Here is a 72,089-nt window from a genome sequence, read left to right as displayed (position 1 = left end):
GTCAGGGAGACCAGAAAAGGGCGGAAGACCCTGCAAACACCCGGGGGAAGCTACAGAGTATTCCCAATGGTCAGGGACCAACCAATAGAAAAAAAGATCCTGCTTAGATACACAGCTCTCAGGACAGTATCACACGTGACAGGTTTAGATACAGTGGCTCAGAATACAGTATACATCAAATCAGAGGACAGTATCACACATGATAGGCTTAGATACATAATTCAAGAGACAATATCACACATGATATGCTTAGATATAAAACTCAGCAGACAGTATCACACATGATAGGATGAGATACACAAGTCAGCAGACAGTATCACACATGGTAGGATTAGATACCGTGGCTTAGACAGTATCACACATGATAGGATTAGATACCGTGGCTCAGACAGTATCACACATGGTAGGATTAGATACCGTGGCTTAGACAGTATCACACATGATAGGATTAGATACCGTGGCTCAGACAGTATCACACATGATAGGATTAGATACCGTGGCTCAGACAGTATCACACATGATAGGATTAGATACTGTGGCTTAGACAGTATCACACATGATAGGATTAGATACTGTGACTCAGACAGTATCACACATGATAGGATTAGATACTGTGGCTCAGACAGTATCACACATGATAGGATTAGATACTGTGGCTCAGACAGTATCACACATGGTAGGATTAGATACCGTGGCTCAGACAGTATCACACATGATAGGATTAGATACCGTGGCTCAGACAGTATCACACATGATAGAATTAGATACCGTGGCTCAGACAGTATCACACATGATAGGATTAGATACCGTGACTCAGACAATATCACACATGATAGGATTAGATACCGTGGCTCAGACAGTATCACACATGATAGGATTAGATACTGTGGCTCAGACAGTATCACACATACTCGGCTCAGCAGATAGTATTATACTAGTTGACAGGCTTAGATACGTGGGCTGTGTTGTTAGGACATGTTACAGACCTCCCAAGTGTCCCTCTTTTGGAGGGACAGTCCCTATTTTTGACCCAAGTCCCATTGTTCCTCTTTGCTCCTTAAATGTCCCTCTTTTTGATCTGAGGTGTAGATGTGCTTCTCTGGTTCCTCTCCGTATATTCAAACCCGTATTGTATATTATTTCATTATTTAATGCAGTTGGGTTTTTAGAAATTCCTATATTCAGACTTTTTTTGCGCTATTTCGTAAGAGAAAACTATCGGAACTATTTAGATATGCAGGAAGTCGCCATAAGTGTCCCTCTTTGACCGTCCAAAAAGTTGGGAGGTATGCATGTCAGATGTGAAGCTACAATAACTAAACATGATAATGGGAGTATTGCAGCAGGAAGGAGGATAACACCTAACATTCATGAAGACGTCTAGTAATACTGCAGCCTCTTTACTTGCTGAAGCAATGACACAAATCTTTGGATTTTTAGGGAGCTTCTCCTAGGACCAATGTAAATGCAGAGTGCAATGTATCTGTGTGCTGATACAGGCTTTATATTAGATCATTGGAGCACAGTATAAGTAAGTGAACCCTTAGGAGACCCCATTTAGCCTTCTCAAGTGGTGGAAGATAGAAATGTCCCAGGAGGATCCCACAATCAAAAGATGTAACAAAGTCAATCAGTTATTATAGACGCCTAATCTTCATACATTATTACATAGATCTGAATGACGGGCGTCAAAAGTGGGATCCACCCAATACAGAAGAGGGGTCTGCAGAGACTGTGCTGTATAAGCGAATCTATCTCACAACACTGACACTCGGGGTACAGGATAATGACACTGACACTCGGGGTACAGGATAATGACACTGATACTTGGGGTACAGGACAATAACACTGATACTCGGGGTACAGGATAATGACACTGACACTGGGGGTACAGGATAATGACACTGACACTGGGGGTACAGGATAATGACACTGATACTTGGGGTACAGGATAATGACAGTTGGGGTACAGGATAATGACACTGACACTTGGGATACAGGATAATGACACTGACACTCGGGGTACAGGATAATGACGCTGACACTCGGGGTACAGGATAATGACACTGACACTCGGGGTACAGGATAATGACGCTGACACTCGGGGTACAGGATAATGACACTGACACTCGGGGTACAGGATAATGACACGGACACTCGGGGTACAGGATAATGACACTGACACTCGGGGTACAGGATAATGACACTGACACTCGGGGTACAGGATAATGACACTGACACTTGGGGTACAGGATAATGACACTGACACTCGGGGTACAGGATAATGACACTGACACTTGGGGTATAGGATAATGACACTGACACTCGGGGTACAGGATAATGACACTGATACTTGGGGTACAGGATAATGACACTGACACTTGGGGTATAGGATAATGACACTGACACTCGGGGTACAGGATAATGACACTGACACTCGGGGTACAGGGTAATGACACTGACACTTGGGGTACAGGATAATGACATTGACACTTGGGGTACAGGATAATGACCCTGACACTTGGGGTACAGGATAATGACACTGACACTCGGGGTACAGGGTAATGACACAGACACTTGGGATACAAGATAATGACACTGACATTTGGGGTACAGGATAATGACACTGACACTCAGGGTACAGGATGATGACACAAGGACACTCGGGGTACAGGACAATGACATCCTGACACTCGGGGTACAGGATAATGACACTGATACTTGGGGTAAAGGACAATAACACTGATACTCGGGGTACAGGATAATGACACTGACACTTGGGGTACAGGATAATGACACTGACACTCGGGGTACAGGATAATGACACTGACACTTGGGGTATAAGATAATGACACTGACACTCGGGGTACAGGATAATGACACTGACACTTGGGGTACAGGATAATGACACTGACACTTCGGGTACAGGATAATGACACTGACACTTGGGGTACAGGATAATGACACTGACACTCGGGGTACAGGGTAATGACACTGACACTTGGGGTACAAGATAATGACACTGACATTTGGAGTACAGGATAATGACACTGACACTCGGGGTACAGGATGATGACACAAGGACACTCGGGGTACAGGACAATGACATCCTGACACTCGGGGTACAGGATAATGACACTGATACTTGGGGTAAAGGACAATAACACTGATACTCGGGGTACAGGATAATGACACTGACACTCGGGGTACAGGATAATGACACGGACACTCGGGGTACAGGATAATGACACTGACACTCGGGGTACAGGATAATGACACTGACACTCGGGGTACAGGATAATGACACTGACACTTGGGGTACAGGATAATGACACTGACACTCGGGGTACAGGATAATGACACTGACACTTGGGGTATAGGATAATGACACTGACACTCGGGGTACAGGATAATGACACTGATACTTGGGGTACAGGATAATGACACTGACACTTGGGGTATAGGATAATGACACTGACACTCGGGGTACAGGATAATGACACTGACACTCGGGGTACAGGGTAATGACACTGACACTTGGGGTACAGGATAATGACATTGACACTTGGGGTACAGGATAATGACCCTGACACTTGGGGTACAGGATAATGACACTGACACTCGGGGTACAGGGTAATGACACAGACACTTGGGATACAAGATAATGACACTGACATTTGGGGTACAGGATAATGACACTGACACTCAGGGTACAGGATGATGACACAAGGACACTCGGGGTACAGGACAATGACATCCTGACACTCGGGGTACAGGATAATGACACTGATACTTGGGGTAAAGGACAATAACACTGATACTCGGGGTACAGGATAATGACACTGACACTTGGGGTACAGGATAATGACACTGACACTCGGGGTACAGGATAATGACACTGACACTTGGGGTATAAGATAATGACACTGACACTCGGGGTACAGGATAATGACACTGACACTCGGGGTACAGGATAATGACACTGACACTTGGGGTACAGGATAATGACCCTGACACTTGGGGTACAGGATAATGACACACTGACACTTGGGGTACAGGACAATGACACTGACACTCGGGGTACAGGATAATGACACTGACACTTGGGGTACAGGATAATGACACTGACACTTCGGGTACAGGATAATGACACTGACACTTGGGGTACAGGATAATGACACTGACACTCGGGGTACAGGGTAATGACACTGACACTTGGGGTACAAGATAATGACACTGACATTTGGAGTACAGGATAATGACACTGACACTCGGGGTACAGGATGATGACACAAGGACACTCGGGGTACAGGACAATGACATCCTGACACTCGGGGTACAGGATAATGACACTGATACTTGGGGTAAAGGACAATAACACTGATACTCGGGGTACAGGATAATGACACTGACACTCGGGGTACAGGATAATGACACTGACACTCGGGGTACAGGATAATGACACTGACACTTGGGGTACAGGATAATGACACTGACACTTGGGATACAGGATAATGACACTGACACTCGGGGTACAGGATAATGACACTGACACTTGGGGTACAGGATAATGACACTGACACTGGGGGTACAGGAAAATGACACTGACACTCGGGGTACAGGATAATGACACTGACATTTGGGGTACAGGATAATGACACTGACATTTGGGGTACAGGATAATGACACTGACACTTGGGGTACAGGATAATGACACTGACACTTGGGGTACAGGATAATGTCACTTGGGGTACAGGATAATGACACTGACACTTGGGGTACAGGAGAATGACACTGACACTTGGGGTACAGGATAATGACACTGACATTTGGGGTACAGGATAATGACACTGACACTTGGGGTACAGGATAATGACACTTGGGGTACAGGATAATGACACTGACACTGGGGGTACAGGATAATGACACTGACACTCGGGGTACAGGATAATGACACTGACACTTGGGGTACAGGATAATGACACTGACACTTGGGTACAGGATAATGACACTGACACTTGGGGTACAGGATAATGACACTGAGACTCGGGGTACAGGATAATGACACTGAGACTCGGGGTACAGGATAATGACACTGACACTTGGGGTACAGGATAATGACACTGACACTCGGGGTACAGGATAATGACACTGACACTGGGGGTACAGGATAATGACACTGACACTTGGGGTACAGGATAATGACACTGACACTCGGGGTACAGGATAATGACACTGACACTGGGGGTACAGGATAATGACACTGACACTTGGGGTATAGGATAATGACACTGACACTTGGGGTACAGGATAATGACACTGACACTCGGGGTACAGGATAATGACACTAACACTCGGGGTACATGATAATGATGCTGACACTCGGGGTACAGGATAATGACACTGACACTGGGGGTTCCTGCTGCCTTGTCATGTGTTGTGGCCAGTAGGAGGCGCCGCTCACCATTTTCCATAACTTCTATAGCTAGCGCCCCCACATGTCAGGGATCGGTGTGCGGCTGCATAAGGTCAAGGGATATAATGAGTCTGATATGTATAAGAAACAGATTTATAGATAAAAATAACTGTAGTGATCAGCATTACCCACATGAACCGGGATCTTTCTGCAAAAGAAAAAAGGGGAACTATCTCATTTTCAAAACTGAATGGGAAAAAAACTTCCTCCTATGGGGCAGAGACGCACAGTATTGGGCTCCTCAAGCCCCAGGGCCTGAGTGTGACTGCGGCCTCTACACCTGAAGCCCCCTGTCCCCCCGTCCCCCCATCCCCCCGTCCTCCTGTCCTCCCCTTCATAGAGGGGCGATCTGACTGGGGGTGAAGATTCACACAATGCGATTTTTCTTGCATTGAAGATGATGAGACTATTGGCGGGGGTGTAGCTTTAGGAGATGGGGCCCACCTCTCCCACAGATGAGGGAGCCAGTGCTATAAATGACACATATACTAGGGCAGAATTTGCATTAGGGCCCAGGAGCTTTAGGTCCCCACTGCTTTCCTTAAAGTACTGGAGTGCAAGTAACTTTTTGACTGTCGAGAACCCTCCACCCCCCCACCCACAAGAGACGACTTCCCAGAACTGTAATTTGTAGTTTTATGCTTCCCCAGAAATGTCACCACTTGGCTGCCTGACACCGTCCCTTTAAATCTGTCTCTCAGGAGCGTCAGCTGCCATCATTGTTGATTAGATGACATCACTGACTCCCTTGGCTGCCCCACCACTGGATGCCATGGTCCTGGCACCAGTAAGACACTTGTCCTCTCCCCCGGGTCTCACTTTGCAGACTGGCACGCACTTGAGTTTACTTTTCCCTTCCCTGTGCGACATGCAGAAGGATATCATCTGAGCAGATTGAAAAGCAATGCAGAAAAAACAGGGAACAGACACCATCAAAGTAGCCAAAAATATTCTATTAGCGTAGATGCACCGAGCAGGCAGTAGAGGCAGCTGCCTAGGGTTCAGATTTATCAATGATGGCCCTCCCCGCCGCCATCTTGCTTGAAGGTCTGGCGCGATATCTCGTGCGGCGCGAGATGACGTCATACATCACCATGCACGCGATTTCAGCCGAGATCTTTAATCAAGATGGCAGCTGGCCCGCCGCGAGCGAATGGAGGAGGCAAGTAATATATTTTTTTGTTTTTTACACTATTTCAGGTTAAATCGATTCACTACGCAATTTGACTTCACAACGAATCGAATTTATCCTGAATTTAAAGGGATAAGTTATGATTTAAAGGGACAAGTTGAGCAGAGCATGGTGGCAGCCATATTAGATCAAACCAATATATAGAATTTTTAAGGGGCCGTCTCACCAGGACAAACCATTTCGGTATTCCCTATTAGACCATGGACATGGAGAAGCGGACCCCCCCCCCCATCCATTCAGCTATTTAGCGAGCTGCCCAGTCCCGTCCATTGTTGCTATGGGTTACTATGTATCACTGATAGCTTTCTTTGCAAATGGTGATACAAATATTAATCAGGAAATATTTTTTGGCAAAGGAAAAGTTGCAGATTGTATTTTTCACGTTCCTTTCGCCTGTCCCCAGTGGAGGGGGAGCGTGGTTCTAATTTAGAGGCATCAGTCAGGGACTGATTACAGGACAGGAAATTAGAGGATTAAACTGTCTGGTTAAACTTCCTCCAGATATCACAAGTCCGTAACTTACACTGGATTAGGAACTCAGCGATTCTACCGCAAGAAACTTTCTCCTCTGTCATTCATACGTTTATAGAGTATTACAGCCTCGTGGGACTGTTTCTGCTAAATTATTATATTTTACAGTAACAAGAAATGATTACATTGTTTCTATATAGCGCTATTAGTCCCATACAGTATGCGAGAGATATGCAAGACTGTGACCTGGGGCAAGAAATGGGATAGCATTCTGCTCAACTGGGAAGCTGAGGTTTCTGACTAGAGCTCAGTGTCAGGCAGGGCCCGTACAGCCACTGTATGACATGCTATAAAAGCACTCAAAGTGCAGTAAGATCAATGTTACCATCCGCATTACATCAACAAGATGTGGACCTTCTGCTGACCCAAAGATCATCACAGAACCCTACAGAAATCTAGCGGTCCAGGTGTTACAGAAGCCATATTGTAGGCTGAAAACATTCAGAAAGAGGCAGCACCAGCTCTCAAGGCACTGATACAAAATGGACAGAGCTTCAGTGTAAAGCAAGGAATGGGAAGGGAAAAAACAGCAGCGTGAGCCTTAGAATTTGCTTTTTTAATTTGCGTCACATACTTAGGCTACTTTCACACGGGCGAGAATTCCGCGCGGGTGCAAAGGCGTGAGGTGAACGCATTGCACCCGCACTGAATCCGGACCCGTTCACTTCAATGGGGCTGTGCACATGAGAGGTGATTTTCACGCATCATTTGTGCGTTGCGCTGAAAAACACAGCACGTTCTATATTCTGCGTTTTTGACGCAACGCAGGCCCCATAGAAATGAATGGGGCTGCGTGAAAGTGAGCAAGTGCAGGTGCAGTGCGATTTTCACGCAGGGTTGCTAGGAGATGTTAGTAAATTGATTAAAGTCAATTTACTGTATTATTTTCCCTTATTAAACAGGGTTATAAAGGAAAATAATAGCATTCTTAATACAGAATTCTTGTTGCTTGAGGGGTTAAAAAAAATATATAAAATGAACTCACCTCATCCACTTGATCGCGCAGCCGGCATCGTCTTCTTTCTTCTTCTTTGAGGACCTGCAAAAGGACCTTTGATGACGTAATCGCGCTCACCAGGTGACGTCAGCGCAGGTCCTGCTGAATGAAGATACGTCATCAAAGGTCCTTTGGCAGGTCCTCAAAGAAGAAGAAAGAAGACGATGCCAAGTAGATGAAGTGAGTTAATTTTTTTTATTTTTTAACCCCTCAAGCAACATTTTACTAAACATTCTGTATCCAGAATGCTATTATTTTCCCTTATGACCATGTTATAGGGGGAAATAATAACATCTACACAGCACCGAACCCGAACCTGAACTTCAGTGGAGAAGTCCGGGTTCGGGTCTGGGTGCCACATTCCGTTTTTTATCACGCGCGTGCAAAATGCATTGCACCAGCGCGATAAAAACTGAACAACACAACGCAAACTCAGTCAAAACTGACTGAAACTGTGTGCGCACTCGCGCGGGTTTCCCGCAATGCACCCGGGACGCATCCGGAGCAAATCCGGGACGACCGCCTTAGCCAAACCTTTTTTCTCAACCTGGAGAAGCCTTCAGACTGGAAAGCTCAATGTCAGTCAGGCTCTATACAGCTACATTGTCAGACATGTTTCCAGCTGTGTTGCAGCAGTAGTTGACTGTGTGGAAGAATGAAAAAGGACTCGTGACAGTAATATTGCTGCATTTTTGAAGTGGACAGAAATGGCGTTATCATCTCAGTGCATTGACTTCCTGCAGAGCTAGTGCACACACAAAGCAGCCGATCTGAATGGGCAGAGCTTCAGCATAAATCCAGGAATGGGAATGAGCATAGATTGGGCGTTCCCAATCCCTGCCCTGTGCATCGGCCCATGTGAAAGGACCCTAAAATAAGCTTTAATACTAGAGAGCTCAGCGTCAGGCAGGCTCTATACAGCCACACAGGTTACACAGATTCCAACCATGTTGCTGCACGGACCAGAGGAAGGTTAGAAACGGAAAATATTTCAGCATTTTAGCATCCATATAGCAGCCACAAGACGTGGACCTTCCAACAGGTCTACTGGACCGAACTTACAGGAATGCAATCTGTGTATCGTTCAGTGGGGCAGGTGTCACAGATGCTTAAATTAACTCCAAATAATGGCATATAAACATTCAAAAATAAGCAGCACCTGCTTTCGATGAATTGACTTCCTGCTGAGCTTGTGCTGCCGCGCAGCAGCCGATCAGAATGAGCAGAGCTTCAGTAGAAATCTCGAGCCTCGGTGCCGCAGAACCTGCTCTTATAATGTCAGACGCCATCTGGGTAGATCTGAAGCCCAGATCGTATGTTTCTAATTGTGAAGCTCAATCGACTGGGTATTTACTCGGTAAACCACAGCACGCCCGCGGTCACGTGATCAGGAGGCCGGTCGGCGCGCTTAATTGAGACACACCATCTGAAAGCCGTTGCGGGTCTCTGTGAAATTACTTAATGGGCTCGTGGCCGCGCCCGGCAGAGAGGTGTCCGCCGTATGAAACCACTGTGACATTTGGTAATTTCAGCAATAACGTGCCCATGAAATGGAAACGTCTCTCCCGATTATGTCAACGAGCCGATCCAGCTGGAATGAGCTTAACCCTCTGTGGCCCGGAAGGTCCTGGCTTGTTGGCGCAGATGGAACAAAAGCTTCAGTCAAGTGCACGAAACGTATGTGTGCGTATGTATCACTCTCCATTAAAGTCTATGGGAGATAGGGACACATGGGAGTCAGGGTGCTCCCATTGACCATAATGGAGTCTATCCTCACACTCCTGGTCATGACACCTCCACTTTTTTGGTGCATCCTATAGAAAAGCTCAGTGGACACCTATGTACTAAGAAGTCGCCTGTAGAAATTATAACCGTGTCCTTCTGCACTTGTGATCAGACGCAATGGCCTGACCAGGCTGCAGTAATGCACCGCGCGCCACCATCGCCAGATTTCCTCGTACCACTTCATTTAACTGTGCGAAGTCATCAAAACGGGCAACTCTGCGAGTTTGACTGGTGAGATTGTACAGTAATTGGTTGCCTCGCGCGTCTATTCAGGAGGGACCGGCGTGCACTTTAAATGTAATTGCTCAATTAGCTGCAACTGATGTGACAAATCCTGGTGAAAGCATTTCTGGGAAAACGCGAGACGTCGCTGCAGAGTGTACATAGGAGTGCACTGAAGGAAACGTCTTTGCGGCAGAGGAGCGACACAGGCTTTATTATGGTATTATGCAGAGGCTCGAGAATATTTTATTAATGCCCCTCCGCCACCCTTATTGGGGTTCAGCCTATATGCGTCAGTCACCATCCTTTTCTCTGTGGTATTTTGTCCTTGATGGAAATAAATTCTCCACCTGTTGATGTCCTGCTGAGCAGTAATCTTGAAGAAGTTAAGCTACAGTGTAAAGTATGGGGGGAAGACACCTCTGAAACCAGTCATGTTCAGTCATGGTAAGGCACATGTGCCAGGGTGACCAACCAACCACTTTGCCCTGGCACTTGTTGAGTCCTATGCCCTGGATATGAGAGGAGTCTCGGAGTTTGGGCCCTGTTTAGTATAAGAAGCTTTCCTTGCTGGTCTCAGAACAGGGACCCTCCTTAGTATAAGAAGCTTTCCTTGGTGGCCTCAAAGCATGGACCCTCCTTAGTATAAGAAGCTTCCCTTGGTGACCTCAGAGCATGGACCCTCCTTAGTATAAGAAGCTTTCCTTGGTGGCCTCAGAGCATGGGCCCTCCTTAGTATAAGAAGCTTTCCTTGGTGGCCTCAGAGCATGGACCCTCCTTAGTATAAGAAGCTTTCCTTGGTGGCCTCAGAGCATGGACCCTCCTTAGTATAAGAAGCTTCCCTTGGTGGCCTCAGAGCATGGACCCTCCTTAGTATAAGAAGCTTCCCTTGGTGGCCTCAGCATGGACCTTCCTTAGTATAAGAAGCTTTCCTTGGTGGCCTCAAAGCATGGACCCTCCTTAGTATAAGAAGCTTCCCTTGGTGACCTCAGAGCATGGACCCTCCTTAGTATAAGAAGCTTTCCTTGGTGGCCTCAGAGCATGGACCCTCCTTAGTATGAGAAGCTTTCCTTGGTGGTCTCAGAGCATGGACCCTCCTTAGTATAAGAAGCTTCCCTTGGTGGCCTCAGAGCATGGACCCTCCTTAGTATAAGAAGCTTCCCTTGGTGGCCTCAGAGCATGGACCCTCCTTAGTATAAGAAGCTTCCCTTGGTGGCCTCAGAGCATGGACTCTCCTTAGTATAAGAAGCTTCCCTTGGTGGCCTCAGAGCATGGACCCTGCTTAGTATAAGAAGCTTTCCTTGGTGGCCTCAGAGCATGGACCCTCCTTAGTATAAGAAGCTTCCCTTGGTGGCCTCAGAGCATGGACCCTCCTTAGTATAAGAAGCTTTCCTTGGTGGCCTCAGAACATGGACCCTCTTTAGTATAAGAAGCTTTCCTTGGTGGCCTCAGAACATGGACCCTCCTTAGTATAAGAAGCTTTCCTTGGTGGCCTCAGAGCATGGACCCTCCTTAGTATAAGAAGCTTCCCTTGGTGGCCTCAGAGCATGGACCCTCCTTAGTATAAGAAGCTTTCCTTGGTGGCCTCAGAACATGGACCCTCTTTAGTATAAGAAGCTTTCCTTGGTGGCCTCAGAACATGGACCCTCCTTAGTATAAGAAGCTTTCCTTGGTGGCCTCAGAACATGGACCCTCCTTAGTTTAAGAAGCTTTCCTTGGTGGTCTCAGAGCATGGACCCTCCTTAGTATAAAAAGCTTTCCTTGTTGGTCTCAGAACATGGACCCTCCTTAGTATAAGAAGCTTTCCTTGGTGGCCTCAGAACATGGACCCTCTTTAGTATAAGAAGCTTTCCTTGGTGGCCTCAGAACATGGACCCTCCTTAGTATAAGAAGCTTTCCTTGTTGGTCTCAGAACATGGACCCTCCTTAGTATAAGAAGCTTTCCTTGGTGGCCTCAGAACATGGACCCTCTTTAGTATAAGAAGCTTTCCTTGGTGGCCTCAGAACATGGACCCTACTTAGTATAAGAAGCTTTCCTTGGTGGCCTCAGAACATGGACCCTCCTTAGTTTAAGAAGCTTTCCTTGGTGGTCTCAGAGCATGGACCCTCCTTAGTATAAAAAGCTTTCCTTGTTGGACTCAGAACATGGACCCTCCTTAGTATAAGAAGCTTTCCTTGGTGGTCTCAGAACATGGACCCTCCTTAGTATAAGAAGCTTTCCTTGGTGGTCTCAGAACATGGACCCTCCTTAGTACATAAAGCTTTCCTAATCCAGGTGGCAACTTCTTGCACCTAGAAGCTCGTGGGTAATGACTGCAGACATTACATAAGGCCAACACAAGGTTTTAGACAAGCGTCCGGGGAATCTCTAATGACTGAACCGGATACATCAATTTGCCGCTGTCTCAGACTCCTCCTAAATTCGAGATGAAAAGGAAACAGACGCTGAATTTGTGGTCAAAAATGTTTTAATATGAAACTTATTTTATGTGTGTGAAATGAAAACTAGTTGGACTAATGTGCCAAGCAGATGGAAACACGTTAATGGGGGTCTTCTGAGAGACCACAAAGGACCTGGCGAGGCTGAGTTTGTGTCGTCCTCTGCTGAATGACGCATTTTGGGTCTTCCAGCAGTGAACACATAATCCAAGGGTCATTAGCAAAAGTCATGGCAGACCACCCAGTCCTCCCCCCATGACTCTATCCACTGTGTCCTTCTCTTCTGTCTATATGCATGGTCATAAACTCCACCATGTTATCCCTTGACTTAACATTGTTGCTTCAGGGACTCAAACATCAGCACCACATCAGTCCCTGTGTCCATGAATCACAAGGAACCCTACAGTCCCCACTAGAGACCTATATAGCAAAACATGTGTATTGGCCAACACAATAACCTATTGGTGGCATGGCCTCCCTAGATTGAGTATTGAATGCTTGCAAACCACCATCTTCAAAAGGATCTACTTTAGACGTGATGCTCAAAGTGAACCACAAACGACAACTTTGGCTCATATAGTAGCAAACTTGTTTGGAAGAAGAAGACTTCCTCTATCATCCATGGTCCTGCTTTCATTGCCTCCATCTTCTGCCAAAGCCAGGATACCCTCATGTGACAGATATCTCTCACCTACTAGGCGGTTGCCCAGATCCAGCTTCAAGGTGGACAAGACTTTAGATGAATGGCTGACCCTGCTGATTTCGATAGGACTAGCTGACCATGGGGGTTTCCCAATGCTCCCCTAATGGCAGATGGTTGGTGGGAAGAAGGAATCGAACAGGTGGATTTTAACATGCTCCTGTCTTTGTTCTGTGGTAGCCACTTATTTCTCGCCCCCTACGCACTTTCAGGGAGGCCGAGCATGCATGTGCATTGGAGAAATGCAAGCATTTGGCCAACAACTATCTAAGTTGTATGGCCAGCTTTAAAGTGAATAGTGCCCTGTGCAGGGCTATCTATTGATGCCCCCTTTATAGTATAAGCTACTGTATTATCGTGAGATCTGAGAGTCAGGAAAAAATAGACTCAATATGACTAAGGTGCATAAAAGTTTACTAAACGATGATAAAACATATATAAAAGATAACATACAGACTAAAGTAAGTAACGGTCACCTGAAGCTGTGAAACAAATGAGCAAGCTCCCATCAACCGATGCCCAACATGGCACCTAGCCAATGCCCATATGATACAAAGAGAGGTGATGGTACCCTGATGATGTCTTCGATGGAGCGGAGCTCTTTTTTACATAGCTAGAAATATTTTTGTCTCCTGGCCCCTCCGAGCCCCACCTAAAGGTCACTAGGCATGTACTGTTACTTCATACTTCAGGAACACGGCCAGGTATCAGGCATCACTAATTAACTACATTACAAGGAATTAAAGGGGTTGTCTCCCATCTCAGCAAATGGTATTTATCATGTAGACAAAGTTAATACAAGGCACTTACTAATGTATTGTGATTTTCCATATTGTCTCCTTTGCTGGCTGGATTCACTGGTCGTAACCATGGAAACAAGAAGTGTATAATGTAATGGAAAAATTAATCTAGTGTGTCTCCAATTTTATACAGAGCTAAACTGTATGCTCAAGTGCGGAAGAATACAATGCCTGGAGGAGGCAAATGAAGTGCCTTTGGGTCCCTAATATGCCGCCATACATGCGTTGCAGAAGGAATAGCAATGGAGGGGCTCCATCATGAAAGAGCGGTAATGTCAGCGCCGGGACCGAATCTGAGGCCGCCATAAAAGAAATGTAACTTGTCATAACATCCCGGGCCGGCTAGCTTCCGTTTGACCCTTCGTCTAGCTCCCGTACGCTCATTCGATTTCATCCTCTCGTGTCCCGCGTCTACCGCCTGACACGTACATAAACAGATCCATCTTGGGGAAGTATGTTTTCAATTATCCGTTAATAATATATTATGATTCATAAAAGCAGTAAGAATGCGACGCCAGATTTCATGGTCTAAAGATACCATATGTGAAGAATCGGATGCAGAAAACGCTGTCAGCAATGTATGCGCCGCGCAAAGCGACAAGCACAACACAGGCAGCATCTTTTGTTGTAAGAAATGTGTTTGTACGTGACATATGTTCTAAAGAGAAATCTATTATCATGGCTTCATGGCGGACACAAAACCGCGGGAGACTTTCTCCCATATGATGTGTGCCTGGGATGTCGCATCGCTTTCCAGAACGGTCCGGTGAAAAACTATCCCAGTCGCCCCAAGTGTCATTTTTGTATGGATCTAAAAAACATGACTGCTAAATGCTAGATATTCTGTATCAATTAAGAACCTTGAAGCGATTTTCCGAGATTTTTATACTAATGACCTATCCTCAGGATAGGTCATCAGCATCCGATCGTTGGGGGTCCGACACCCAGGACCCCCGCCGATCAGCTGTTCGAGAAGACACCAGTGGCTCCTGTGAGCTCTGCTGCCTTCTCGCTGCTCACCAAGCACAGCGCCATACATTGTATAGTGGCTGTGTTTGGTATTGCACTCAGCCCCATTCATTGAATGGGGCTGAGCTGCCCCTGGGCCACGTGACAGATGAGCGTGACGTCACTGGTCTAGGGAAAGCTGAGAGAAGGCCGAGGTGCACACAGGAGCATCGCTGCCTTCTAGAACAGCTGATCGGAGGGGGGGGGGGGGGGGGTCTCCATTGTCGGACCTCCACCGAACAGATACTGGTGTCCTATCCTGAGGATAGGTCATCAGTATTTAAGTCTTGGACGACCCCTTTAAAGATACACTCCAGATAAACGAAATCAGGAGCTGAGGAGGCGGAGTAGGACTCAAGGATTCAAGGATAACACAGTGGATACATTTTACCTAGAGTTTTCCTTTAAAGCCTACCTTTACTACTACTTTAAAGGGAATGTGTCATCAGAAAATGGCCTGCTGTTTAAATCACAATTTTTATGTTATTTTTAAATAATTTTTGATGATTTTATTTAAAAATTTCCATGTGACTTTTTATATTTAAACTAAAACCAAAAGTCCTGCAGTTTTGCACTGGTCACTATGTCTAATAATTAGCGCCACTTCTTGGTTTGTACAACACTGCAGTTATCTGCTTATCTGTCATTCTAATCCTGCCTGTAATGATATCACCTCTGTGTATAGAGAAGGCTACTGTCACACTAGCGTTTCTATTTTCCAGTATTGAGATCCGTCATAGGGTCTCAATACAGAAAAAAAAAAAACGCTTCCGTTTTGTCCCCTTTCATTGTCAATGGGGACAAAACGTAACTGAGCAGAACGGAGCGCTCCAAAATGCATTCCGTTCCCTTCTCATACCGGAGAGCAGCGTGCTGCGGTTGGCTATCCGCCCTGGGATGCGGAGCAAGATGGATCCGTCATGACCCACAATGCAAGTCACTGGGGACGGATCTATGACACAATCTGACACAATAGAAAACTGATCCGTCCCCCATTGACTTTCAGTGGAGTTCATGACGGATGCAGACGGCTGTATTATCAGTAACGGAAGAGTTTTTGCTGAACCCTGCCGGATCCAGCAGACGGTTCGATCTGTAGCAAATCTGCATCAAATCTGCACCAAAAACCGCAAGTAACACGTGCCATTTTTGGTACAGATTTGGTGCGGAAACACACAGACGTCCAAATGGAAATCTGTGCGGATTTCATGTTTCTAAACCTGCGCCCATGTCCAGGCGCCAGTAAGGTGTCCATACAGGTGTCGGGATGTTTTTATTTGTATTTATTTTTTGCCCCTCTGCTCATTACCCCTTTGCCTCCGCCTGCATTAAGAAGAGATGTAGTGAGAGAAGCGGCAGCTGTAATCCCCGGTTGTGTCATTACTCTGAGGTTAATCAACTGCAAATTCCATTAACTTCCTACAGAGTGAAAGTAGAGATCGGGCGCTCTGGGGGCCCGCAGCAGTCAGGTGCAGCCCTTCAGGTGTTCATGTCTCTCAGAGACCACTGCAAAGATCAAGGAGGGTCTCTATAAAGATCTGCTTTGTCCAGAAGCCCGGCTTACATTCAGCAAATGCACAAAAGGCTCTGTAACCTCTTCAGTGCTGGGCTGCATGGCTTTCACTTGTCCCAGAGAAGCATGCAGATTGATAAATGACTTTTTGTATCATTATATTCTTATATTACTAATCCCCCGGCAGCGCACGGAAGTATCCATTTCCTTTCCAATTCTCTGAAAATTTTTGTGCTTATTAAACAGATTTTTGGCTGCAGTTCGTCTTCACTGCACATTTTCTGCATTTCATGTTCTAGACTGTAACATACAAACAAACAGAAACATTGTAGCAAAAGTAAATACAAAATAATGACAAACAAATACAGAAAATTCTCGAGTTGTCATGTCCTGGCAAGAATTTTGTCAATCCATCCAGCCGCTTTTTAGTTATTCTGTTTGTGGGCAAGCTGGGTGGGGATATTACCTGAATGGAAATTTACTGAGATGTGCCGTAAAACAGAAAACGCAGTATTTGTTCTAAAGTTACCTCCTAACAGGGTTGTTTTCTGCTGGAACTTTGGGGTCCATTATTGAGTTACGCTGGGTTCACACCTGAGCGTACCGAAGGAGCGCTCTGTATGCACGATTTTATCGGGCGTTTACAGACGTGGCTCCGGCAACAAGCAACGCCCATTGTCGCGCGTTTCCGGAAGTCTATGTACGGGAATACGCGACCATACGCCCCAAAGAAGCTCCTGTACTTCTTGGGGCGAAGGGCGTTTTGCAGCGCGTTTGTACGCGCTGTAAAACGCTCAGGTGAGAACCATGCCCATAGGGGATCATTGGTTCTTGCCTGTTGAGCGTTTTACAGCGCGTAGGAACGCGCTGTAAAACGCTCATGTGTGAACCCAGCGTCAGAGCTTTGGCCATCAGACTAAGGGGGGGCAGCCCAACCCTAAGTGCTATTCTGAGGTCTAATCAAGCCTGGATAACCCCTATCTGATCAACTTGCGGATTCTGCTGCATATTCACCATGGATTTTGACCCTGCAAACACTGAAATGGGTGCAATACATTATGTACAATAAAAATGAGTGCAGATTGGAAAATCCACAGCATGCTGTTTTTTCCACCCAGAAAATATCTGCAGCTTGTAGATTTGATTTGCATATCTGCAGGTAAAATCCGCAGTTATTCCATCCTACGTGGATCAGGCATGGCCTGTGAAGTCGAGCCCAATTTAAATTTTTAGCATGAAGCCAACCCTCTCAAACAGTGTCGTACATAGAGAAGTAAGGGCCCCATAGCAAGGATCAAACCGGGCCCCTCACACAGGACAGAAGGGGTTCTGCCTAAACCGTTTACAATGACCCTTGGGCCATTTTTTCCACTGCTTCATTTGCTAAAATTTGTTCCTTTAGAGCAGGCATCCTCAAACTGCGGCCCTCCAGCTGTTGCAAAACTACAACTCCCAGCATGCCCGGACAGCCTACAGCTATCCGCCTCCAGCAGGGCATTGTGGGAGTTGTAGTTTTACAACAGCTGGAGGGCCGCAGGTTGAGCATGCCTGCTTTAGAGGGTAGAGTCCTGACCAATTTTTCACCAGCAGAAGGGGAGATAATCCCAACTAAGACTGGGCCCCCTCTTGCCCTGGGCCCCATAGAAATCGTCATAGGTACGCCCCGGCCCCCAAAGCTGGTGCACATAACCAACAGCACCCCAGATCAAAAGCACCCAGCCCCATTTTCCTATCAGTTTTAGGGATCATGCACACGGCTGTTGTTCAGCCATTCCGTGCATTGGGGGCCGCAATTTGCACTGGCACCATCCGTGCAGATTCCGCAGATGGATCCGTAGGCATTCAACTTGGGTCTGGATCCGTGTGGAGGGGTGAGGGGTTCTGTACCTCCAATCCACACCGACCTTTTGGATTGCGGACCCATTTCAAGTGAATGTGTCCACATCCGTGATGCGGGTGCTGCATATGGCGGACTCGCTGTGTGCATGATCCCTTAGGCTGTTCACAGGCAGCTTCACATAGTTCCTTTGGACAGGAATCGGCCCTATAGCAATCTCAGGTTCTGCTTCCTTGGTATGCATGTCTATGTCTTAAAGGGAAAGCCTGGAAAAATGTACTTTCTGAAATGGCATATAGATTTTTCACACATTACTCTTAAAGGATAGGTGTAGGTGCAGTCCCTTGAATCCTGAACAGTCTGCACAGAGGCATAACTTGAAGCTCATAGGCCCTAATGCAAAATATGAAACAGGCCCTTCACCTAGAATGTGCCATTTATAATACTGGACCTTTGGGACCAAGACATGGGTGCAACTGCAGCCTCTGCACCCCTACAGCTATGCCCCAGGGCAGGGACACATGAAATCAAGTGCCATCGGCATCACAATGCTTTCCAATAGAATAGCCCAAGTCCAGTTGTAAAACGCAAAATAGAAATTGAATGTATAATAAGTTATCAGTATGGATAGTTGTTTTTTTTTGCCACCAAATAATTCCAGCGCTGCAAAAAAACTTTTTTTTTTCTGCAATGATCAAGTTAAATAAAGGAAAATGTGACTTATACCATCCTTTCATCTTCACGCTTCTCAGTAAACAATGAGGTTTTTTTTTTTTTCCTTTTGAGCATTTTGAAACAAATATAATTGGACATATGGTCTATAACAGGTTTTAGACAGTTAGTTAAACTTGGCAAATCTCCCCCCTCCCCCTCTCCGTCTTCTTTGATCCCAACAAGTCTTGATGAATTCATTGTCTGTCTATTGCTTTTGGATGTCTTGCAAGGGAAAGATAATCAAATATATTAACTTTTTTTTTTTTTTTTTTAAAGGGGGAGGGGGGGATTTTTTAAAATTTGCATTTATTTAAACTTTTTGGAAGTGGTCGGGATATGTGATTATTTTGGGGAGAGGCGTAAACTAACAAACACTTGCAGCATTGTCCTCTTCCTAATCATTGTATGTGCTGCAATGAAAGATGTGATTGTCTGGGAGACATGAATATGGGATGCATGCTGGCTCAGGGTCCAGAGGTCTTTCCCTGCAAATCTGCCATTCACTCCAGCACCACATCCTTTGTATAGTATAGTTTGGCAGCTATCTCCTTGCTTGTAGGCTACCTGCCAAAGCAGCTGGTCCTGTCGAAGTGTCTGCTATAGACCACAAAGCGTCACTCAGAAACCAGCGTCTCTGCATGGGGGCTTCATTCTGAAATGACAAAGAGGAGATCTCCCATAAGTTTACCCCATCTCTCACCCGTTTAAGGCTCTACAATTGCATTGGGTCCATGGTGGTGTTAATAATGTATCAGTCACTTGATCGGTATGATCTAAGGATTGTCTGTCTTTGATACGTGCTTTAGATAATAATAGGATGAGAATGTCATGGGGGGTACATTAAGTCCAAAAAGGAAGATTGAGGGGGGGATAAAAATTAATCATAGAGATTGATCTGAACTAGGCTGGTCAATATGGAGGATAAGCTTTGACTTTGAGGTTTCTTAATCTCCACAACATTTTTTATTTTGTCTGTTTTACTCTTTTATATCATATTTTTTATTAATATTTACATGTATATTTTTGTTATTTTGATTATATTTCGATCATTGTATTATGTAGCAGTATTTATTATTTGTCTATATATTTTTATTTTTTTGTTTTCATTTTTTACATTTTTATTTTTATTGTTTCAGGCTACAAAACCAACAGTATATCAGCAGCATCATTTTATACCAATGCAGTAAAAGTCCTAATTCCTGATCAGATAGATATTCTGGATTATCAGATAGTTATAGAAAAGTATATAAACCTGACTTGCAAGGGTAGTGAGACATCAGGGAAAAGAAATCATAGTGGAAAGCTGCCCATACACCCTCAATAGGGTTCACTAGGCGGATGCATTCATGTGTTCCCAGATGGACGAGGGGAATACGTCCCACTGGCAGCAGCTAAACTCCTAAAACAAAAAAATTATTGGACATATAGAAATCCAGCAGTCGGATCCTTCTTTCTCCTGGCATCTGCCATCAGTGGAATCGGGAGACCTCAATACACATTGCTTATCAGCCAATTCCATTGAAATCAATGGGTTAGGCTAACTTTCCTTAAAGAGGACCTCTCACCGCTCCTGACATAACTGTTTTAATAGCTTCATACATTCCCCATGTAATAACAATTCTGGAGCATCTATTCTTATACGGACGTCATCTGTATTTTTTTGCAGATCCGTTTTTTGTGGACCGCAAAATACATACGGTCGTGTGCATGAGCCCTTAAAGAGGACCTTTTACCGCTCCTGACATGCCTATCTTAATAACTGTATGCATTCCCCACGTACTAACAATTCTGTAGCATCTATTCTCATGTCTGTATGTTGTACCATTCCTTTATTATTTGCACTAGAAGTTATGAATGAATTGCTAGCAGTCTGCAGTAAGGGTACAGAGGGGAGGTAACCAGTTGGGGGCGTGTCCCTGCACAGACTGACTCTATCCAATCAGTGCTGCCAGTTTCAGACGGTGCAGGGACACCCCCCCAACTGGTTACCTCCCCTCTGTACCCTTACTGCAGACTGCTAGCAATTCATTCATAACTTCTAGTGCAAATAATAAAGGAATGGTACAACATACAGACATGAGAATAGATGCTACAGAATTGTTAGTACGTGGGGAATGCATACAGTTATTAAGATAGGCATGTCAGGAGTGGTAAAAGGTCCTCTTTAAGGGCTCATGCACACGACCGTATGTATTTTGCGCTCCACAAAAAACGGATCTGCAAAAAAATACAGATGACGTCCGTGTGCATTCCGTATTTTGCGGAATGGAACAGCTGGCCCCTAATAGAACAGTCCTTGTAAAAAAAATTATGTAAAGGGGTTTGTCCATTTTTAACCACACCTATTTATTTTCTTGATTAGTGCATTCCTTATTTTCCTGCCACACTCCAAAGACATACGGATGGGGACATTAGATTGTGAGCCCCATTCAGAGTATGTAAGCGTTATATAAGTAAACAAAACAAATCCCTCCCCCCCCCCCCCCCCCGTAAAACCATAAAGAACCGCACATCGCCGGCACTCTTATAGGAAATGCCTTTTCTTGCGGACAAGAATAGAACATGTTCTATTTTTTTGCGGAACGGAAGTGCGGATCCGCAAATGCGGACAGCACATTCCGGCCCCATTGAAAATTAATGGGTTCGCACCTGTTCCTCAAAATTGCGGAACGGATGCGGACTTATTTTGCGGAGGTGTGAATGGACCCTTAATAAAGCTTCTTAACCGCAACATTTGTATAAATCCAAACCCCTTCACTGCTCTCAGTGCAACATTGTATCCATGCCCATAAAAGAAGTTAACCCATTTGTTGCTGCTTGTCTCTGGTCTATATTTCTATCCCACTACGACTGCAGCAATGGCGCCTTTGTCATCTTTGTGTTTGTTCCGACTTTCCCTCTCCGCCTATAAGATTTTATTTTCCATGGTTCAGCCTTGTCTCAGGCTATTAAAATGGCTATGCATTATTTACCGATATACAAAAGTATTGTCATATCACACATCGTGAAACGGACTCCAAAAACACCATCTGGCATTTGGGAACGTGCAGGGTAGGGAACGTGAGACGAGATATTCTTTACCACTCTGCCTGGGACTTTACCGCTCACAACTTTCATTGCCAAGAAAAAGAGGTGAGAGCGTGCAGGCGCCCAAGCCAGAGCCTGTCCATACTATGGAGGTCCCAGCCAACGGAAAATAATATTACAGTCCTGACATCAATCCAGGACGGAGGTGGGGGGTCATTCCAATTAAAAAAAAGACCATAAAATAAGCTTATTGGGTGAAAATCAATCAGGATATTTAGAACGATTCTCACAAGAGGATTTGGGATGATTATGGGATCCTTAGCTTTATCCAAGAACTCATTTACAAAGCTCTTATTAATGCGCCCTAAATTGCACTGCCGTATGGAGGGGAGACGTATCTTCCTCTCGTTAAGACTGTTTACTTTAAGTGATCTTTAATCCAAAAACAGGAAATGAACACTTGAAAACACTTTGGCAATTTGGAGGCATTGCTATAAGTGTATGATTACGACTTGCGATTTTGTGTTTCAGAAAAGGCGGTCAGGCCGCTTTTCAGTGTTTAATATGGAACAGTCGGGGTTTAAAGAGATAGGTTCCTGCATTTTGGGGACCATTCAAGAACATATGTGCTATAGATGGAGCCTATGGAGCTCTTAGAGACAGGAGACCCCCCCCCCTCCTGGTTGATCCCATCCCATTTGTTACCATTTGGCAAGAACTTTTTCGGGACTCAAGGGTCATGCAGGGGGTAATTTTGACCCTTGTTACAGGGCTCGTTCTCTTCTATGTAAACCACTGCTTCTGTTTTTTTTTCAATTCTGACTTTAACAACATTTTCCTGTTTAAAGAGGACCTTTCACCTGTATAAACTATGTGAACCGAGTATGCTGCCATGTAGAGCGGCGCCCGGGGATCTCACTGCACTTACTATTATCCCCGGGCGCCGCTCCGTTCTCCCGTTATAGGCTCCGGTACCTTTGCTTTTTAAGTTATAGTAGGCGGTGTCTTCCCTTGTCCTGTGGGCGTCTCCTTCTCCTAGGCTGCAGCGCTGGCCAATCGCAGCGCACAGCTCACAGCCTGGGAGGTTTTTTTCTCCCAGGCTGTGAGCTGTGCGCTGCGATTGGCCAGCGCTGCAGCCTAGGAGAAGGAGACGCCCACAGGACAAGGGAAGACCCGCCTACTATAACTTACAGAGCAAAGGTACCGGAGGACATAACGGGAGAACGGAGCGGCGCCCGGGGATAATAGTAAGTGCAGTGAGATCCCCGGGCGCCGCTCTACATGGCAGCATACTCGGTTCACATAGTTTATACAGGTGAAAGGTCCTCTTTAAATCTCCATTTACATCCAGAGCTGCTTTTAAAGTTCTGCCCATTGCCCCCCGTGCTGTCAGACATGCCACCTAATAGGTGACCTCTGTGTAACCATCCTCTGAGCCCCCACATTGCACTGCTCTCCGATAACAGGAAGCTCGGAGAAGTCTGAATTCAGCTTTAGATATGAACAGAAGAAGAAGAAGACATCCTGAAACTCAGGATCAAGATGCAAGTAAAACAAAGCATTTCCAAACTTGTTTTGCATATTATGAGGAGTTTAGCTGTAGAATGTGCTGTAGGAGTTCAGAAGGGATGTTTTCCTTTACATTTTATTTAAGGAAGTTGCAATCCATAGGGTGAAGCATGCTGATTTCCATGCAAATTTCTTCCACTATGTGTGGATGGGGTTTTGGAAATAAACACCAAAAACTCACAGCAACTCTGCTACATCTGAACTCGTTTTCAAGGATCCTATGAGGAGATTCTGAGTTAACAGAGAGCAGCTATAGGGCTCCCCTCTCTTCATGTCTGCATTACATGGACAGCTCATTGGGTTCAATGGTGTGTAATGCAAGGATGTCCAACCTGCGGCTCTCCAGCTGGAGCTAAACTGCATTTCCCAGCATGCCCTGAGAGCTGTGCTGTTCTGGCATGATGGGAGTTGTAGTTTTGCAAAAGCTGGAGGGCCACAGGTTGGAAATGTCTGCTGTTTCATATTTCCCTGCGGTGTTGCTGCAGTTGATGCCAGATGATTGTTGGTGGTCCTAGCAGGGGGACAGATCAATGTGCCATTGTGTTACCCTTCCAACAAAAAACTAGAGATGCTTTTGTATCCAAAGATAGGTGGTGTTTGACCACAACCAAGGAAAGGCGATGTTTGATCAACTCTTCCCTTGCAAATTCTGCGTGCTACCTTCTCCACCATTATGAGCTTCAAATCCATTTGCAATAGGAGGTTTCTGCCCCCGGCCCCAGACACACAAACAGTGTCACCATGTTGCCATTCTGCTTGAGTTTATCAATGAGTCTTAATGAGTTACACACACAATAACGACTTAGTCTGATTGTAGGAGACAAATAAACATTATCACCAAAGTAAACATCTCGGTAAAGTAGCCATCAAGTCCATTAGCTGTAATTGGAAGACATTTGCTGCGTTGCGCTCACACACATAGGAAATTCAGTTCTCATTGCAGAAACTGTCTCCTCTGCTCACTGAATTTTGTCATAATAATATTTTCATAATAGAACAATTTCCTATTAATTTCCTTCCAGCCATCTTGCAGCTGTCGGTGTATATTCACCACTGAGCCAATTTCTCTAATATCTCCCAACCCTGCCAGTAAGACAATATTTACTAAAATGATACAATGTTTCATCTCATCCAACAAGTACACACTTCATTGTAAATATCTTTGGTTTATGACAAGCATGCCTGTAGTATCTGTAAATGACTACCACCCCCATTTTCTATATCTTGATCTATGACTGCCTCCACATTACATGTACATGCTATCTTGCAGATGGGTGGACATATATTTCTTATTTAAAGGGTTTATTCCATGATTAATGTAACATCATATAGGACATGACAATCTCTTTCTAACAAAGCTAGATCCAGTCCTGTACCTCACATGGATCCAGAGATCTCCCCAATCATTGCTCCAATTGCTCTGTAGGATTTATTTCAAGCTGACAGCTCAGGGTTGTGTCCTTTCTTAGGGGGCTATGCTTTCTGTCACAGCTTCTAACAGAACATAAGGCTGGTGACAGCAGAAAAATTAAACTGAGCATGTGCGACCACCTCAGTGATGTGGACAAAGAACAAACAGCAGGTGGCGCGATACAGATACATTTTATTTAATAGCATAGTGGCGGTACAAATTTTTTTATTACATGCAATTACAAAGGTATTCAGGTCCAGGTGCTGGTTTGAAAATTGTAGAATACAGTCCTGATCAAAAGTTTAAGACCACTTGAAAAATGGCAAACAATCCTATGTATCATGGCTGGATCTTAACAAGGTTCCAAGTAGAGCTTCACCATGCAACAAGAAGAAATGGGAGGGAGACAAAACATTTTTGGAGCATTCAATTTAATGAAAACAACGAATAAACTGAAACCGGCTGTTTTTCTGCTGATCAAAAGTTTAGGACCACACCTCCAAAAAAAAACGAAACCCCCCCAAAACAGAAATCCAACTTCCAAACATGAGCTCAGTAATGAGTAGCTCCGCCGTTATTGTTTCGGCATGCTTGATGCAAGCGTTTCCATGAGGTGAGTGGGAACATTTCTCCAAGTGGTGAAGACGGCCGCACGAAGGCCATCTACTGTCTGGAACTGTTGTCCATTTTTGTAAACTTCCCTTGCCATCCATCCCCAAAGGTTCTCAATTGGATTTAGATCAGGGGAACACACAGGATGGGCCAAAAGAGTGATGTTATTCTCCTGGAAGAAGTCCCTTGTCCTGCGGGCATTGTGTACTGTAGCGTTGTCCTGTTACCACACAGACGAGGGCCCTCAGTCATGGGGAATGCTCTCTGCCACATCTGGACATAGCCAGCGGCCGTTTGACGCCCCTGCACTTCCTGAAGCTCCATTGTTCCACTGAAGGAAAAAGCCCCCCAGACCATTATGGCGCCCCCTCCACTGTGGCGCGTAGAAAACATCTCAGGTGGGATCTGCTTGTCATGCCAGTAACGTTGGAAACCATCAGGACCATCAAGGTTACATTTTTCTCATCAGAGAATAAAACTTTCTTCCACCTTTGAATGTCCCATGTTTGGTGCTCTCTTGCAAAGTCCAAACGAGCAGTTCTGTGGAGTTCAAGGAGACGAGGTCTTTGAAGACGTTTTTTGTTTTTGAAGCCCTTCAGTCTCAGATGCCGTCTGATGGTTATGGGGCTGCAGTCAGCACCAGTAAGGGCCTTCATTTGGGTCGAGGATCGTCCAGTGTCTTGACGGACAGCCAATTGGATTCTCCGGCTCAGAGCTGATGACATTTTTTTGGGTCTTCCACTTGACTTTTTTGTTCCATAACCCTCAGGATCATTTAAGAAATTCCAAATGACTGTCTTCCTGCGTCCCACCTCAGCAGCGATGGCGCGCTGTGAGAGACCCTGCTTATGCCGTTCAACAACCCGACCACGTTCAAAAAGGGAGAGTTTTTTTGCCTTTGCCATAACAATGTGTGACTACCTGACAGAAAATGACAATGAATCCACATCTTTGCACAGATTTGGCCTTTTAAAGGCATGTGGTCCTAAAATTTGGATCAGCTGAAAAACAGCCTGTTTCAGTTTAATCGTTATTTTCAATTAATTGAATGCTCAAAAAATGTTCTGTCTCCCTCCCATTTCTTCTTGTTGCATGTTGAAGCTCTACTTGGAACCTTGTTAAAGGGTTTCTATCACTTTGTTTCACCTATTTAGCTTTCAGACACTAGCGATCCGCTAGTGTCTGCTCTATCTAACCATCCTAATATAAGAGCTTATTGTCCTGCCGTTTAGCTAAAAAAATAACTTATATAGATATGCAAATGAGCCTCTAGGTGCTATGAGGGCGTGATTAGCACCTAGAGGCTCCGTCTACCTTAACAAACTGCCGCCGCCCAGCGCGTCCCTCCAGCCCGCCCATCTCCTCCGGAATGCGATGCTCCTCGTATTCGGCGCATGCGCAGTGAATGTCTGATCGCTTCCCTGCTCAGACATCTCCACTGCGCCTGTTCCTCGGAGCACTATGACGTCATCGGCGCAGGCGCAGTGGAGATGTCTGAGCAGGGAAGCGATCAGACATTCACTGCGCATGCGCCGAATACGAGGAGCATCGCATTCCGGAGGAGATGGGCGGGCTGGAGGGACGCGCTGGGCGGCGGCAGTTTGTTAAGGTAGACGGAGCCTCTAGGTGCTAATCACGCCCTCATAGCACCTAGAGGCTCATTTGCATATCTATATAAGTTATTTTTTTAGCTAAACGGCAGGACAATAAGCTCTTATATTAGGATGGTTAGATAGAGCAGACACTAGCGGATCGCTAGTGTCTGAAAGCTAAATAGGTGAAACGAAGTGATAGAAACCCTTTAAGATCCAGCCATGCTAAATAGGATTTTTTGCCATTTTTCAAGTGGTCTTAAACTTTTGATCAGGACTGTATTTTGTGTGGCACAAGCTCTTTAAACTACGGCTCTGTTCACATCATGTCGGCGCCCTACAACGGCCATATATGCTGCATACATCAGGCATTTCTATAGGGCTCCATTCATGCGGTGGATGTCAACACAGTGTTGTCAGTAACTTGTCATCTAATAGACTCTACAATTCTACAAAGAGCCATCCTGCAACAACAAAAAAAAGAGAAAAAAAAGCATGCGGCATGGTACACGGTATACGGTCTTTTAACACGTATGTTACTGTATGCCCACACTTCTAGTCTTCTTCTGTCTGAGGTAAATGCTAGGAAATCCTCCTGACAGATATGTGTGATGGAAGGCTCAAGCACGATGTGAAGAGGGCCTGGCTGTTCTGTGACCTTTCACAAGATTAGCACCTTCTCATCCTGAAATACTCTGTGCAGCTGCACTCCCTCTATAACTTCTAGTCTATAAGCTCTTTCCTGTCTCCATCACGAGTAGACAGCTAACATTACAGTATCTCCCAAGGGACAATTCCTAAATGAATGGGATGAGGAACACACGGAGAATGGCCCCCAAAAGCTCTGCACCAGCTGACATAAATAAAACCGTGCATACTTTTTGGATTGCAGGCTGCAGATATGAATGCATAGTAACACCTCGGCCATTAGATGTGTCCTGACATAGCCCAGGAAAATAGCAAAGCAATCTGGGCTGCTCTGGCATGGGTGCCACGTTTCCTCGTGACCTGCTGGATCCTCCAGACTAACATGAACCTTTTAAGGACCATCAGGGTAGAGCGGCTGACAGAAACAGGTGGGCTCACAGCATGGCATTAAGGCAGAACCTCCAGTCCTGGCACTGCTGGGATTACTTGTGGCTAAGACAAATCTAATTAAAACGCAGCATGCTTAAATAAGCTTTATATAACGAGCATTTCTTCTGTTTAGTTCATTTTGCAATGAATATTTCGCAGAGAAAGGCTTCGGCAGAGCCCCGATCATCGCTCTACCAGGGTCTTGCTTATTTTGTGACCTGCTTATTCATGAAGGTGCCCTGGCATCAGATGATCAACTAATTACAGCTCACTTGCCAAGGACACGTTGAGAGGAATCAAAGATGGCATGCAAACTATAGGGTGGCTTCTCTGAATGGTATGGCCCCCAGGGGCCACCCTGCTGCATTTCACTATTATATGGCAAGAGTGTGCCCTGGAGGTTGTACCTACAAATCTCATAGGGTCAATGTAGAGAGAAGGTCAATTCATATTGGATCCATTCCTGTTCCTCGGGGGCGGTGTCAAGCTATTCAGGGCCATGTCCTCACAGTTAACACAAAATTAGGAGAAAAGATATGGAAAAACAGTGCTGGGGTCACCCCAGCCTAGAAGGAGGATAGAAGCAGAAAGGTGTGCAAGCAAGCAGTGCTAGAAAGGGGGCCCTATATTAAAGGTCAAGAGGGCCTCCATTGTCCATCAAATTTCTTATCCCAGGATAGATGGGTGCAGTGTTTTCCACTCCATTGATTGCAGATACTTTGTATGGTAACCTCTCTTGGGTGGTGTCAAAGTTAATTCAACCCTAGAGGAGACAAAAGACATATTTGTATAATGTGGATGTTTTTGACACCATGAATGTTTGACCTTTTCCATCATTGAGCGTCAAGAGAAGAAAACCTCTTGAAATTTCAAGGCTTCCAGAACGGACCTGAAGTTGACACAACCAGTTCAGCATCTTCCGTAAAGTCCTGATACACGTATAGCTTTTGGCATTTGTGCAGTTCATTGCTGATTTGAGATAGCATATAGGAAACACAGAACGTTGGTGGTTTCAGAGATTTCTTCTGTACCTTTCCAGTTCACGTAGGGAATAAAATCTGTTTTGAATCTCTCTGCCTGTGTGGTCAGAATTGGATTCTAAGCTGATATGACAACACCGCTCAAGCAAAGACGTATTTGTTCCTTCATCTTGTAGATTTCTTGCTTACAGCATTGAGATTAAAGGGATTTCCGGTCACATTAACAACTGATCTCAGCAATTTTTCTTTCTTGCCCCAGAAATGTTAGCAGAGTTAAAGAATTGTCTTGCAATCAATATAATTGAAGCAGGTCAAAACCTGGTCTTATAGACCAGACATTATTCTTACTAGTTATACTGCAAGTGTGCATGTCGGTTGGGTCACCTTTATCCCTGTGCTGGGAAATCTATGAACTTTATAGTATTTACAAACCAGGAGAAGGATATTCTTATTGAAGGACTATTTACATCATAAGTTATTTAAAAAAAACAACAGCAAATATATTGTAGGCTTTTTGTTAGAGAATACTTATATTCTGCATTAATACTATACTACTTACCCCTACTGTAATACTTCCCACTATATACAAGAAAATAACCACTATAAAGATGCCTTCTACTGTACATATAACTGCTATAATACTGCTCCTATGTACAAGAATATAACTACTATAATACTGCCTCCTATGTACAGGAATATAACTACTATAATACTGCTCCTATGTACAAGAATATAACTACTATAATACTGCTCCTATGTACAAGAATATAACTACTATAATACTGCTCCTATGTACAAGATAATAACTACTATAATACTGCCTCCTATGTACAAGAATATAACTACTATAATACTGCCTCCTATGTACAAGAATATAACTACTATAATACTGCTCATATGTACAAGAATATAACTACTATAATACTGCTCCTATGTACAAGTATATAACTACTATAATACTGCTCCTATGTACAAGAATATAACTACTATAATACTGCTCCTATGTACAAGAATATAACTACTATAATACTGCCCCTATGTACAAGAATATAACTACTATAATACTGCCTCCCATGTACAAGAATATAACTACTATAATACTGCCTCCTATGTACAAGAATATAACTACTATAATACTGCTCATATGTACAAGAATATAACTACTTTAATACTGCTCCTATGTACAAGAATATAACTACTATAATACTGCTCCTATGTACAAGAATATAACTACTATAATACTGCTCCTATGTACAAGAATATAACTACTATAATACTGCTTCAATATACAAGAATATAACTACTATAATACTGCCCCTATGTAAGAGAATATAACTACTATAATACTGCTCCTATGTACAAGAATATAACTACTATAGGGGCGGAGCCTAGCCACGCAGCTGAATGGCCGCACGAGCTTGAGCTCCTCCAGCATTCCGGCTCACTAACCCTATATAAGCCTATAATTTACTTTATTATGGGGAAACCTGGCAAGGAGAAGATCAGAGGAAGTTCAGAGTCGACCCCACGGCACTCCAAACAGCCAGAGATGGAGAAGTTTCTCCGGAAAACGCCGAGAGCTGCCACACAGAAAGGCGCCAATATGGCGGCGTCTAATGCTCATGACTCCGACGCAGGAGAACTCTCTGATGCGGGCAGCGGCTCTGATATTTCAGATAGAAGGCCCAGAGATCCGCCTCTATCGGAGCGGACCCTTCGCCGGGTTCTTGAATCGGCCCTTACGCCTCTCAAACAAGATCTGGCGGACATCAAAGACGACATAAAACATCTAGGCCAGAGAGTGGTCACATTAGAAGGCACGCAAGAAGCCATTTTGACCTATGAAGGCAAAGCATCAGAGGTGCTAGCATCTCACAAGGCCCTATTGAACGATGCCTTCTTGAAACTGGAAGACCAGGAGAACCGGAGTCGCCGGCGCAACATACGCATCCGCGGCCTACCTGAATCTATTGCGGCAGAGGCCTTGCCGACAGTGGCGCGTGAGTTATTTTCCATGATGCTTGAACCGGAAAGAGCAGAGGGAATAGTGGTGGAGCGCATACACAGGGCGCTGCGCCCTAGGCCCAAACCTCAAGAACCGCCACGAGACGTGATTTGCGGCCTACTAAGTTTTGTAGATACCGCGGCACTGTTGAAAAGGCAAAGAGAAATGGAGGTACTAGAATATGAGAATACACCGATTCAGATGTTCCAGGATCTAGCGCCATCTACCCTGGCTAAGCGGCGCTTATTTAAGCCCTTGCTGGAAGTCCTCAGGAAGACGTCGACCCCGTTCAGATGGCTATATCCCTTTGGGCTGGCGATCTCCAGGAATGGAAAGCTGCTTACAGTTCGCTCTCCCGCGGACCTAGAGTCAGTTTGGAGGTCCCTGGATGTCCCTCCGGTGGAGATCCCCTCGTGGCTACCAGCCGATCAAGATGGCCCCCTGCCTATCCCGCCACGTGTGTCCTCCTGGCAGACGGCATCTGCAAACAAGTCAGACCGTTTGGGTCGCAGCAGGATGGACGGAGCCCTTACCTGAGCTCAAACCAAGGTGACATTGGTACTATTTGTCTGCTAACATAGACTGCCAATATTAGGTCCTACCTCATTTTTCTACTATAAGAGATGACTGTCTCCCGGCCCCTCGGCATAGTGTTTTATGCGGAAGGTAGTGGCCTGTTCACGATTGTTCTGTTTTTGAGCCAATTTTTTACTTTTTTACTATTGGCTTAGAGTTATGTATGAGACGTCAGACCTTAACCGAGACACTCTTGTGCTGCTTTGGAACTCTGCCTCCATGAAGGCAACTTTTTCTTTCCCTATTTGCAGGGTAATGTCCGGATAGATTCCGGTGCTGGAAGTATTTTTTGTTGTTGGTCTCCCCTTTTTGGTGTAGACCAGAAGGTGCTTTACCTGCCCCCTCGCCAATCCAACCCTGTCTTGGATGGTGATAGGTAGGCACCTACTTTTCTCTAGATGAATATTTCATCTGAGCTGGTTTTATACCAGCCTGACATGTTGTTGGTTATCTTTCTCATTTTATATTATTTTATTTTATTCTATTTTACTTGTTCCCCTTTCCCCTCCTTTCCTCATCCTGCTCATATATGCTATGCTCTCTCAGATATTTCCATGGATAATATATGCTTTTTCTCCTTAGTATATATATTGTCATGTCCTCAATTGTAGTCGCCTCTCTAAACGCACACGGGCTGAACGAGCCATGCAAAAGGTCTCAAACCATCTCTCTCCTGCTGAGGGATAAAGTCTCGGTAGCCTTCCTGCAAGAGACACATTTTAGGACAAATAAAATCCCTAATCTTCCTCCCAGGAAGTTTGCTCAGTGGTTTCATAGTACACATGAATCCGCCAGTAGAGGTGTCAGTGTAGCTATACACAAAAACCTTCCCTTCAAGCATACCGCTACTTCAGCGGATCCTGAGGGCAGGTATATTTTTGTAAAGGGGGTAGTTGGTGACTCTCCAGTTACATTCGCCAATCTATATGCGCCTAATAGAGGCCAAGTACCATGGCTCGTTCAGACCCTTGCTTTATTGTCATCTTTTTCTGATGGATTGTTAGTTTTGGGAGGCGACTTCAATGTCGCTCTTGAACCGGCAGTAGACACGTCAGTGGGGAGACCGTCTGTGTCCTATAAGCTTTTGAAAAGGCTTAAAACTTCCCTGAGAAAACTGAAGGTCCGTGATGTTTGGCGTACTATAAACCCCAATGGCCGAGACTATACATTTTATTCACATGCCAAGATGTCATTCCATAGATTAGATTATTTGTTCTTGTCTGACTCACATATTCGTAATGTCTCTGGGGCCCGGATTGGTAGTATTACGTTATCTGATCATGCCCCTGTTATCATTAACTTCTCCCTGTCCGGACCACAGAGAAAAGAACGCCTATGGCGTTTGAACGACACCTTGATTTTGGACCCCACCCACGCGTGCAAAATCAAGGCCTCGCTTTCCGAGTTTTTCGAGCTAAATGATACACCAGACTCCCCGCCTTCTCCTTCCATACTATGGGAATCCCATAAGGTAGTTATAAGGGGGGAACTAATTGCACTAGGGGCCTATGTAAAAAAGCAAAGAACACAGGCATTAGACGCTTTGTTAGCGAAGATTGCTCGCCTTGAATCCTCTCACAAGGAATCACAGGCTAAGCGCACCCTGACCGAACTAACTGAAGCCAGAGTACACTTAAAAAACCTATTAAATATAACCTCTGCAAAGCTGATCCTACGCTCACGATTTAAAGCCTATGCACATGGGGATAGAGGAAACAGACTGATGTCGGCGATTGCCAAGAAGCAGTTCTCTGACTCCTTTGTTTCCTCTATTAAGGACCCCAAAGGTAAAATACATAAATCTACCCCAGATATAGCTAAGGCATTCTGTGCTTTTTATGAGACCCTATACAATCTACCCCCCCCAGATGGTGCATCTGTTAGTGATCTCTCAGAAGCTACTGATAAATTCCTACAGAATTTAGATCTCCCTTCCATAGCCCCGGCCAAGGCATCTCAATTGACTAGACCTGTCACTGATCTAGAGATTCACAAAGTACTCATGTCCATCCCCTCGGGCAAAAGCCCAGGACCAGATGGGTTCCCCATCACTTATTATAAATCCTTCAAAGATGTTCTAATTCCCCGTTTCAGGAACCTGTGCAATCATCTTCTCACTGGTGGCTCCCTTGCCCCTCATTCCTTATTGGCACATATTACTGTCCTACATAAGGAGAATAAGGATCCGACATGCTGCAGCAACTATAGGCCGATCTCTCTACTAAACTGTGATGTGAAGTGGTGGGCGAAGATCTTGGCCACTAGGCTTCAGGATGTGTTGCCTGACATCGTCCATGAGGAACAGGTGGGTTTTGTCCATGGCAGACAGGGGTCAGAAAATACAATAAGGCTTCTTCATCTTGTAAATTGGGCTAAAAGATCATCTAAGCCCTTGGTGCTAGTAAGTACGGACGCGGAAAAGGCCTTCGACAGGGTCAGTTGGCATTATATGTCGCGGACCCTGTTGAGATTTGGCCTACCTGACCAATTTATTACTGCCATTTATACGTTATACTCGACCCCCTCTGCCATGGTCAAAGTTAATGGAACACTGTCACCACCATTTCACATCACTAACGGGACAAGGCAGGGATGCCCTTTATCTCCTGCACTATTCATCTTAGTGATGGAGACCCTTTTATGTAGAATAAGAATGGACCCAGAGATAAAGGGCTTACAAATAGGATCTTGTACACACGTTGCTGCGGCATTCGCGGATGACCTTTTAATCATGACCTCAAACCCCAGGGAAGCCTTGCCTAGATTGCTGTTCATATTTGAAGATTTTGGGTTTATATCGAATTTTAAAATTAACTATGGGAAATCCATGGCTCTCAATATCTCTTGTCCACAAGCAGTGATTAATGATCTTAAGCGTGCTACTCCATTCACTTGGGCCTCCAGAGACATTGTGTATTTAGGTACTCATGTTTCGGCTAATGTCCAAGATCTGGCTTCCCTTAACTACCTGCCGCTCCTTCAAACGGTCCGGACACATCTTCAAAACCTGAAACTCCCATTTGTCTCTTGGGTAGGACGAAAAAATTACATCAAGACCTTTATCCTTCCCAAATTTCTGTATTTGCTACAATCCCTACCTATTTGGCTTCCAAATTCATATTTTACTGAAATACGTAGGGTATTCACACGCTTTCTTTGGAATGGCAAGTCACCACGTATTGCTTACTCTGTCCTCACAAGGGACAGGAGGTTCGGAGGCTTTGGGATGCCAGATGTGAAGCTTTATTATACTGCTGTACAGCTAGGCAGATGCGTAACTATTATGTCTCGCCAATCTAGCTCTCTTTGCTCCCGTCTTGAAAATGCACTATTGTCTAACCAAGAATTGCTTACTTTATGGGGTATTAGGCCTATCTCTGCTAATCACTGTTATACGTCCCCGGTTTGGAAAGGCATGTTGGTGGAATGGTCCAAAATGGTTCAGTCCCGTATCTTTAATTTCCCTAACACTGGTATGCCGCTTAGACTACTACAAAGCCACATCCATCCAACGGTGTTAAACCCCTCCGGGATTTGGTCTAAGCTCGCTGATATTCCTCTGCGGGATGTCCTTCTCCCGGATGGCTGTTTAAAATGGGATTCAGTAATGGACCTCCCTGAGGTCAAAACAGCACCCTTTTTCCACCTAGCAAATTTCCAGAGAGATACCAAATTGTGTACCGGGCCATTTTCTGATAGTAGTTCGCCCTCCTGGCTTGAAAAGAAGGTCTTGGCTACCAAACCCCCCCTTAGGCCATTATCTCAGATGTATAAAGAAATGCTTTCCTCCCTGCCCCCGGAGCTTCGTTTCGTGGCCTCATGGGAACGGGAGCTCTCCATATCTCTTACAGAGCCAGAGAAAGCGTTCATACTAGCTCATTCACACGGCTTCAATCGTTGTGTGAGGATTCAGGAGAATTCCTTTAAACTCCTGTGTAGATGGTACAAAACACCTGAATTCTTGCATAAATTGAACCCAGAAATTTCTGAAAAATGTTGGAGATGTGGCCTGGACACTGGCTCCTTGTCACATATTTGGTGGCTCTGCCAAAAGATTCAACCGTTCTGGACCTCAATTGAGGTTTTAGTTAATCAAATATGCAATACCAAGATATCACTGGATGCTAAGCTTATCTTGCTATGGTGTCCGAACAAATCCCTCACACCCACCAAACATGACCTTCCAACGATGCTGCTCACAGCAGCTAAATTACTTATCCCCTACTTGTGGAAGAACGACTCCCCACCAACTCTCCTGATGTGGACTGATAAAGTAGACCAGATCTGCCGTTTTGAGGAGCTAGCGCACTGGGAAAATAACTCACGCTCTCGCTTCCTAAAATTGTGGTCTCCATGGAAAGCCTATAGAAACTTTACATAATAGAGCAGAAATTTATCACCTCCTTGTTTCCCTCCCCTCCTTCCCTTCCTGATCTCCCCCTCCCCCTTCCTTTTCTTGGATATCACTCTAGGGTCAATGATAATAACTGTTTTATATTGCTTACACTTGACATGTATGCTGGATACTATTTGGTACCATATTGTCATCAATGTACTGTCTTGTGTGGGTCACGGCCCTGAATTTTCCTTTCAATAAAAAGAAATATGGTTAAGAATATAACTACTATAATACTGCCTCCTATGTACAAGAATATAACTACTATAATACTGCTCCTATGTACAAGAATATAACTACTATAATACTGCCTCCCATGTACAAGAATATAACTACTATAATACTGCTCCTATGTACAATAATATAACTACTATAATACTGCCTCCCATGTACAAGAATATAACTACTATAATACTGCCTCCTATGTACAAGTATATAACTACTATAATACTGCCTCCTATGTACAAGAATATAACTACTATAATACTACCTCCTATGTACAAGAATATAACTACTATAATACTGCTCCTATGTACAAGAATATAACTGCTATAATACTGCTCCTATGTACAGGAATATAACTACTATAATACTGCTCCTATATATAAGAATATAACTACTATAATACTGCTCCTATATATAAGAATATAACTACTATAATACTGCTCCTATGTACAAGAATATAACTACTATAATACTGCTCCTATGTACAAGAATATAACTACTATAATACTGCTCCTATGTACAAGAATATAACTACTATAATACTGCCTCCTATGTACAAGAATATAACTACTATAATACTGCTCCTATGTACAAGAATATAACTACTATAATACTGCTCCTATGTACAAGAATATAACTACTATAATACTGCTTCCTATGTACAAGAATATAACTACTATAATACTGCTCCTATATACAAGAATATAACTACTATAATACTGCTCCTATGTACAAGTATATAACTACTATAATACTGCTCCTATGTACAAGAATATAACTACTATAATACTGCTCCTATGTACAAGAATATAACTACTATAATACTGCTCCTATGTACAAGAATATAACTACTATAATACTGCCTCCTATGTACAAGAATATAACTACTATAATACTGCTCCTGTGGAGAGGAGTAGAACACATTATCTGCCTTCTGATATATATCTTCTCCAGTGTATAGCATATACTGTAGGTTGATAACAATATACAGTATAATTGAAAAAGCTTTGCATTATGATTAAAAGATATTTTTGCATTTCTTGACCTGAGTAGACCGCGGGTAGTTTAACTCTTTTTGCATTTCATCAGAAACAGAAATCATTACCCTCTGGCCGCAGTCCAGACTCTTCCACTGCTTCTTAGTTTGTTATACAGGATATGCAGCAATCTTCTCGGTGCCTGAAAATCATTACTGAGCCGAACGCTGAAAAGTAAAGTAATATGAAGATTTGTCAGATAGAAGGAAGGAAATACTATTCAGCATAACCAGTCCTGATCCCAAACTGAGGGAACTGTGTGATGGAGCCTTCTATGCAATGTACCCTGAGATACCTCTCAGTAAGAATGCTTTCATGACTATAAACAGTTACACAGAATGTGGGTCCCTGGGGAACAAAGAAGGGCCCATTATTAAATAGTTGATTTTGCAGTTTCATCACACAGGCACCACCACTATGTATTGCCACAATAATACTGATATATATTGCACACATTATACCACCATTGAATGCCAAAAACTTGAAGTATTCAATTAATACATGGGTTCCACTGGGGTCATTATGCCTAACACGGTGGGTGACTCTGGGACAGCATGACTCCCACTGGGGTGATTATGGCTAGCACTGTGGCTGACCCTATAGTAGCATGAATTCCACTGAGGTCATTATAGCTAGCAGTATGGCTGACCCTTGGGTAGCATAGCTTCCACTGGGGTTATTACAGCTATTACTCTGGCTTTTACTGGGGTTATTATGGCTAGCATTGTGGCTGAACTTTGGGTAGCATGGCTTCCTCTAGAATTATTATGGCTAGTACTGTGGCTGACCCTGTGGTGGAATGGCTTCCACTGAGGTCATTATGGCTAGTACTGTGGCTTTCAGTGAGGTCATTATGGCTAGCACTTTGGCTGACCATTGGGTAGCATGGCTACCACTGGTGTTATTATGGTTAGCACTGTGGCTGACCATTGGGTAGAATGGCTACCACTGGGGTCATTATGGCTAGCACAATGGTTGACCCTAGGGTAGCATGACTTCTGCTGGGGTGATTGTGGCTAGCATAGTGGTTGATTCTTGGTTAGCATGGCTTCCACTGAGCTGAATATGGCTAGCAGTGTGGCTAACCATTGGTTAGCATGGCTTCCACTGGGTTCAGTATGGCTAGCACTATGGCTGTGGTATCATGAAATACTATCCACACCTTCCTCTGTTGACATGGTGGTTGACATACAGGTGAGGCCATAAAATAAACGCCTTGAGAAGCCCCAATTTAGAACATTATTAGGACACTGGATACAGTTATCGGGCAATACCTCCTGGTATATATAGGTATATAACCTAGATATTAGATACAGTGATGCTGTCCACTGACGAGGCTGGGAAGGTGGTAACAGCACTTTCCTTAGATGCCCAGTAGGTTGGTGTTGGACCCATGGACATGACTCTTCCAAGATTATTTACAATGCAACCTGCATGCACATTAGCTCATGTCAGCCAAAGCAGAGACTCCTCCAATAAGAAGAGTGGCCGATGGGTTACTGAGGTCGGCGAGTCTCTGGTTTGGCTATCATGAGCTAATTTTCATAATTTTTTTACCACCACTGGGTCTCTTCCATGAGAACCAATATCGACCCTCCGGAACAATAAAACTTTCAAGTTATTTTCACTCCCAAATTATCAAGTGGAAATCAGCGATACATTGCAATTATTCTGTATCTCCTGATGATCCAGGAAATTATCGCCAGCCACATTTGACTCCGTAAATAAAGTCGGTGCTCCCTCTGTCATCTGATGAATGGCGGCTGCCAATTATTTGTTAGAGGGTATTGACGATGATTGCATTGCAATTAGCAAGTATCAAAAGGCTTGATTTTATTTGGAATAATTTTTTTTTTTTAATGACGGATGAAAGGCGTTGACAATGCTGATGGCACATTTATAATGTCACAATGTGTCCGCAATTGTCATCTGCGGATCTATTCGTGTAGGGATGAAGACCCAGTGTGGCGTATTGTGTGTTACTCGAAGCTCGGCTGATGGGCACCGCAGGCAGCAATTCAGCCCCGGGCAAAACCAGCAATGACGCCTTTTATATATGATCGATGTCAATGTCAACTGGCTGCGTACATGAGAACATCCTGTTGTGCGCTGTCATATAGACAATCATTCAGCTCTAATCATTCCCGTAGTGATCTTGCCTTGACGCTCCCAACGGGAATCTCTCGCTTAAGGCCTCTTTCACACTTGCGTTGTCCGGATCCGGCGTGTACTCCACTTGCCGGAATTACACTCCGGATCCGGAAAAACGCAAGTGTACTGAAAGCATTTGAAGACGGAACCGTCTTCCAAATGCTTTCAGTGTTACTATGGCACCCAGGACGCTATTAAAGTCCTGGTTGCCATAGTAGGAGCGGGGAGCGGGGGAGCGGTATACTTACAGTCCGTGCGGCTCCCCGGGCGCTCCAGAATGACGTCAGAGCGCCCCATGCGCATGGATGACGTGATCCATGCGATCACGTGATCCATGCGCTTGGGGCGCCCTGACGTCACTCTGGAGCGCCCGGGGAGCCGCACGGACGGTAAGTACACTGCTCCCCCGCTCCCCGCTACACTTACCATGGCTGTCAGGACTTTAGCGTCCCAGCAGCCATGGTAACCACTCTGAAAAAGCTAAATGTCGGCTCCGGCAATGCGCCGAAACGACGTTTAGCTTAAGGCCGGATCCGGATCAATGCCTTCCAATGGGCATTAATTCCGGATCCGGCCTTGCGGCAAGTGTTCCGGATTTTTGGCCGGAGCAAAAAGCGCAGCATGCTGCGGTATTTTCTCCGGCCAACAAACGTTCCGTACCGGAACTGAAGACATCCTGATGCATCCTGAACGGATTACTCTCCATTCAGAATGCATTAGGATAATCCTGATCAGGATTCTTCCGGCATAGAGCCCCGACGACGGAACTCTATGCCGGAAGACAATAACGCAGGTGTGAAAGAGCCCTTAATACGAGACGATTCTAAAGCACTTGCATCAGCATCGCCGCGCTTATGAATCGGAGCCTGATTTACGAATGCTGCGATCATTGTAACTGCCTGCAGCTTATCATGCTGCTTTTCAGCATCACAGCTCAAATCTATGGTGCAGCAAGTGTTCAATTTCCCTACAGCACCCCCACAGGAGAAATGAAGCATTGCACATTTTGGAAATAAAGCGCTGTGTATTTAAATTACAGACGTTTTTTCAGCCTTCCAGAGTGGGAGGCTGAATTGGTTGCTTACAGATGAGGGTCCTGAACAGAGGAACCCTTGTATATTAACTCACATTTTCTATCAGGCAGACAAACCATCTCATGCCCGTGCCATTGCTCTGAATATCGGGGCAAGCACGGAGGCTTTGCTGCTGCTAGCTGAGCAGCCTATATACCTACCGTGTGTACACCGCTGACGTGTCCTGTGTTCGATCCCACCGCCTCCATTTCCAGGTGTGCCCAGATATCAGCAGCACATACACAGTTGGTATCTATGCTGCTCAAATCCTCCGAACTTGTGCCAATACTCAGAGCAATGACAGTAGGGTGTGACAGACGGGGCCAGGTGAGATGTCGGTCTCTCGAGCAGCAAAGCCAGACCCTAGGTGCTCCAGAATGCTGATTTGAACCTAATTTGATTAATTAAAATCAATGTGTTTATCTCTAATGATAAGATTTGGTCTGTCTGCAGCCACCACTAGGAGGAGCCACCTGAGACCAAAAACTGATGTAGTGTTCAGTGCTGAAATGCTCAAGTATAAAGGTATACGTGGTGCTCAGCATAATAAGCATATGACTTCTGCTCAATCCAACCTACCAGTCTGCTAAGATCCTACAAGTATAATAGTAAAGGTAGCATTGTTTCTTTAAGCAATACATTGACCCCTTTTAATTTCCCCCATTCTGCAGATCCAGAGAGAAATTAGCTGAGCAGAAGCCACTTGTGGGGGCTGAAGTGGAAGCGGTTCCATCACTTGGCTGCTGAAGTGATTGGAAATTGCTGAATCTTTACCCTTCTGACAAGTACCACTTGAGTATAAACACAATCAAAGCCTGCCTTATTTTAGCACTCTTCCTATAAGATGCAGAGAGAGAAGGGTTAATATAATGGAGGGTTAATATAATGGAGGGATAGGTCTTTGGAGGCTTACCCCACTCTGGATGTGACCCCAATTACTTCCTAAACCCCACTTTGCCATATGATACTTAAAGGACTCATAAATGAGTGATAAGGTACTAGGTATATGTTCCAAGCAGCACAAGAATATCCAAAGCAGCTGTACACTATGAGGACCCTACAAACAGCTCCTCATAGCTCAGCTTCCTGGACATCTGTGAGTGTGGTTATTGGAGTGGAATATTGGAGCAGCCATATTCCTGATTTGGCTGCATTCAAAAAAATCGAAAAGATTCACAAATCCTATTATGTTATATCCTAGTGTCCATGCTAAAAGTCTTGCCAAAATTAAAAGGACCAGGGAGGTTTCTCAGCACAAAATCTGGTTAATAAATTAAACATTGTGGCCATGCTAAAGTGTCTCATTAGTCGAAACCCATTGCCAAATTGGTCAGTGAGTTCTTGATTTGTATCTTTGTATCTACTAAGAACAAGAACATACAAAATGAATTTCCTTAAAAAGCATAAGAACCTCAGGGGAGGGACTTTCTGTGGACCCTCCCATGAGAACCATAAAAATCCTATTAAATGAGTTACAGACATTTTTTGACAATGTTTAGTATTATTATACCCCAAAACCAGTAAGTCTGTCTACGTTCTGTCCTGCTGCAGTAAAACAAGAGGTTCAAGCATACTCCAATATTTGGAACTGGGTAACAAACACAAATCGCTTTGCTCTGTGTAATTAACTGTCATTGAAGCCTATTGACTGCTGTGAGGCTATTGTCAGCCAAGCACCTCTAGCCCTCCCTGCATTGGACTGTCTGTGACATGCATGCAGCCGCACAGGGCACAGTCAGCAGCCTCTCCTATGCATTAGACCTGAATCTATATCTCTCCAGGATCCTGTTTCCAATTTTGAATTATCTATACAACTATAGGTTCTGGTAGATGTGATCTGCCCTCACCTCCCTATGTAATGCCTGGAAAAGGCACCATGGGACATTATAACTAGATTTCTAAAATTAGGATGGTGGCGGCAATCTACTTGAAGCCAGAGGTGGCATGGAGGAATAAAATATTACTGTAAAACATAGGCGACGTTCAGAGGTGTAAGGAATGACCTCACGTGTCTGCGGTGGTTCCTCTTTATTTGCACCTGCATTGAGGCAGTGCTGGCACTTATTGTTCAGCAAAAGCCGAAAAGTCAAAGGTCATCTAAGATCCGCAGAGCTCAGAAAGTGTTTACTTTGGAGGATGAGGGTCTCTGTCAATCTCAGCTGTATGTTCAAGGAGCGAGCTGCCTCATTATGTCATTAGGACTAATGATGCTTCATGAAAGTGCTTGCAGGTGACAAGGATGAAATAATTGGGCAAAGAAATGTGAAGGAGCAGATGCCGAGGAGCAGAGAAGTCACACACTAACCAAAAGACAAACTTAATAACATTTACCTGTAAGTGACGGCAAAAGAAGAACTTCGTATAGAACTTAAAATAAATAAAAAAGTTAACATTAAAGGAGGACTCCTACCTTATAAATTTATGGCACGTCTACAGGATATGCCTTGAATAATCGATGCAGGCCCCACCTCTGAGACCCCTACTGATCTCCACTATGAGGGTCCCTAAGCCTACAGCTAACCAGCAGGCAATAGACAGCAGACACCCTATTTGACAGGACGGGAGCAGTGGAACCCTGATGTGGAGAAAGTTAGAGTTAGGAGAGTTACCTTCTACATAGAAGGGAATATAATAGTAGTTATAATCCTCTATATAAGAGGCAGTATTATAGCAGTTATATTCTTGTACATAGGAGGCAGTATTATAGTAGTTATATTCTTGTACATAGGAGCAGTATTATAGCAGTTATATTCTTGTACATAGGAGCAGTATTATAGTAGTTATATTCTTGTACATAGGAGCAGTATTATAGTAGTTATATTCTTGTACATAGGAGCAGTATTATAGCAGTTATATTCTTGTACATAGGAGCAGTATTATAGCAGTTATATTCTTGTACATAGGAGCAGTATTATAGTAGTTATATTCTTGTACATAGGAGCAGTATTATAGTAGTTATATTCTTGTACATAGGAGGCAGTATTATAGTAGTTATATTCTTGTACATAGGAGGCAGTATTATAGTAGTTATATTCTTGTACATAGGAGCAGTATTATAGTAGTTATATTCTTGTATATAGGAGCAGTATTATAGTAGTTATATTCTTGTACATAGGAGGCAGTAGTATAGTAGTTATATTCTAGTACATAGGAGGCAGTATTATAGTAGTTATATTCTTGTACATAGGAGACAGTATTATAGTAGTTATATTCTTGTACATAGGAGGCAGTATTATAGTAGTTATATTCTTGTACATAGGAGGCAGTATTATAGTAGTTATATTCTTGTACATAGGAGCAGTATTATAGTAGTTATATTCTTGTACATAGGAGGCAGTATTATAGTAGTTATATTCTTATACATAGGGGCAGTATTATAGTAGTTATATTCTTATACATAGAAGCAGTATTATAGTAGTTATATTCTTGTACATAGGAGGCAGTATTATAGTAGTTATATTCTTATACATAGGAGCAGTATTACAGTAGTTATATTCTTGTACATAGGAGGCAGTATTATAGTAGTTATATTCTTGTACATAGGAGCAGTATTACAGTAGTTATATTCTTGTACATAGGAGGCATTAGTATAGTAGTTATATTCTAGTACATAGGAGGCAGTATTATAGTAGTTATATTCTTGTACATAGGAGACAGTATTATAGTAGTTATATTCTTGTACATAGGAGGCAGTATTATAGTAGTTATATTCTTGTACATAGGAGGCAGTATTATAGTAGTTATATTCTTGTACATAGGAGCAGTATTATAGTAGTTATATTCTTGTACATAGGAGGCAGTATTATAGTAGTTATATTCTTATACATAGGGGCAGTATTATAGTAGTTATATTCTTATACATAGAAGCAGTATTATAGTAGTTATATTCTTGTACATAGGAGGCAGTATTATAGTAGTTATATTCTTATACATAGGAGCAGTATTATAGTAGTTATATTCTTGTACATAGGAGCAGTATTATAGTAGTTATATTCGTGTACATAGGAGGCAGTATTATAGTATTTATATTCTTGTACATAGGAGGCAGTATTATAGTAGTTATATTCTTGTACATAGGAGCAGTATTATAGTAGTTATATTATTGTACATAGGAGGCAGTATTATAGTAGTTATATTCTTGTACATAGGAGCAGTATTATAGTAGTTATATTCTTGTACATAGGAGGCAGTATTATAGTAGTTATATTCTTGTACATGGGGCAGTATTATAGTAGTTATATTCTTGTACATAGAAGCAGTATTATAGTAGTTATACTCTTATACATAGGAGCAGTATTATAGTAGTTATATCCTTGTACATAGGGGCAGTATTATAGTAGTTATATTCTTGTACATAGGAGGCAGTATTATAGTAGTTATATTCTTGTACATAGGAGGCAGTATTATAGTAGTTATATTCTTGTACATAGGAGCAGTACTATAGTGGTTATATTTTTGTACATATGAGCAGTATTATAGTAGTTATATTCTTGTACATAGGAGGCAGTATTATAGTAGTTATATTCTTGTACATAGGAGGCAGTATTATAGTAGTCATATAATACAGTTATATTCTTGTACATAGGAGGCAGTATTATAGTAGTTATATTCTTGTACATAGGAGCAGTATTATAGTAGTTATATTCTTATACATAGGAGCAGTATTATAGTAGTTATATTCTTGTACATAGGAGCAGTATTATAGAAGTTATATTCTTGTACATAGGAGGGGGTATTATAGTAGTTATATTCTTGTACATAGGAGCAGTATTATAGTAGTTATATTCTTGTACATAGGAGCAGTATTACAGTAGTTATATTCTTGTACATAGGAGCTGTATTATAGTAGTTATATTCTAGTACATAGGGGGCAGTATTATAGTAGTTATATTCTTGTACATAGGAGCAGTATTATAGTAGTTATATTCCTGTACATAGGAGGTAGTATTATAGTAGTTATATTCTTGTACATAGGAGCAGTATTATAGTAGTTATATTCTTGTACATAGGAGCAGTATTATAGTAGTTATATTCTTGTACATAGGAGGCAGTATTACAGTAGTTATATTCTTGTACATAGGAGCAGTATTATAGTAGTTATATTCTTGTACATAGGAGCAGTATTATAGTAGTTATATTCTTGTACAAAGAAGCAGTATTATAGTAGTTATATTCTTGTACATAGGAGCAGTATTATAGTAGTTATATTCTTGTACATAGGAGCAGTATTATAGTAGTTATTTTATTGTACATAGGAGGCAGTATTAGTTATTGTATTTTACATAGGGGACCGTATTGTAGTAATTATAGTCCTTTAGTATTGTAGTAGTTTAAATAAGCATGTGTTTGATTATATTGGTTTTATACAGTATGTATTGAGTTTTTATTCATCTTCTTTTAAATCTTCAAGTTTCTTTCAAATATTGTATTCTCCATAGACAATTCCAGTACTGAATATAAATTTGTGATATAATCAGCTGCAGCAGAAATCGCTTGTTAGTTATTAAAATAAAACCGACATTACCTGACGTCTGTCAGCAGGAAAGTTAAGCAGAAAACAGTGAGTGAAACTCCAAAACAGAAACCAGTGTCAGTTTTCGGTGTGCAGTTAATGATAAGATACAAGTGGCATTGGATGACCAAACATTGTCCCCATTGTTGTACCTGGAGTCAGACTAAGCCGAGGTACAAGAGGCTGCTTTGCGTGAGACAGGAAGTGATTTCTGCTGTCAGGGATGGCCGAGGAATTGTAAGCTTTTAGGGTTTTTTAGTTTTAGTTTTTCCAGATCAGATTAGACAGATGTGTTGATATGTGATTCTATGATGTACAGGAACTAGTAAATACCTTCACAATGAAGCTGAAATGTTATCTTAAGAAGCAAAAAAGATTAAAAAGCAAAAAATACCCTGACCTTAAATCACTTCTGTTTTAGTAATGACTGACGCCGAGGATTAGACCATTTATTCGTTATTCCTTCACATATCTGGCATACCATTGCTAGTAATATGGATGGCATGAGAGTGAGCTACTATAGCTGAGCCTGTTTGTGTGACACTCAGGGGCGGACTGGCTATAGACAGGGAAATTTCCTAATGGGCTGATGTCCAGGGGGCCGCCCGAGCCCCCCTACAGCCGCTGGCTGGATACCTAATGATCTGATGCCCTCAGTGTTAGTTAATGCTAGGCGCATCAGGTAATTGTGCACCTCGCCAGCAGCAACAGGTGCCCCCTGAATTCAACTGTATCACAGTCCTCATTATGGTGATAGGGCGGTATTTTATGCTGCACTGTGGTATTTGGTTCTGCTGGGGCAGTATATTGTGCTGCACTGTGGTATTTGGTTCTGCTGGGGCAGTATATTGTGCTGCACTGTGGTATTTGGTTCTGCTGGGGCAGTATATTGTGCTGCACTGTGGTATTTGGTTCTGCTGGGGCGGTATTTTGTACTGCACTACGGTATTTGATTCTTCTGGGGCGGTATTTTGTGCTGCACTGTGGTATTTGGTTCTGCTTGGGCAGTACTTTGTGCTGCACTGTGGGTATTTGGTTCTGCTGGGGCGGTATTTTGTGCTGCACTGCGGTATTTGATTCTTCTGGGGCGGTATTTTGTACTGCACTACGGTATTTGATTCTTCTGGGGCGGTATTTTGTGCTGCACTGTGGTATTGCTGACCCCTCCTAGTTCTGTTGTCTACTTACGTTATCCTGCTTCTGTCAATTTGGACTCAATACAACTTGGGGCCACTTTTAGTTTTTTTCCAGGGCCATTTTGACTTCCCAGTCCGCCCCTGGTGAGTGTATCCAGGTCTGTCTCTTGTGATACTGTCCAGTTATCCTGTGTATCAAAGCCTAATATGTGCGCTGCTATCTGCAGTGCCAGTGTATCCAAGCCTATCACATGTGATACTGGTTGCTGAACCAGTGTGTCTAGGGGCTCATGCACAAGACCGTATGTATTTTGCGGTCCGCAAAACACGGATCCGCAAAAAAAAACGGATTACGTCTGTGTGACATCGGTAATGCATCCTTTTTTTTTTTTGCGGACCCATTGAAGTAAATGGTTCCGCAAATGGGCCGCAAAAAAACGGAACAGACATGGAAAGAAAATACGTTCTTGTGCATGAGCCCTAAGCCTATCACACGTGATACAGCCTGCGGAGGTGGTTTGTGAGGTGTGATACGATCTGTGAAGCCGATATATCTAAGCCTGCTACACTGCTGTATCATAGCCTCTCCTGTGTGATACTGTCTGCTGAGTCAGTGTATCTAAGCCTATCATGCATGATTGCGTCTGTCGGTTTCATGTATCTGAGCCCCTACGATTTGAGATATTGTGTGCTGAGCTGGTGTATCTAAGCCTATCTTGTGGATACCGTTGGCTGAGCTCCTGTACGCAAGCCTTTCTTGTGTGATACAGTCGGCTGAGCCGATGTATCTAGGTCTACAATGTGTGATGCTGTTTAATGATCCATTGCATCCAAGCCTATCAGGTGTCATACTGTACTAAATGGCAGCTGAAGCGACAACCGGACCCGTGAGCTAAATACAGGCTCAGCACAGTTGTCAGTTCCTTCCTCCTGGCAATCGGTTCAAAATGCATTATGCATTAAGGGGTGACAATAATCATAGGAGAAAACTGCAATATCCAACAGCATGATGCTGGGGGCATTAAAATGTGTAGAAAATGTTGCAAAAGCTATAGATGAGTATTGTATAAATAACACTAACAATGAGCTGGTGCATTGCCCTTTAAATGTTATGTTACTCATATAATTCCCCCTGTAACAACCTCCTATGCATCCCACTTGGAGAAGTGAGGGTCAGAGGAGCGTCGCCGATCCACGCTATGCATCCCCCACGTTACATGTAATAACACATCATGGATGTTTGCCTACAGCAGAATTAATCCACAGTCACAATATTGTATCACAAAGGGATTAGCAGTAAGTATCAGATTGGTGCAGCCGCTCCAGGTGCAATAAATGAAATAATCACCATTTGGGTCCCCATCTAACCTGATTAGATTCCGCTGATGCTGACGCCAAAGATTAATTATCTGTATTATTGCTACAACTCTTCAATTGCGAGGCCTCCGAGGCTGAGCACAATATGCTGATTCTTATTGCTGGAAACATCTGGAGGGAACTTGTCAATTTGGATCCTGCGAAAGTCAATTTGTACAATTGTCTGTCACCAATTCGCTTAGCTGTCCAATTCATTTTGACTAATAAATGGAGGGGGGGGGGGGGGAAAAGGCAGAAATAAATACATTTATTGTAAACAAATTAGAAAATGTAAATGTAATATATATATATAGAGAAATCAAAATATATAAGATTAAAAATAGAAATACAATGTTTCTAATACATTTTTAAGGAAATAAAACAAGGATGAAAACATAGATTAAAGAAAACATACACATATCATTAATAGACACATACATTTTATCTAGAGCTGATAGTATGGCCCAATAGTGCTGCTGACCATGTGTGGCCAAGGTATGCCCACGGGTGGCAGCCACTGGGTGCATGGCTTCGTGGTGAAACTGTGCAGCCACAGGTGGATGTGACCGGCTGCGCCACTAACCGGACCAATAGTGTGTATATATATATATAGATACAGTATATAAAACAAAACAAAAAAGGAGCAACACTGTAAAAATTACAATGAAGTGCAGGGCGTGCCAGCGCAGGGCATCCACGGCATTCCACGGCACCTCCACATATAGTAGAAAAAACCGTGTCCTTTATTCACTCATGTGACGCTTCAGTGCTCTTAGGGAACTTTCACACTAGCGTTTTTTTTTTTGTTTTGTTTTGTTTTTATTGAGTTCTGTCCTAGGGGCTCAATACCGGAAAAAAACTAATCAGTTTTATCCTAATGCATTCTGAATGCTGCTGTATTTTTCTCCGTCCAAAATTCCAGAACACTTGCCTTATTTTACATTGAAATGCATTAAAAACGGATCCGGTTTTGCTGTCTGCGCATACGCAGACCTTTAAAAATGTGAAAGAGATAAATACCGGATCCGTTTTTCTGGATCACAACCGGAGAGACGGATCCGGCATTGCAACACATTTGTGAGACGGATCCGCCTCCGTTTGCAGGCAGATTGCCGGATCCGGCGGGCAGTTCCGTCGCCTCCAGCAACGCTAGTGTGAAAGTCCCCTTACTAGGACTTTTTTTTTTAAGCAATATCTATATAAAACTCTTTATTTTCATTTTTATTTTTTATGTATTTTGCTTTTTTTCTGCGTATATATTTTCATTTAACTTTATAGATATTTTTTCTATTTGTTTTTTTCAGTTTTGTATTTTTTTCCTGTATTTATTTATTTATTTTTGTATCCCCTTATTCACCATCTAAAAATAAACACTGCAGCCATCTCCGTGCATGCCTTCTTCCATCCGCAGCAGCACACTCCCCCACCACTGGTTTCTATGGTGCAAAATAAAAAAACAAACACGCAATGGGGAAGATCACATATAAAAATCACACGGGTCTCTGAACGTGTGGCTCCACCTCAACAGGGAACAGTGTTAGGACTTCTGAAAACTTCCCTTTAGTACCTCCCTGTACGATGCTTCCCCCCCACCATATTCCCAGCAGGGAAGGGGTTAAGCATCATCCATAATTCCTGTTTTACGTGACGCCCGTGTTTCATTTTCTGGCCTGCGTCCCTTTTCCGTTTACCGGGCCCTTGTATCTGCGAGGGGTTTTGCAGGTCTCCCGTCATGGAGCCTCGCCGCCGCTTCCAGATTGTAAGCAGTTTTGCACACTTTGACGACAATCCCAATAAACGTCGCTATAATTTCCCTGCGTTAACATACGAAGACGCCGCTGCCAAGTCTCCTGCGGGTGCCAAACCTGCCAGGTGTTTCATTGTGCTATCACATTCCCCCCCCCCCCCCCCTCATGAAAGGAGGGGCCGATACATTAAAACTACAGTGGCTGCGAGGTGTCATGGTGGGGAATTTATTATGGGGGGCCCCCGATTGGATTTAATAAGCCTTGAACCACAGTTGAGGCATTTGCTCATTGCCGAGCCCACACCTGAATATTCATGCCCTTAGTATTCCCTCAGCTGCGCAGAAGCAGCTGTCTGAGCGCCACGGCAAATGTTCAGGAGATTTCCTCAGATACAAACACCCTCACAGCTGAATGATGTCCCAGACCCGGGCACCACCGAGGACGGGCATCAAACATTTATGGCGAGGGATTTTATATGTTTTTTTAGACTGAAAGCTTTGGAAAACAAAATTACTTCATGGCAATCTTTGCAGAGGCATAGAATAGAAATGAAAGGAACTACTTTCTTCCAGGAACTGCGCCACTCTTAGGCCCCCTGCACACGAACGTGTTGCACCCCGGGGTTGTGCTGCGGCCCACAAAATGCGGGCCGCAATGCACTAACACAGTCCGAGGAGCAGCCGCAGCGGATCCGCAGAAAGATAGGACATGTTTTATTTTTTTGCGGAACGGAAGTACAGGACGAAAGCCCACGGAAGCACTCCGTAGTGCTTCCGTAGGGTTCCGTTCCGTGCTTCCGTTCCGCACCATTCCGCATCTCCGGATTTGCGGAACCCATTCAAGTGAATGGGTCCGCATCCGTGATGCGGAATGCCCATGCAACGGCACCCGTGTATTGCGGATCCGCAAATGCGGTCCGCAATATGGCAACGGGAAGCACACGTTCGTGTTCAGGGGGCCTTAGGCCTATTGCACACGACCATATGGCTTTGGCCTCATGCACACGACGTTTTGTTTTTTTTCGTTTACCGGACGTTTTTTGCGTTCCGCACACGGAACCATTAATCTCAATGGGTCTCCAAAAAAAACGGAATGTACTCCGTATGCATTTCGTTTCCATATTTCCGTTTTTCCGTTCCATTGAAAGATAGAACATGTCCTATTATTGCCCGCAAATCACGTTCCGTGGCTCCATTCAAGTCAATGGGTCCGCAAAAAAAATGCCGTATGTCTTCCGTATTCGTTCCGTTTTTGCGGAACCATCTATTGAAAATTTTATGCCAAGCCCAATTTTTTCTATGTAATTACTGTATAATGTATATGCCATATGGAAAAACGGACCGGAAAAACGGAACAGAAACGGAAACACAACGGAAACAAAAAACTGAACAACGGATACGTGAAAAACGGACTGCAAAACACTGAAAAAGCCATACAGTCGTGTGCAATAGGCCTTTTTCAGTGTTTTGCGGTCTGTTTTTCACGGATCCATTGTTCCGTTTTTTGTTTCCGTTGTGTTTCAGTTTCTGTTCCGTTTTTTCCGTATGGCATATACAGAATACAGTAATTACATAGAAAAAATTGGGCTGGGCATAACATTTTCAATAGATGGTTCCGCAAAAATGGAATGGATACTAAAGACATACGGATGCATTTCCGTATGTGTTCCGTTTTTTTTGTGGACCCATTGACTTGAATGGAGCCACGGAACGTGATTTGCGGGCAATAATAGGACATGTTCTATCTTTCAACTAAACGGAAAACATATGCGGACCCATTGAAATGTATGGTTCCGTATACGGACCGTATATGGAATGCAAAAAACGGCCCGTAAACGGGAAAAAAAAACGGTCGTGTACATGAGGCCTTCTTCAGATGCTGGGAATGTCAGGAGCTTACATACAGACGAATACACAGCCTTCAGTCTGGGAATTGTCTACATAGGGTGTATGGGGCTAATCAGAGAGGCTGCAAGAGTCTCCCCCTCCCTCTGCATTACATGGACATCATTTTAATGAGACCTGTGTAATACTTCATTTCCCCAGTGGTGGCGCTGCAGGGAAATTGTACACTTACTGCCAGGTCCATCTCTGATTGCAGATGATCATTGATCAGTGGAGTTGTGTTGCTATTCACTGCAGGGCAGGTGGACTACGGTTTTGGTTTGTAAGAAAAAATTACATTATTTTTTTAAACATTTTTAGGGATAAGAAAAGTCTCCCAGGTTGGGCCCTTCCGATCATAACTTTATGGGACATTCCAGTGGTATGCCATAGCATTACAAGATGGGAGCGCCCCTTTAAGAAGAATACTTAACATATTTATGTTATTGGACCCCAACCGATTGCGAAAAAGGTCGCATCCCCTGTAAAAACGAAAAAGGAATTAAAAAAATCAGTTAGACAAATACAAAAATATTAGCAATTATCAGTTTCTTATTCTACAAGGGGAAGGGTTTCCCGCCCAGATAAGTATTAACTTGTGAACCGAACAGATGCCCCTTTATCCCGCACCCGAGAAGACATTCCTGCTCCCATGTTAATCATGAAATGATCCCAATTTAGCAAGTGGAAGAAACAGAGTGTAACCTGATGCACTGCACCCAGAGCTCGGGAGCGAAAATATCCCAAGAATTTAACTCCTTCCTCGTAGAATCCACTGACTTATTATACAGGTAAAATTGTGTGAAAAACTCCATTATCTCCATTGTATCACCTGGGCCAAAGCCATCGCCCAGGATTACAAAACAGGATCTGCTTATTTTCCCACAAATATTCTCCACAGCGGCCTGCCCCCTTAACAGTAACATCCACAGTGCCCTCCCCTTTAACAATGACCTCCACAGCGCCCTCCCCTTTATTAGTGACCTCCACAGTACCCCGTCTCGTTAACAGTGATTTCCACAATAAGCCGCCCCCTTAACAGTGACCCTTCACAGAGCTCCGTTCCCTTAAAATGTGACCTCCACAACAGCCCGCCCCCTTAACAGTGACCTCTACAGAACCTCACCCCTTAACACTGACTTCCATGGCGGACCGTCTCTTTAACTGTGACCTCCACAGTTCCCTGTCCCCTTAACAGAGACCTCCATAGTGGCAACCCCTCTATTAGTGACCTCCACAGTTCCCCATCTCCTTGTTTCCACAACACCTCGTCCCCTTAACAGTGGCCTCTACAGCAATCTGCCCCGTAACACAGCGCAGGGCCTGGACGGACACAGGGATGTCCCTTTGAACAGCTCACTCTCAGACAGCAGCACTTCGCTGTCTGAGCGTGAGCTGCATGGAGAAAGTCACCCTCCTTCCCACCCCTGCAGCTGACAGAAGTTGATTTTTACCTTCATTTTTTCAATCCCTGTCGGCTGCGGAGTGGTCGTGACCTAACTGGGTTGGAGGTGTGGCTTAGTGGGACATGGGGGCAGGGGTTTTAAGTTCGTCTTTTGAGGGGGGCCTAAATGGCCACCCTACCTGCCCCCTGAACTGTGACCTCCACAGCACTCCGCTCCCTTAACAGTGTCATCCACAGCGCCCTGCCCCTTTAAAGCTGACCTGCAGCAGTGAAGAAAAATGGCTGGGTTGTTATGGAAACCTGGTGTAAAACTGTATGTGGAGACTAAGGGCCTGCGATCTTCTATTGGCTGATAAGGGTCATGTGACTGTGTGTATGGCTATTGGGATATGAGGAGAAAGACCTGCAGGCTTCTATTGGCTAATGTAGGTCATGTGATATGCCATATTAGTATTTTTTGGCAATATCTCAGGAACGGTACGCGCTAGAGAGCTGAGACCCAGTCCAAAACCTTCCCGGACACCTGATGTACCTGTGTGCCAAAAGTCATGATTGTAAATGCAACGGTGCGGATTCCTTTAGCGGACATACACACACTCAGCTTTATATATTAGACGGAATGAGTGGCCATTATAAATGTTTGTCGTCCAGCAATGGCGCCGCTCTATGAGAGCAGGATTGTACTGCTGAGGTTGGGTGGAGGACCTGAAGGATAGCTCATTTCTGAGCCGGGAGCAGAGAGGAAGCTATTGGGCTTCCCCACCTCCCAGCCATCCCATGATTAGGCCTCATGCGCACTACCGTAATTTTTGTCCGCATCAGATCCGCACTTTTTGTGGTTGGTCGGATGCAGAACCACTCACTTCAGTGGGGCCACAAAAGGTGCGGACATCAAACCATGTGCTGTCTGCATCCGTATGTCCGTTCCCAGTACCTGAAAAAAAAAACCAATAGAACATGTCCTATCCTTAGAACCGTTCTATAGAAGGCAGAAGGTTCCGTGCCACAAAATGCAGAACGCACGCGGCTGGTATTCATAATTTGCGGACCGCAAAAACGGCTACGGCCATGTGCATGACCCCTAGCAGGATTGTCCCAGTTTGAGATGAGTGATCTACAGGAGATCCCAGGGAGTGGCTGCCGTGATCGGAGAGGTGGTTGCGCATGCGCAGCTTTCTCCATTCATTTCTACGGGAGCGCCAAAAATAGCTGAACAAGCAGAAGTGAACGGGGCCACAAATATTGGGAGGCTGGGTTTTCGGACCTTTTTGGCCCCCTCAAGCACTAGGACCCAGGTGCGGCTGCTACCTCAGGCAGGAGGACTCCTTTAATAAGAAAAATACTGAATCTATCACTTTTACAAGTGGCGTAGAGCCATCTTCATGGCGGGGCGGCGGAAGAGGCGTCTTATTCTTTCGGAAAGCATATGTTCATTTCTGCTGCAGTAAAAAAAAAAATCCCAAATTCTGTTGTCTAAGTAGGAGACATATTTCTGTACCCAGGGTAGCCTTTTCTTGGATGCTCTCCATTCTACACATAACAGCGTGTTTTGACACTAAACAACTTTCCTCAGACGCTGCTCCCAACAGATCCGCTCAGAGGCGGCCCGCGTGTTGAATTTTGCTTATTGCTCATTATAGCTGACGTTCTTTGGGGAAACACAATCGCTCTGGCTGGCGCTAGGTGTAAATTGCAGAGAAAAGACAATGTCGCAGAGCGTGCCTTAATAAAGGGTGTAAAGCGGCGAGGAAAGCGGTTATTAGTTCCGTTCTCGTTGGATAATGGGGTGGGCGAGCGATCGCGGTTAGGTTCTCCGTTGGCGTGTCAATCCCATGGCTTCCTGTAGCATTATAATTTAGGAGACTGAGTACACTAATGTATGCCAGTGTCTAGTGGGGGTCCCATGTGAATGGAGCGGTGGTCGCACATGGGCACCGCTGCTTCATTCATCTCTATGGCCGGAAATAGTGGAGCCATCGCTAGCAGTCTGGCACCAATCCCATTCAGGTGGGAGACAGGATCCCTATTCTAAGGATAGACGAAAGTCTGGCTGCCGGACCCCAACAGTTATCCAGTGGATGACAGATGTCTTGCACTAACCAGAAGACCCCTTTAAGGTGGTGAAGCCCATCCGGTCCATATTCCGTGCCCCCTACCGCCCAGTGTCCCTTTTAAGCTACTTTCACACTAGCGTTGTTGCTTTTGTTCAGCAAAAACGCTTCCGTTACTAATAATACAACCGTCTGCATCCGTTGTATTATCTTTAACATTGCCAAGACGGATCCGTCATGAACTCCATTGAAAGTCAACGGAGGACGGATCCTTTTTCTATTGTGGCAGAGAAAACGGATCGTCCCCATTGACTTGCATTGGGGGTAATGCCGGATCCGCCTTGCTTTGCATCCCAAGCAAAATACAACATGTTGTGGTTTTCTCTCCGGTATGGGAACGCAACTAAACGAAGCGGAATGCATTTTGGAGCGCTCCGTTCAGTTAAATTTTTTCCCCATTGACAATGAATGGGGACAACACTGAAGCGTTTTTTTTTCCGGTATTGAGCCCCTATGACGGATCTCAATACCGGAAAACTAAAACGCTAGTGTGAAAGTAGCCTAATAAGGACAGACCCTACTGTTCATGCAAGCCCTTATTGTCCCTCGGTTAGAATGAATCCGGTTTATGTGGAAAAGGTTTTCGCGTGGTTTTGCGAACGCATATTTTCCCAAAATTCAGGACCCTCCTCTGTAAAGAGAGCCCCTCTCTCTGGAGCACCATCACATCCAGATATCTCCATTTTATTTCATTGGGAACTATGTAATGCTTCATTTGTCCTGTGGGGGCGCTGCAGTGGAATTGAAGACTTGCTTCCCCCACAAACCAGTCGATCACTGAGGGTCCCAACTGCTTATTCATTATTTTTGGGAATCCTTCATTGAAGAGTCATGGTGATTTACTTACCAGCTTGTTAATTGTCGTGTCCTTGCCCTGACTTCCCAGTGAGGGGAGAGATCACCTCCATTAGTCAAAGCTATGGAGCAGCCAAGACTGAAGAAAATAAAGGATCAGTGGCTAAAATATTTTTTGCAGACTTCAGCAGGATTTCTGCTTTTTCCCAAGGAAGAGGGGCGCTGAGTAATCCTCCAATCATGGCGGCTCCGGCTCGGATAGGGACAGAATGTTGATTAAGAAAACAAATCATCTTATTGATTCCCATCCTCCTGACTCTGAACCTTAATAAGGAACATGTCCCGGCTTAATAAGAAGAAGTGAAGATTTAGCGGCCGCATATGCTCCTCATTAAATATGGAACGCCGACCGAACGAGTCAGACAGGCCTTCGTCTCCCCCCTCCGGGAAGTGACTAAGCAGTACTGCAAGACGCGAAGGGGTTAAATGCTAAATTTGGCAACCAAAAAAAAATTCTGTTTGTGACCGATGACATCACAAGCCAATACCCAGATTTCTCCCAGTGGCATAATGGCTGTAGAACAGAGGTCAAAGGTCCAGCTGTTGTTAAACTACAACTCCCAGCATGCATACTGGCTCAACTGGTCTGGGGCTTGTAGTTTCAAAACAGCTGGAGGTTACTGACTCCTGCCATAGGAGAAGGTTGGCCACTGCTACAGGACCACTGGGGGGTGACCTGGGTCCGCTCCTGTCTGGTACTGGGCAACCCTGTGGCCCCCTCTGGTCGTGTCTCCGTTGTTACTGGGTGGCAAGAACCAGTCCAGGACTCGGTGAGCTGCATTCTGGGTAACAACCCCCATCATCACCCCCACAGCGCAGGTCATCGTTTGATGCTTGCTGTGGGGACCCTCTTTTCTATATTCAGCAATGGTGAGGTTTTCCTATAATGAAACTGTAACCTTATAATGAAAATTTTTGCATTGGTAACTTTCTAACAGATTGTGTCTCGATTTCTCCCTGTTTCAGTTTCTCACAAGTTCTCTGATTGCTGTCAGTGAATGAGAACCTTCATTGCCTGCCCCTGAGGCTGAACCTCTGCCTTGGTGATGTGATGATGAGAATAGAATACAGTGCACTGGAGAGCCCTCGAGCTGTGCACCCGTGTGTCCGCCGCGTCACCAGGACAGATTGTCAGTAATAAGTGAGGGCTTCTATTCACTGACAATGAACAGAGATCTTAACCCCCCTTAGTGGTTAGTATATATATATAAACATTTTTTTCCTATCATCCTGGCTGTGGAAAAGTAATAACACATAATTTGGTATCGCCGCAATCTTGTTGGCTCAGGGAATATATTTATCCTGATATTTATGCCGCAAGCTGAACGCCGTAAAAACAAAGCGAGAAAAATTGAGGAATAGTGTTTTTTCTATCCCCCCCCCCCAAACTAAAAAACACTAATCAGAGTTAAACATTATATGTAACCCAAAATGAAAAACCCACACAAATCAAACAGCCAGGATGACAGGGGAAAAAAAGAAATGCAAAAAATGACCAGCCACTAAGGGGTTAAGATCTGTGTGAGGGGCTCCCAATCCTGACTAAGGCCTCTCACTCAGTTAAGCCAGTACTTTCTGCTCTGCACTGATGAGGGGCAATCACTCTGGAACAGCTGCCTGCAGATGAGATGCTGGCTTACTTATTATCCAAGTCATGTCTCAATACCTCTCTGCAAGGAAAGATATTACCCCCCCAAATCCTGACCTAGGCTTCTTAACCAGTTAAGACAGTCCCCTCTGCTCTGCACTGATGCACTGAGGGGCAATCAACCAGGAACAGCTGTCTGCAGATGAGATGCTGACTTACTTATTATCCAAGTCATGCCTCAATATCTCTCTGCAAGGAAAGATAATACCCCCGCAAATCCTGACCGAGGCCTCTTACCCAGTTAAGCCAGTCCTCCCTGCTCTGCACTGATGCACCGAGGGGCAATCAACCAGGAACAGCTGTCTGCAGATGAGATGCTGACTTATTTAATATAGGAGCCATGTCTCAAGGCCTCTCTGCAAGGAAAGATAGCACCCCCCAAATCCTGACCTAGGCCTCTCACCCAGTTAAGCTAAAACTCTCTGCTCTGCACTGATGAGGGGAAATCACCCCGGAACAGCCATCTGAAGATGAGGTGCTAGCTTAGGATACTTTCACACTAGCGGCAAATAACTCCAACATGTCGTCGTTTTATTCCGGCCACCTTTTGGCAAGGTTGCCGTGCTGCCACCTGAACTCCGGCCCGCCCCCATTATAGTCAATGGGTCCGGAGCGGTAGTCCGGGGGCACGTGTGTAATAGCGGCAGCACGGATCCGACAGGCTGTTCACCCGCCGGCACAGCCTGCTGGAGTTAGTGTGAAACTAGCCTTAGTTATTATCCAAGTCAAGGCCTAGTTAAAGGGTTGAACAGCTGGTGGCATCAGAGGCGGAGCGTGCTAAGAGCTCATTTGCAAAATGTTCGCATGTTGCTACCAAAATTGCAACTTTTAAATTTTATACTCGTGCACCGTAGTGAAAGTGGGTGAAGTTTGGTGGGAGGAGCTTAGCCTCTCATAGCCCAACAGATTTCCCATAATTAATGCCAGAAACGGTCATAAATGTTGTTGCTTTTCTGGTACAAGGGTTGTCAGAAAATATACCAGTTTATAAAAAGGGCCGCGAATCTTTACAAACTTGGTCCATCCTACTCTAACGCACTTCTCTGTCTTAATAAAATCCCAATGAAGTATTAAAAAGTTGCAGAATGTTTCATTATCCCGTGAATTGTAACAAAGTAACAAAAATGTTACAAAATATTGAACCAATGATAAAGACGATGAAATCAAACAGGCGATTTTTACCAAAGGAGGAAAACGCTCCACTCGACTCTTCCCCCGCCGCACGTTGTGTGACGACCTGTTACCCGGCAGGAGTCCGGAAACGAAAGCAAATCACTCTGGACGGCGGCCACAGAAAATCTTCACTGACTTTTATAACGTTGTGGCATTTATTATTAGGATTAACACTGGGTAAACCTGCCATTAACAACCTCATCCCTCTAAGTGATCCCACATGGCGCCTGTACTGGGAGCCACTGACCCCCACCCTCGACTTTCATAGAATGGCGTCAATTAGACGATCTGGACACATAGTTTCAGAGGGGATTCCAATCTTATAAAGTGATGGCACGTTGCTAGGATCTTGGCGAGGGTCCGACCACTGTGATCCCCACTGATCCTGTGAATGGACGGGCTGCAGTATTGGTTTTCCACTGACACTGGCTGTACAAGTAACTGCAGTCAAACCATTAAAGTCACTGCTGCTGCAGAGGAGCCATATGCAACTGCTACCTCTGCACCCCCTATAGTTCTGCCCCTGTGCACTGTAATGGCGGTGGCTCGTATTCCTAATTATACAGTCAGCAGCACCGAGCCGGCATTTCTAATGGACTGAGCTTTTTTTTATAGAAGTCAGAATATCCGTCTGATAAAAAAGAAAACCACGAGACAGGGGCCACAGTCTGCAAAGAGTTAATGACTGCAGTACCTTGCGGAGACCCTGCAGACTTCTGTGATGTGCAACAGTCTCCTGTCTGCTATAACAGAAGGGTGAACAGTCAGGGGACTCCGGAGGAAGATGAGTCCTGTACATAATTGATCTGACAGGAAGCGTCCCATCCGGTGCCCAGAATTATACCGTATACTGACAACCACAAGTGGGTTATATACTCATCCAGCATCAGTGTGAGGAGAAGCATTGATATATACTGTATACCTGGGTATCTTCTGTATATAATTATATATGTACAGCTGGTATAAGTTATACATCTTCTTGTATATAGTGATATGGACCATGCTGGTATAACCTGGGTATCTTCTGTATATAATTATATATGTACAGCTGGTATCAGTTATACATCTACTTGTATATAGTGATATGGAGCATGCTGGTATAACCTGGGTATCTCCTGTATATAATTATATATGTACAGCTGGTATAAGTTATACATCTTCTTGTATATAGTAAAATAGAGCATGCTGGTATAACCTGGGCATCTCCTATATATAATTATATATGTACAGCTGGTATAAGTTATACATCTTCCTGTATATAGTGATATGGAGCATGCTGGTATAACCTGGGCATCTCCTGTATATAATTATATATGTACAGCTGGTATAACCTGGGCATCTCCTGTATATAAATATATATGTACAGCTGGTATAAGTTATACATCTTCTTGTATATAGTGATATGGAACATGCTGGTATAACCTGGGCATCTCCTGTATATAAATATATATGTACAGCTGGTATAAGTTATACATGTTCCTGTATATAGTGATATGGAGCATGCTGGTATAACCTGGGCATCTCCTGTATATAATTATATATGTACAGCTGGTATAAGTTATACATCATCTTGTATATAGTGATATGGACCATGCTGGTATAACCTGGGTATCTCCTGTATATAATTATATATGTACAGCTGGTATAGGTTATACATCTTCTTGTATATAGTGATATGGAGCATGCTGGTATAACCTGGGGATCTCCTGTATATAATTATATATGTACAGCTGGTATAATCTGGGTATCTCCTGTATATAATTATATATGTACAGCTGGTATAAGTTATACATCTTCTTGTATATAGTGATATGGACCATGCTGGTATAACCTGGGTATCTCCTGTATATAATTATATATGTACAGCTGGTATTGGTTATACATCTTCCTGTATATAGTGATATGGAGCATGCTGGTATAACCTGGGCATCTCCTGTATATAATTATATATGGACAGCTGGTATAAGTTATACATCTTCTGTATATAGTGATATGGACCATGCTGGTATAACCTGGGCATCTCCTGTATATAATTATATATGTACAGCTGGTATAAGTTATACATCTTCTTGTATATAGTGATATGGAGCATGCTGGTATAACCTGGGTATCTCCTGTATATAATTATATATGTACAGCTGGTATAAGTTATACATCTACTTGTATATAGTGATATGGAGCATGCTGGTATAACCTGGGTATCTCCTGTATATAATTATATATAGCTGGTATAAGTTATACATCTTCTTGTATACAGTGATATGGAGCATGCTGGTATAACCTGGGTATCTCCTGTATATAATTATATATGTACAGCTGGTATAAGTTATACATCTTCTTGTATACAGTGATATGGACCATGCTGGTATAACCTGGGCATCTCCTGTATATAATTATATATGTACAGCTGGTATAAGTTATACATCTTCTTGTATATAGTGATATGGACCATGCTGGTATAACCTGGGTATCTCCTGTATATAATTATATATGTACAGCTGGTATCAGTTATACATCTTCTTGTATATAGTGATATGGACCATGCTGGTATAACCTGGGCATCTCCTGTATATAATTATATATGTACAGCTGGTATAAGTTATGCATCTTCTTGTATATAGTGATATGGACCATGCTGGTATAACCTGGGTATCTCCTGTATATAATTATATATGTACAGCTGGTATCAGTTATACATCTACTTGTATATAGTGATATGGAGCATGCTGGTATAACCTGGGTATCTCCTGTATATAATTATATATGTACAGCTGGTATAAGTTATACATCTTCTTGTATATAGTGATATGGACCGTGCTGGTATAACCTGGGTATCTCCTGTATATAATTATATATGTACAGCTGGTATCAGTTATACATCTTCTTGTATATAGTGATATGGACCATGCTGGTATAACCTGGGCATCTCCTGTATATAATTATATATGGACAGCTGGTATAAGTTATACATCTTCTGTATATAGTGATATGGACCATGCTGGTATAACCTGGGTATCTCCTGTATATAATTATATATGTACAGCTGGTATAAGTTATACATCTTCTTGTATATAGTGATATGGACCATGCTGGTATAACCTGTGTATCTCCTGTATATAATTATATATGTACAGCTGGTATAAGTTATACATCTTCTTGTATATAGTGATATGGAGCATGCTGGTATAACCTGGGTATCTCCTGTATATAATTATATATGTACAGCTGGTATAAGTTATACATCTACTTGTATATAGTGATATGGAGCATGCTGGTATAACCTGGGTATCTCCTGTATATAATTATATATAGCTGGTATAAGTTATACATCTTCTTGTATATAGTGATATGTACCATGCTGGTATAACCTGGGTATCTCCTGTATATAATTATATATGTACAGCTGGTATAAGTTATACATCTTCCTGTATATAGTGATATGGAGCATGCTGGTATAACCTGGGTATCTCCTTTATATAATTATATATGTACAGCTGGTATAAGTTATACATCTTCTTGTATATAGTGATATGGAGCATGCTGGTATAACCTGGGTATCTCCTGTATATAATTATATATGTACAGCTGGTATAAGTTATACATCTTCTTGTATATAGTGATATGGAGCATGCTGGTATAACCTGGGTATCTCCTGTATATAATTATATATGTACAGCTGGTATAAGTTATACATCTACTTGTATATAGTGATATGGAGCATGCTGGTATAACCTGGGTATCTCCTGTATATAATTATATATGTACAGCTGGTATAAGTTATACATCTACTTGTATATAGTGATATGGAGCATGCTGGTATAACCTGGGTATCTCCTGTATATAATTATATATAGCTGGTATAAGTTATACATCTTCTTGTATATAGTGATATGTACCATGCTGGTATAACCTGGGTATCTCCTGTATATAATTATATATGTACAGCTGGTATAAGTTATACATCTTCCTGTATATAGTGATATGGAGCATGCTGGTATAACCTGGGTATCTCCTTTATATAATTATATATGTACAGCTGGTATAAGTTATACATCTTCTTGTATACAGTGATATGGAGCATGCTGGTATAACCTGGGTATCTCCTTTATATAATTATATATGTACAGCTGGTATAAGTTATACATCTTCTTGTATATAGTGATATGGACCATGCTGGTATAACCTGGGTATCTCCTGTATATAATTATATATGTACAGCTGGTATCAGTTATACATCTTCTTGTATATAGTGATATGGACCATGCTGGTATAACCTGGGCATCTCCTGTATATAATTATATATGTACAGCTGGTATAAGTTATGCATCTTCTTGTATATAGTGATATGGACCATGCTGGTATAACCTGGGTATCTCCTGTATATAATTATATATGTACAGCTGGTATCAGTTATACATCTACTTGTATATAGTGATATGGAGCATGCTGGTATAACCTGGGTATCTCCTGTATATAATTATATATGTACAGCTGGTATCAGTTATACATCTTCTTGTATATAGTGATATGGACCATGCTGGTATAACCTGGGCATCTCCTGTATATAATTATATATGGACAGCTGGTATAAGTTATACATCTTCTGTATATAGTGATATGGACCATGCTGGTATAACCTGGGTATCTCCTGTATATAATTATATATGTACAGCTGGTATAAGTTATACATCTTCTTGTATATAGTGATATGGAGCATGCTGGTATAACCTGGGTATCTCCTGTATATAATTATATATGTACAGCTGGTATAAGTTATACATCTACTTGTATATAGTGATATGGAGCATGCTGGTATAACCTGGGTATCTCCTGTATATAATTATATATAGCTGGTATAAGTTATACATCTTCTTGTATATAGTGATATGTACCATGCTGGTATAACCTGGGTATCTCCTGTATATAATTATATATGTACAGCTGGTATAAGTTATACATCTTCCTGTATATAGTGATATGGAGCATGCTGGTATAACCTGGGTATCTCCTTTATATAATTATATATGTACAGCTGGTATAAGTTATACATCTTCTTGTATATAGTGATATGGAGCATGCTGGTATAACCTGGGTATCTCCTGTATATAATTATATATGTACAGCTGGTATAAGTTATACATCTTCTTGTATATAGTGATATGGAGCATGCTGGTATAACCTGGGTATCTCCTGTATATAATTATATATGTACAGCTGGTATAAGTTATACATCTACTTGTATATAGTGATATGGAGCATGCTGGTATAACCTGGGTATCTCCTGTATATAATTATATATAGCTGGTATAAGTTATACATCTTCTTGTATATAGTGATATGGAGCATGCTGGTATAACCTGGGTATCTCCTGTATATAATTATATATGTACAGCCGGTATAAGTTATACATCTTCTTGTATATAGTGATATGTACCATGCTGGTATAACCTGGGTATCTCCTGTATATAATTATATATGTACAGCTGGTATAAGTTATACATCTTCCTGTATATAGTGATATGGAGCATGCTGGTATAACCTGGGCATCTCCTGTATATAATTATATATGTACAGCTGGTATAACCTGGGTATCTCCTTTATATAATTATATATGTACAGCTGGTATAAGTTATACATCTTCTTGTATACAGTGATATGGAGCATGCTGGTATAACCTGGGTATCTCCTTTATATAATTATATATGTACAGCTGGTATAAGTTATACATCTTCTTGTATATAGTGATTCAGGGATCAGATCTTTGATTCTTTTGAAGAACACTGGATTTTGGCCGCTCACATGTATTAGTGGTTTTATGGATATGTTCCGCAAACAGATCGGTGTCTATACACTGATAGTGACAAATATAAAAACTGAGCGTGCAGCGTTTTTCTGTCTGGCGCTATTTGGCATCCGGCACCACAACTGATCCGGCACCGGATATATGAGGATGATCCCAGAGAAAACTATTGGATCAGTTCTGGCTTCAGTTCCTCTCTGGCGTTTTCTGCTCCACACCGGAGGGGAGCTGAACTGGATCTCCGGATATATGGGATGGGGCCCTTAGCCTTTCCCCAGTCTGAAGTGGCTGACAGCAGAGAAGGAGAGATGCTGTGCAGTAAATATTCATGCGACGCATGGTGTCTCCTCCGGACGGCCGCTGCTGCTTTCTTCAGAGCTGTAGAACTTTCTCTTTTACAGTAGGTGGTGATCTTGTCTCATTTTCATGCACATGAGGCTAATTAACAATTCCAGGAGCGCAGCATTATTTTCAACACTTAAAACATTTTAAAGTTTAATGTTCCACAGCAATCCTCGTAAAACACAATATTTTAAATGCCGGTATTACCAAAGAAAGCATAAAAACCAGTTAATAAAAATGAAAGATATCATCTGCGAGCATTAAAAAAAGAGGATGGAAAAGACAGAACTGGGGTCAGTGTTTGTTGTTGGGGACAGGAGGTAATAAATCCTGCAACGGATGAGCGCAACGTTTTCTACACCTCGTTAAAAGCGAGCGCATGTTTACCTTTTATGGTCATCTGAACTAACATCCTTCCGAACCACTTTCTCATTATGACCTGAGATATTTAGACTCCGCTGGAAGCATTTTATCAGTCCATAAAAATACAGTAGATAGATAGATACATTGAGAGATAGAAAATGAGATGGATATAATACACCATATACCGTAATAAACATATTATCACAAACTCCAAAAATACAGATTTAAAATTATAATAAAATCATAATGTAAATAGTGGCATCACTGCTTCCACTTTGAGCTGGTCTTGAAAAAATACCTTTCTTAAGAAATACCGTAATTATCTAAAAAAAAAAAACAGAACAAAAGAAGTTAAAATGTGAAGCATGATCTGTAAAAATACAAATGAAACACTGGATGAATATAATAGATCACCACAACAAAAAGCCAAAAAATTCCCTGGAAGGAAAAGCGCAAATCACCTTATTTCATTATTTGACCCAAATTTTAAATCCACATTGAGGCCATGTGGCTTAAGAGTATTCAGTCTATACAGGGACGTAGCTATAGGTGTGCAGAGGTAGCAGTCACTATGTGCCGCATGAGAAGACACAGAAAGCCCTAAAGGGAAGGGGGCCCCAAGCTAAACTCTTGCACCAGGACCCATGAGCCTTTAGCTAAACCCCTGAATCTATAGATCCCCTCAAATTCCTCTTTCATCAGAATCTGTTCCCGATCCCCACCTCTGGCCATGGCCAGTGATACAGAAACCTAATTGTATTTCAGTATGTTTTAAATCAGAAAATGCTTGGATGCTGGTAAATCACGACGTTTCTGTCATATGTTGTACCCAGGATGGTAAATGCGGGATTTCAAATCCAATGTAGTCTCATCGACAGACATTAAATCACATGGGAGAGTCAAGAGATAAATAACAAAATCTGTGTCACAAGTCTAATAATATGTAATATCATAAACAGAACCAGTTATGGGGTGTGAGAAACTCATCCCCTTCACCATCCCAAGCATGGAAAGTTCTGACGGGACCAAGATCTGCACGTACCAACCTATCCCTAAGATTTTTAGATCTACAATAGGAAAACAATGGAGGTCTAGAAAATTCTGGAACAACCCCCCTCAACATTGGCCAACGTTGTGGATGATAACCCCTATTATCATATTACTTTTATGCAGTAAGTCGCGTCCCTTCAATCCCTATGTTGACAAATAAGTGAAGAAGGACGACCGCTAGTTTTAAATTTAGACTCCTCCCTATTAACGATCCTCGTTGCATGTACAAACGACGAGTCACCACATTTTTGGGGTGGCAGCCATCACAATGAACATGGGGTAACTATCTGTTGGTTTAACAAACAAATTAGTAACAAATCTCCCTTCCTCCAATGTAACCTCCATGTCCAAAAACTGTATTGTAGACAAAGAATGTACCAGGGTAAATTAGCCCCCAGGATCTATTCCATTTAAAAATAACATGAAAGTTGAGCAACTCATCAAGACCACCTGTCCAATGGAGGAAGATGTGGTCTATGTACCGCCACCATCTGAGCGCATGTACAAAGTGGTGGGATACATAGACAAAATCCTCCTCTAATGCCTTCATGTAGATATTAACGTATGTAGGGGCCACATTTGACCCCATTGCTGTACCACGAATTTGAACAAAGTAAATCATCTTGAAATAAAAAAAATAGCTACAAGTGAGCGCAATCTCTCAAATGACACCAAAATGATGTTCTTTTTAAGAATCAAAACAATATCCTGAAGTTTATAGGTGTGCATGTTTGGGGTGGAGGTGGGCTTGGCAAACCCCTCTTCTGTCAGACCTGCTAAGGAGAGCTGACTTACCTGCTTCCTGGGGCTGGTACCCACCTCCTGCACTCTCTGGTTTGAAACTACAGCAGCCAATTTGTCATGTGTGCCCCTTTTATAAACATGACATGTCCATGAAAAGGGAGGCCCCACCTTTGTCCGCTGGCTTCATGGTTAAAGATCTTTTCTGTACTGACACCTTCAAGGCCACAACCTCCTCTCTCGTCGTCTTAGGAAAGTCAAAAGCAATCCCTCCACCCAAATTCTTAACTCTTCTAAATCTGATTTAACAGCTTTGAAGGGAACCTGTCATCAGCTTTATGCTGACCGTACTGAGGGCAGTATAACATAGTGACAGAAATGCTGATCTCAGCGCTGTGTCACTCATCAGCTAAAGGTAAGTGGTTACCGAGAACCAGCGTCATAATCATTGCAGCCCAGGCCTTGAGAAGAGTCAGATCTACCTGAGAAGAGTCCTGGATATTATAATCTCCTGCTCTCCGCCATCTGCCGATGATTGGCAGTTCTCTCCTAGAGACAAAGGGAGAAAACTCGGTATTAGACGGTCAGTCACCAGCAGGAGATCATGAATAACCAGGACTCTTCTCAGGTGGCCGTGACTCTTCTCCAGGACCAGTCTGCAATGATGATGATGCTGGTTCTCAGCAACCACTTACCTTTAGCTGATGAGGGACACACCGCTGAGATCTGCATTGTTGTCACTACTTTATACTGCCCTCAGTACGGTCAGCATAAAGCTGATGACAGGTTCCCTTTAAGCATTAATCACAGAAATGCTCAAAACTAATCCCGTTAAAAAGACCAAATTTCTTAGCTGACAATTCAGACATATTTGGAACCTCGGCTGACTTTTCATTAGCAAACAAAACTTCCAACCTAATTGTACCAAAAAAAAATGATGTAAATCAATATAAAAATACACTTTTCCAACTTTCAATATGGCAGTGAAGTCCTTACAGCGCATGCGCTAAGCGGTTTCCATTTCCATTATAGCGGAAGCCGTGTCTTATGTCTACTTCATATGTCAGACATGTGCTGTGAGATTCCTGGGGGTTTGGTTTTCCGACACGAGCTGGACATGCGTGTAGGTGTTTGTGGAGCAGAGCATGAAGCGGTCGGGGTCGGGGGATGTATTTTATATTCTACACTTGTGATATATTGATTATGATTAAGATTTAGCCAATTATGGATTAGTTGATTATATACTGTATTATGATTGTAATATTGTTGTATATAATAATGGAATGAAAGGAACTTGGCACATGGCAATTTATATATTTTTATTGATTTGTATATGAAATATGATTTTTACACGACTTGTGATGTAATTATGTGTCTATTGTCACCAGTTATGTTCACATATTTGGCTGTAGAAGTCGGACATTTTCAGCAATACATCAGTTTTCTGGGATTTGTGTCCCCAATTATGCCTTGGTTAAACTTGATGGACTTATGTCTTTTTTCAACCGTATTAACTATGTAACATTTGCATTCAGCTGAAAAGTTGCTACAATTTTTGGGTAAATAAAAGAACTTTCTTTGTATTTGGAGAGTGCTGTCCATTTTTCTATTTTTGTAGATAGATAGAAAGAAAATAGATAGAAGATAGATAGATACTGCCTGCCATAGACTGAGAGGAGCCTGATATACCATGGACTCCTATACCCCCACCCTGGATGTGTCCCCATCCCCCAACCCTACCCAATTATTTCCCACTTGCTTTGGCAATGCTAAAATGTATTTAGTCCTGCCAATAAAGCTTATTTGATTTGATTAAATAGATAGATAATAGATAGATGGATAATAGATAATAGATAGGAGATAGATAGATAGATAGATAGATAGATAGATAGATAGATAGATAGATAGATAGATAATAGATAATAGATAGGAGATAGATAGATAGATAGATAGATAGATAGATAGATAGATAGATAGATAGATAGATAGATAGATAGATAGATAATAGATAGGAGATAGATAGATAGATAGATAGATAGATAATAGATGATAGATAGATAGATAGATAATAGATAGATAATAGATAGATAGATAGATAGATAGATAGATAGATCGATAGATAGATAATAGATGATAGATAGATAGATAGATAGATAATAGATAGATAATAGATAGATAGATAGATAGATAGATAGATAGATAGATAGATAATAGATAGATATGAGATAGATAGATAATAGATAGATAGATAATAGATAGATATGAGATAGATAGATAATAGATAGATAATAGATAGATAGATAGATAGATAGATAGATAGATAGATAGATAATAGATAGATAATAGATAGACAGACCAGGTTCACACAGGTTAGGCAGTACATGGTATATACTGTAGGTTCCCCACATAACTATTATGGGGCACTTGCTATTGTATATCCAGCTCCACAATTTATGGAAATTGCTTTTCCCACTGAGTTCTCACCAGGTCACATTCCAGCCATATAGTCATTCAGGAGCTGACATTCCTCGGCTCTTCACTTCTATCCTCCTGCCCTGGAGGCAGACATATGGCTGACAACATGGAAGCTTCTACTCTCCTCCAGTCCCAAATTATAAGTAGAAAGAACTTCAGCTTCCAACCACGAAGACCCATATGATGCCCACAGTGTGATGGGCACCAGACTGGGGTCACCTCATAGGATCAGCACTTCTGTCACCATTTTTATTGCTCTAGTCTAGTGTATTGTCATTTAAAAACAAAACGACAGTTTTATGTATACAGCTCCTATGCAGACCTGTGTGTCTCCAGGGTTATAGACTACCACCTGATCATGGCATCACTTGTCTCCCCTTGTCTGTAGATCATTAACAAGAGAGAGCAGAAAAAGCAGAGAATCACATGGCTGCAGGGTCTGACTACACAGGGTGTGTTTGTAGTCAGATGTGATATGAGGACAGATAAGAGGGATGGTATATACATAGAGGATAGATAGATAAATAGATGTAATAAATAGATATGAGATAGATATATAGATAGATAGATAGATAGATAGATAGAGAAATAGATAGATAGATAGATAGATAGATAGATAGATAGATAGATAGATAGATAGAGAAATAGATGTAATAGATAGATAATAGATAGATAGATAATAGATAGATAATAGATAGAACATAGATAGATAGATAATAGATAGACAGATAGATAGATAGATAGATAGATAATAGATAGATAGATAGATAGATAATAGTTGAGATACATGGAGACGCATAGATAGTTCTGCTGTAGATGAAAAATTTTAATCAAAACTATTTGCAAAATTGCTTCATTGTTTAGTTGCACAATTAATCATGACTGTGTGTCAGTCTTCACTGCTCTTTTGCAACTCTATTCAAGAACCATGCACAGGAGACAGTTTGATACACTGGTACAGTGCACTGGAGGTAATGAATATATTTCTATTATCAGTAAGGAGCACTGCATCCCTTTCCACAGTGTATGCGTCTTCTGGAAGAACATGACAGGTTGTGATATCGGCTGCCGGTAGCTGGTTATTGGCTGCTGATGGGTGTTCTATATGAATTGCAGATGGACGGGGTGAGATCCCTGCAGCCGCGATAGAACATTAAGGAACATTGGCGATATTGTTCACTGCGCTAATCTTCCAGGAAAGTCGCGGCTCACCTAATATTTACAAGATGCAGCTGAGTAAATAGCCGCACATTATATGTTATAATCTGCCGGGACTTTCCATGGGTGATGAATGGCAAATGGATCATTGCACTATTGTGATTCTCTGCCAAAAGAATTTTCTACAAAAAAGGGGGAGAATCAGGCTCCTATGTAGATGATGGCCAGCAACTTTAACCCCTTTATGATATGGCTGTTCTTCCCAGGGAGGCACAAGAATGTAAGACTAAACTTTACTCTGAACATCAGCTGCGGTACCTTACATGCCACGGGTCCTGGTCCAAAGTCTATCAGAGCCCTCCAAGTAACTGTTCTCAATTGAACCACG

At 43.1% G+C, this 72,089-nt stretch overlaps 1 long non-coding RNA gene across 1 annotated transcript; it reads right to left on the bottom strand.

Moving 5' to 3' along the window:
- Nucleotides 1-37,788: 37,788 nt before the first annotated feature.
- LOC120979572 lies at nucleotides 37,789-49,100 on the bottom strand. Its single transcript, XR_005774322.1, has 3 exons — nucleotides 48,962-49,100; nucleotides 43,277-43,312; nucleotides 37,789-37,888 (listed from the first exon to the last, which is right to left on the bottom strand). It is a non-coding gene; the product is annotated as an uncharacterized LOC120979572 (long non-coding RNA).
- Between the last annotated feature and the right edge of the window lie 22,989 nt (nucleotides 49,101-72,089).

Source organism: Bufo bufo, chromosome 9 (genome assembly GCF_905171765.1).
Source record: "Bufo bufo chromosome 9, aBufBuf1.1, whole genome shotgun sequence".
Classification (NCBI taxonomy): Eukaryota; Metazoa; Chordata; class Amphibia; order Anura; family Bufonidae; genus Bufo; species Bufo bufo.
Note: the sequence above shows the minus strand (reverse complement) of the source record. Positions and strands in the feature narration are given on the sequence as shown.